At 34.6% G+C, this 72089-nt stretch overlaps 1 protein-coding gene across 1 annotated transcript; it reads right to left on the bottom strand.

Moving 5' to 3' along the window:
* Positions 1-25397: 25397 nt before the first annotated feature.
* LOC149542635 (putative lysine-specific demethylase JMJ16) lies at positions 25398-56344 on the bottom strand. Its single transcript, XM_089797517.1, has 12 exons — positions 55826-56344; positions 47849-48143; positions 47494-47565; positions 47337-47414; positions 46652-47185; positions 46324-46548; positions 45853-46014; positions 44388-44756; positions 42259-44224; positions 42025-42128; positions 26471-26668; positions 25398-26331 (listed from the first exon to the last, which is right to left on the bottom strand). The coding sequence occupies exons 2-12, from the start codon at positions 48137-48139 to the stop codon at positions 25927-25929; spliced, it is 4404 nt and encodes a 1467-aa protein (XP_089653643.1). The 5' UTR covers positions 48140-48143; positions 55826-56344; the 3' UTR covers positions 25398-25926.
* Positions 56345-72089: the final 15745 nt, after the last annotated feature.

Below are 72089 nucleotides of genomic sequence, written 5' to 3'. Positions count from 1 at the left end.
ACATTTTTGTCTCCTCCATAGATGGTAACCAAGGCATCCCACATTTTATTTACAGTGTCACATCCTTTGATATCATCAAATGTGGCATAGCCTAGGGTAGAGGCAATCTCCAACATCGTCTAATTGTGTTTTTCTTTTTCTTCATATCTTTGTAGTTAGGGCTCCTACTGGATCACTATCTTCCACTGTAACGGAAGATTGTGCATGATCTCTAAGTCCTCCAAGGTGTAGCTTCATCAAACTATTCGATGCAAGAAAATTATCTCTGTTGAGCTTGGGTACTTCTCCTTTTGATATCTTAATATTTGTGCTTCTAGTACCTTAAAACTAGTCCTCTTAAGTAGATGGCTCTGATACCAATTGTTGTAATTCTTTTTAAAAAATTGAGAGGGTGTGAATCAGTTATTCAAGGTCCAAATGTACAAAATAAAACCTTTTTCACAATTCAGTGAACCCATAAAATATTCATTGTGTATCTACTAAAACCTATATGTTACTGTCAAATCAACTTGTAGAAATGTAAATCATGAAACACAACACATTCATCAGCACATTTGACATAATGATTTAACGTGGAAACCCAATTTGGTAAAAACCACCAGTAATATGCTACTCCTTTTCACTCTTTTGAAGTGATGCCTTGTGAAAGGTCGACCCTGTTAAAGGTTACAATACACACTGTTAAATGTGACTTGGTTAAGGGATTTCAATCACCTTGTTAAAAGTGAGCCTTATTAGAGGACTTTAGGCCATTCACTTGGAATGCCACCATGTTAAAGGATTTTTCAATGATTGTTAAGTCACCCTTACTCCAAAGGATTTGCTCTAGACTAATACAATTGTTAGAGAGTAACAGAAGAGCTTTGATCTAATATAACTTACAACTTCACTTGCAAATTACAGATCTCTATTTGGTCCTCAATTATGCTTGGCTTTCATACATTGCAAATCTAATAGATTTTTCACCCTTCAAGCATTCATCTCATTGAGCCTTCTTTCTTAGTACACCATTGCAGACACTTTTCCTAGGTCACTTGATGAAGCAAAACCCTTAATTCCTTCTCCTCTTTGGGTTCTCGCACATGACACCAATCTCTCTAACTCTTTTCTTCATGACCAGACATTCCTATATAAAGGAAATTAGAGTATTTTCTCGCTCATTATCCAGCATCTAAATTAGGGTTTTGGATAGATTAGGTAGGATACAATGTATCTACACCATATCTTGTCTTCTCCAGAAACTTCTCTTAGAGTCCATTTGAATTCACCTCCAAAATGATTTACATAAAATTTTGTGCCACCAGCTCATCAATCTTATCTTCCTCCTAGTTCATAAGTTCTAAGAAAATAAACTTGTCATCTTTTATTTGGTGAATCTTTGATCTTTTTCATAATGCAACAGCTCAGCATTATCAATTCTCTAATGCTCAGCACATACTGCATCACTTGGCATCAATTTTAAAATCACTCAGCATCAACTGGAATATATTCGTGCTTGGCATCAACTAAAATTCACTCAGCATCTATTGTCTTGCTCAACATCCACTAAAATTTTCTTTCACTTAGATCCAACTGACTTTCTACTCAGCTTGCACTAACCTTTCTCAGCACCTACTATCCACTCGATCAAGCTTGGCAAACAAAATTTATTTAACTTGTTCTTCTACATGTTCTAAGTGTATCCATCCATTTTGTAACCTTAAGTAGATCATCAATACATCATGTCATCACTATCTTAACTGATCCTTGTACTTCATTACATAATCATAACTCAACCTTTCCTCTAGGTGCTTTTGGTACATCTTGTTGATCAAATCCTCCTCATCAATCAACTGAGTGATAGTACTTGAAACATATAAGAAATTTTCTTACCAGAAAATAGCATGTTTGACATCAGTGACAAAACAAAGATTGAAACACATAACAATCTCCCTTGTAACAATCTTTCTAGTCAATGATCTTTTCAATCAGATTTCAACATAAACATCACTATTGGTCTTGCTTGATTAAGATTCTTGTGCACAAAATCAACATGGGACTCATTCTCCACCCTTGATTTTATCTCTTAATCTCTAGTGTCCATTACTCTTTAAAAGGAGATTCTCTCCTCACTATCTCATATCTCATGCTTGCACTCTATTGTTATGTTTTTATTTTTCTTACTCACTCTTGAGCACATTTGCACCCACTTTTCTTTACTTGAATTTTAATGTACTTTCTTTTTAGCTTAGTTTCCTTTATACACTAGCTTAGCTCACTTAGTCTAATTAGGAGTTTGTGACTCTTTCACTCTTGTTAGCTTATCTTACATTTTGTAGCACAAATTTTCGTTCTTGGATATTGGTACTCTTACCTCTACTCCTTTGAATCTTTCATTCTATGGTGCACCTTGAAAGGGTTGTCTAACTAGGTTCATTTGAGAGCCACCATACTACATTTCACTCTTGCATGTCATAGATAGGAAGCTATAGGTTGCCTCTTGAGATGCTCTTCATCGTGGGTAGCTTTAGAATAATGATCTCCTTTTGAGCATACACAACTAGGTAGGCCTTATGTCTAGCATGTTAATTGAAGATTATATGATTAGTGTTGCATTGATTCTTCTATAATTTCTTGTGATTTCTCCCATTTGGTATCTTCTATATGTAACTCTAAGAGAGGGTAGATGTGAGGTGTCTCTTTTGTCTCTCTTTCCTTGTGTCAAATATGTAGAGGATTTTGTTAAGTAACAGAATATGTGTTTGTCTATGCTTTGGATCTTATATATTGAGCATCATATTGGATGTTTTCCAATCTAATAAATAGGTACTAGGTACATTCACTCTAAATTACAGAACTGAGTGTGTACCTATATCCCTTGCAATGGGCACCAAGAGATAGTGATTTTGATCTTTCATGTTGATCCAATATCATACCTATATGGGTGATGTATCCTTATATTTGTTATTATTAACCTTTCATTAATTGGTAAATACATATTCATAATGCATTATGTGATTAGACCTGTAAGCACATTTGTGGTTTATGGGTTGCGCAATTATCATAGAAAGCATAAATTTAAATGTTGATTTAATTAGTTTAGGGGGATTTTTTATTTGATTTAATTTTTTTTATATTACCAAATAATTTTCTATAGTTTAATTTCAAACACCTTGAATTAATTTATTTAGTTTAGGAAAGGGGCCAATTAGTCTATTAAATGATTTAGTAATCTAATTTATAAGCCACTTTAACAAAAGTGTTAACATAAAGAAAAAGTGAGTTTTATTACTCACTTCTCACTTGGTAAATTCATATTTGGAGGATTTTTCTCCAACAGTGTCTTGTCAGGATTTATTGTTTTCTTGTTGCCAAAGTTTGGCTTGTCGGATCCTCATGAGAGTGGTCTCATTGGATTTATAGTGAGGCTCTCCTTCTATGTCATGACTTTCAACATTTTTGGAGCCCTCTTTGAATTGTTCTTTCATTCCCCATTTTTCAACTTTTGGATTGAGGTAGGGATCTTGTGATTTAATTAAATAATCAGTTATGTTGATTACTTTCACTTGGTAATAGATTGGAGGTTGAGAACTAGTGCTCTCCTCTATTTTTATGCAGTTATATCACTCGGTTGGATGGGGATGTTATAGATAAGAAAAATAGGTTTTGATGGGAGTCTGAAACCCTTTACAAATCACGAAATTTTCAAAGAAACCCAAACCAAACAAAACTATAGTCCAAAGGTGAAACAGGTCACCCAACACGACACAGTGACCAAGGCGACATCATAGATGACATAGTACTCATCAACCACACAAATAGGTTTTGAACAGGCACCTAAAACCCCTAACATGTTTTGAAAGGTGCCTGTAACCCTATATGAAACAACTCAAGATGGAACAATTCACCAAACAAAAGGTGACCAAGGTGGCAACACATATAAAATAGAACACTACAGCCACAAAAATAGGTTTTGACCAGGCTCCTAAAACCCCATGGTGAGACACACTACAAAGAACTATAGGCCAAAAGAGCTAGGGGACACTACAGAGGACAACAGACCAAAAGCCAGGAGATCCAAAGAAGGACAGCCACTTCAGACTTTCCCTTTTGACCCCTTCTTTTTGGACCATAATGTCATATCAAAAATGGGGTTGGAGGGCTTGAATTTTTTCCTTTTACTATGGTCCATCCATCCTCCACCAAACCAATAGCCATCTACCATTAAAAACTAGCACCATCACAGCCAGAACTTGAAACCCCCAAAGCTAGGGAAAAGGTCGCAGAAGAGGAAGTGACAGTAGAAGCCTAAAAAAGAATAATAGAACCCTAAAAAGGAACCATAGGAGGAGCTACCTTGGAAACATCAAAAAATGGGACAACAGAATCCAGAGGCAGACTAGCTACCACCACAGAAGGAGCCAAAGGTAAATCCACCATTTATATGCCAAGAGTGGATAGAATAATAGAGACAACAGCCAAGTCCATACCAAAAACTGGGAGAGATGGACCAGCTACCACCACAGAAGGAGCCAAAGGAGTAGACAGACTAATAGAGATAGTAGTAGAATCCACACCAGAAATTGGGAAAATAGAATCTAGAGACAAACCAACAGCCAGGACAAAAGACAATAGTTTTAGCCACCACCGTAGGGGAAACATGTAGAACAGAAAAAGAATCCTCCTCCAAAGTATCTTGAGAAGAAACACCCAACCCATCCCCAATAAAGGGAGTTTTTTGAACAGAGTAGTAATCATCCAAAACCCCCTTCCACAAAGAAGGTAACTTATTTGATCTAACCTTTCCAGTGGAGCATCTCATAGTGAGGTGGCCAATCTTTTGGCATATCTGACATCTAAATGAGATTCCCTCATAATAAAGAAGTTGATTCCAAGAGCCGCTAGGAGAGACCAATTTATTCATTTCTGGGAGCCCCTTAGATACATTTGTCTCCACAAGGATACATGCATATGTCATCTGAAACACATTGTAAGATGTGGAGTCAACTAGCAAAAAATCCCCTAGGTCATTCCCCACAGCCTCCAGAAATGACTTGATCCATAAGTGAAGGGGAAGGTTAGGTAGCCTTACCCACAAAGGAATCTTGTTAAATGATTCAGTAAACAAATTAAAACCCGCATACCAAGTTTTAGCCATCAAGGGGAACCTCTCCTCCCAAGAGAAACCATGCCTTAGGATGGCATTTTGATCCTCTATAGAAGTAAATTTCATAATAAAAAAGCCCTTTTCCACAAGGAAAATTTTGATAATACCTGAAACTAAAGGCTCCCAAAATTTGGAAATCTAGGCATGCAGATCTAATAGAGAGGGGCAAAAACCCCTAAAACAAAATATGGTAGAAGTAGAGTAGTCCTCCACTTGAGTATAAATCTCATCAACAATATCAGAGTCAAGAATAATCACAGGGTTACTTATTGTAACAAGCACAACAACATGATTCCTTGGATGTATTGCTTGACCACCAAGACCAACCTCATAGGCAACCACATCAACATAGGAAATGGCTGAACCACTCATAGCTCCTAGGTAATAAATATCCCCACCAAGAATAGGAGAAGCCCTAGCCCAAAACACATCAGGACCGGAAGCCAGAGTTGTCACCATAAAGCTAGATGCAAGAGCCAAGACCAAAGGTAGGAGTTGGATGCAAGAGCCAAAGCCAGACGTAGAAGCTACATGTAGGAGTCAAAGCTTGACATAGAAGCCCTAGTAGGAGCTAAAGTCGGATGTAGAAGCCAAACACAAAAAATATTAACACTTAGTTGTAAGCATTACAAGCAAGAAGCCCCACTATTTCACCAAGGGTCAATGGAAAACCATTCTCAATTAAGATCCATAGTAGAGAATGGCCCTATGGGTACTTGAACCTTGGTTGTAGGCCCTATAGATAAGAAGCCCCACCATTTCACCAAAGGGACAAGCCCAGATGGGGATGAATGTTTCTTTATTTCATATTTTTTGAAATAATTTTTTTGGTAGAATTGTATTGATAGATATTTTCTATATGCCTAGAATGGGATTTTTATTAGATTTTTGGGAGTTTGCAATTATTTTAGAAGTGGGTTTTTTATTTCATCAAATTCTGAGATGTTTGAATTTTGGGTGGTTTTGGCATTGTCTTGATTTTTATGTTATCCAGTTTTTGGCTATCACCCTTTTTGACTGGATTTGTGTTATGTGCTAGTAGAATCTACTACCAAGAGTAGTATTATGGGGTTAGAATGATTAGAGGACATTTTAATGTATTTTATATCCTGGTCTAAAAAATATACTTTTAGTTATAAATGTGGACATTTGGTTATTGTTAGATTTTGACAATTTTTTCTTGTGAACTTAATTTGGGAATTTTATTGGATTCTTGGTATTTCGACCACATTCTGGAAGTAGATTTTTACTCCCATTGAAATCTAAGAAGTTAGAAATTTGTACTTTTTTATCTTTGCTTCATTTTGTGTACCACCCATATTTAATCAAGATTTTGGTAGTGTATGTTTAGATATGAAAATGGGTTGTATTCCATGCTTCCATTCATCCCTTGGTTTTACTTTATGGAATTTAAGATTTTTTGTCAAATTAGTACTCCCAGAAAGATGCTTAGTTGAGGGAATTTGTGTACATGATTTTTTTTTTTGTTTCTTGAATCCAACCCTTGCATTGATATTATCATGTTTACTTCATGGAGTTGGTTTCTCCCACTGTATACATATAGAAGGACCTTGTGTGACCCAAACTCCCAAATTTAGGTTATTTGAGTATTTTTTTCATTTGAGGGTTGGGTTGGGAAATGACATTGCCTATAGGAACTCATTGAACAATGATTATGGGTATTTAGGGTAGAGAGGTGGAGTGGCTTCTTGTTGGAACTACAATAGGAAAAGTGGGGGGAGGGGGGGTCAGTAATTTAAACTTTGACCCATAAATACATTCACCACACATCCATCTCATACATTCACTATGTAAACTAAAATACCATGTAAAGCATATATATATATCTAAATCATGTAAACATTCACACATGTATGACACCAAATATGATTACCTAGAAACCCTCCAATGAGAAGGTAAAACTGGGGTGGGGATGACACCCACAAATCTTCACTACTGTAATAAAGTTTATCTAATGAAGGTTACAATATTTTGATCATGAGACATTATCTACCCTATGAAAAGTCTACCATGTTAAAGGCTTACAAAGACTGTTGGGTCTCACTATGGTAAAGGATTTCAACACCTTGTTAGAAGTGTCCCTTGCTAAAGGACTTTAACTCAGAATTAAGTAAACACGCTATTAAAGGATTTCAATACAATCTATTAGGACTACTCTATTAAGAGATTTAACTAATTCACCTACTAGAATGACTCAGCAATGATCCTACGGCTAGCACTTAGTTGCTTGATGATAGATCACCTCTAAACTGATCTATTCTTGATCCTTCTTGATCAGATGTCTCTTTGTTGTATGCTTTTCTTTTCATCTGTTCTACTTTAACTGATTCTATAATGTAATCTCATATCATAACTCCTTGGCCACCATGAATGCTTTTTTTGCACATGCAAACTTCTCTCTTCTCTCCTTCATACACCTTAGAAAGTTTAGGGTTTTTCCTCCTTAAGGAGAAATAGGTGACTTAGGGTTAGGTATGGATCAACGGCTATAATTCATCCATTTTCTGCTTGAACCTTCCCTTTACCTGATTGGCTACATGTAATTTCATTAGGAATCTAACCTAAGATTCATCCTTATCTCCAAAATATCGTAATTCAATCTTTAAGTCAATTCAAAAATGGTTTACATAGTTGTTTGTGCCATTACAAACAAGTATGACAACACTATCTTACTCGACATCTAAAGTCTCTGATTCTCGGCATATACTATCTTCTATACTGTGACTCAACATCTATATCACTCAACATGTTCTTCTTACTTGAATCTTAAATCACTTAGCATATACTATCTCCTTGGCACTTGAGTGACTCGGCACATGAGTGGCTCGGCACTCACTATGGACTCGGCATTCTCTATTATATACGTTTCGTGGTCAGCATGTACTACTTGTTCGGCATGAACTAAGTAAATGACATAAGTGTATAGATACTCACTTGTCAAAACCAATCTGAGATCAGCAATCTCCCCCTTTGACATCAGTTTCAAAAACACTTGGTCATTCATTAACATCCTTATTCATATGAGCATAACATATCTCTTATTCAACTTATGTACAAAACTTAAAAATTTAAAAATTTTGTAACAACTTATACCTCAAAATTTGATAACTCCCTCTGAGTTGATAAGTTTGTTCTTACTCAAAAATTATGTACTTTTGTTGAGTAAATGTGTCTCAACTGGTACTCTTTTACTTCATGGTGTTCATTTCTTACTCCCCCTTAGCTTATTCTATCTTTTTCTATGTCCCTTTTCTTACTCTCCTCTCTATCTCCCCCAACTTTTATATCCCCTTTATTTATCCCCCTTTTTGACACTGATGTCAATGGGCTATACACTAATAGTGTGTTTTTCCAAAAAATATTTATGGACCTCTAAGATAATTTTGAGAGTTGCATCCCAATTTTCACATGCTACATCCAAAGACTTGATTTGGATGGCCAACTTGATAGCAAGGTGAACTAGGTTGTCTAATGTAGAAATATTGAGGTCTCTCCTCATAAGAGTTTTAGCATAACCTAATTCCTTGTGCAAAATCTCCATGTGTGGGGTCAATGTTGTTTGGATGCTAATCAGTTTTGCCCTTATATTGGCTTCATCTGCTAATAATGCAACTAACTAACTCTAGGTTTGTAGCAAAGTTTTGAAGTGCTTCTCACTTTGTGTTGGTGTCATAGGTAGTTTTTCACCTGATACATTAATCTAACTTTCCAAACTCAAAATGTGACTTTTGGTCTCTAGTGTGAAGAGTGTTGGATTGCACAATTTAGTGTATAGTGAGAAAATGTTCTCAAGTACCTTCTTTACACTCTCTACTTTAGTTGCTAATGCAACTTGTGTGAGTGCTATGTCACCTACTATTTTTTTGTTCACTTTACGTTGGAATTTCCTTTCAAACCATTCTAACAATATATCATTTGTATCAAGCCTTGCATCATTAACCTTTTCCACTATGTTTGTTAGTTGTTCAATGAGTGGCTTGGTCTCATCTGGAGTAGGTAGACTAAATTCATCTACAAAGATGTCTTTGATATCTAGCAATTCTTGCTTCTTTGTATGCTCCCTTTTGAGTTGTTCCTGATGCTTCTTTCTAGCTAGGGCTTCCTAGAGTATGCCCATCTGCTCAATTGTCATTGTGTCATAATCATACTTTGGTAACACAATCTCTTCATCAAGACTTACATATCCATATTGTATCACTTCTATCTTTGATGTACTCGAACTTGGCACTGAGATCTGCAATGGTGTTGCATTTGTGCTAGAATTCTGAAGAGTATGACTTGGAGTGTCAAAATCTTGTAAAGTTACCAAGGCAGCTTGAATTGCTACTTGCTCCTTCACCTTTAGTGTCGACTTGGTCTCTCCAGGCTTTTCCTTGTTTTCTAGAATGCCTTGTGATGCACCTTGTACTTGTGTTGGAGGTGCAGATAAGTCTATCTGACCTATTTCACTCTATGTTCCTGTAGTGGCTTGGGTTTCCACTTTATCTACTTCAACTGTATCAACCTTTTCTAATGTAGTTTTAGATATTTTTTCCAAAGGTTGTACATGAATGACTTAAGGGATTATAGTAGGTGGTTCTTGTGTATTCATCTCTTCCCTTGTTGTTTTAGTCACTGATTTTTGAATCTCATCCACACTCACCAATACAGGATTATCACACAATTTTTCCTAAAGTGTAGACTAATCAAATATCTTTTTCAGATCTTTCTCTGTATGGGGATTGATGTTCTGATTAGTTAGATCATAAACATCCTTAACTATTATTGTTTCAGTATTCTCATGTGTTATATGTTCAGGGCTAACATTAGGCAATTGTGTATCTTGTACACTCTATTCTTCTTGCTTCTCTACCTCAGTTGTTGCCTTGTCATCTACTTTCATTTCTATCCCTCCCTGAATAGTGTCTTTATTTTTATCATCTTCTTCATCATCCTTGACCTCTATAGGCTCTTGTTCACCTGTCTTTACATATGTGACTTTCCACATCTGTGTGGACTTCTTCCCAACATCTTCAATAATATTTTGCAAGATTCTGAAGGCTCTATATTTAGGTACAAACCTAACTGCATATTTTTTCATAGCCTTAGCAATCTATGTCTTACTAAGTTAAGGCATCACTTGTGGAAGTGAAGTCTCCCTTATTTGTCCTTCCAAGTTCAGACAATAATGTCATTTCTAGTCAACTCTCTCATATAAACTTTTAGGCATAGAGTTAGCAATTTCTAGTGGGACATTCTTAAAGTTTGCCATCATGGCATATATAGCTTCCTCCACTTGATTCTTTTCAACTTTACAAGATTATCAAAATCAACATGAGAAAATTCTAATGAGTCTACACTATTCTTAATATTTTCACATAGATTTTCTAGATCTGATAATGGATTGTGACTGACCACTTTGAATTGGCTATTGTCATCTAATTCAGTTCTTTCTTCATCAAATTCAACTTGTGCAATGTATTTCCTCCTTGGTTTTTTCTTAGCTCCTTCTTCCTGCTCTACTGGTTTGGCTTTCTCCTTGGCCTTTAGTGCAATGATATGTACACTAGCCCTTGTAGTAGGTGTTGTTGGCTTGGGCTGGCTTGGTTTTGCAATCTTCTTAGCCCTTCTCACTAGTTGTGCCTTGGCCTTCCTCTTCTTTTTATCAATAGGTGTAGGTTCTTCCTCAGCTTCTTCTTCCTCGACAATTTTAGCAACTTATGTTTCCTCCTCTGGCTAATCTTCACCTTGACCTTGTGTGAGTGCAAGTGGTTCTTCTGTCTGGATGTCTTCTTCCTCTTCATCCTCTTCCTACTCGGCACCTTCATCAAATTTAGCTTTCAGTTTCTTCACCCACTTTTATTTCTTCTTTATAATAGAGGCAGTCTTCAATTCCATAGTAATCTTGATTTTTCCATCTCATAGTTTCCAAATGCCTTAGCATCTTTGTCAATATCTTTTACAAGTAATGTACTAATAGCTATAGAGGCTTCATCTACATTTATTTCATATCCTAAGGGTCTCATCCATCTTACCCTTGGAGTTGCAGCTTGAACAAAAGTATAATCAGCATCCACTAGGAAACAAATATCATCATAATGCTTTTCCACTAGTGATATTGGAATTCTCAATCTTTTCTTCATAGACTTCTTAAAATCTTCAAAGTAGCTAGTCATAACTGACTCAAAGTTCTCACCTAATTCTTCAATGAACTCACCAATCTGTGTTGCCACTGATCTGTTTTTCTTCCATGCAACTATGCTGAATATGGGAAATGTGTTTTGAACATAAAAGAAAATGCATATCAGAATAGAACCAAATTTGCATTGAGCACTCTTTTTCTTTCTTATTGCTTCTATGTTCTCAATCCACTGTTCTAGTTGTAGCTCTACCAGATCATATGTGTGATCTTTCTTGACAATCTTATAACCAACATCTACTACAATACAAGGCACACTATTTAATCTACTGGATTGGTAAAACTTATGTGAAATAACCCTTAGTGCAAAGTCTATCAATGGATCGGTAATGTGGTCAGTTGCCATTCCTCTCTTATTCCACACAGTGCCTGTATTCTTTTCAATAACCTCTTTTGAATCACTCCTTAGAGCCTTAGGCTGATCTAGGGTTGGATACCCTATTACCCTATGGATTATCCTTTTGGTTATTTTGATGGTTCCATTGTCTAACCAAAGTGAATTATCATGAATCCTACTCAACACAATTCTAATCCATTCTATTTTGAACCCATTCGAGAAATCTAAGGCACGATTTAACCCTTTCTTCTCTACAATTTTTAATTCTTCCCTCACTACACCGTTCTCATAGAGTCTCATATTCTTGTGTAATCTCCATATCACAAATGCTACCAATTTTATAGTTATAACATTTCCTAACATCTTGATTCATTAAAACAGTTGGTGGTATCATGGATAACGCACCAGAGGGATCTTATTTGTAGGCAATGTCTGGAATGGCTTTGAATATTGGTTGCTTGACCTTATTACTAACTAGTTGAACATTCAAAACCTCCTTAACCTCTACACCCTTTGAACTAGATGTCATTATGTGAAACTAGGGTTTATGAAAATATAAATAGTGTAACTCGGTACTTGGTAAATACCTTGCAAGATCTGACAAAATGTTATTTGAATCATTGCTCAAATCTTTTGGAATAACTTTGGATGTATTTTCTTATCGCCTTGCTCTCCTTGCTCTTTCTTGATTTTGAAATGATGTAAAATGAGTTGAAATCAATCAAATACCCTTTTGAAACCCTGAAATTAATGTTGAGTGCTTATACAGCTATAAGCTCGGCATCAACCAATTTTAGGCTCACTTGGCATCCATTAGCATTTAACTCATTTGGAAACCATTGCAAGCTCAACATCAACTAGCGAATCTGTTACCTCGACATCCTCTAGTACTTCACTCGGCACTTATAGGAAACTTTTCATGCTTGGCAATAACTTGAAAAACTTAAAGATTCTTCCTTGATTCCTAATAACATCTTGCATCTTTGTTCATGTTAATGTAATATTTTCAGTGCTAAATCCTTTTGGAACTGATGTATGATATAACTTTTGAATATCAACCCCACATACCTCTTGATTGCTTAGTTTGATGAAGTGTGATCACCTAAATCATTGGGTGAAGCGATACCTTCTCCATTTGATGTGTTGCAATCATCCTTTTTCTTCCATGTCTTGCTCATTTCATTTCTAACATTTGCAACATCTACCTTGCCTTTGCCTTTATCAAACTCACAATTTGGTACCTTTGACCTTGTTGGGCAATATCTGTTGATGTAACCAATCTTCAAACAGCTAAAACATGCGGTTTGACTTAACCACCTCTTGTAGTCACCTCTGAAGTGTGTCCTAATACAATTCTTAGGAACATGTCCATATTCTTGACAATAATGATAGCTATATCTTGTATTATAATCTCACTTATAAGATTTCCATTGTTCCTTACGTTTGCCTGTCTGATGACCACGTGTGTTTGGATCTACACTCAAAAGCTCTATGTCCATACTTTTGACAATTATAACAATATCCTTCAAATCTTTGTGTGTGCATGTTATTGGTTCTGCATTCATGTGCCCGATGACCTTGTTTTTTGCACTTAAGACAGTGAACCATGCTCTTATGCTTGACATTTTGATTTTCAGTTCTACTCCTGCACACATTGGCAGTATGTCCTTTCTTACAACAATTATGATAAGTAGGTTTGGAATTCTTACCTTTATTGTTCCTTTCTTTTGCACTTTTGGATGACTCTCCTTCTTTAGTACTTTTGTATCCCAATCTAGATGTGTCATTGTTAAGTCTAGGGGATCTCAATAATTTCTCAAAGTATTTGATGGCTTCACTTGGTTTATTGAAACTTTCAGCAAATTCCTTTTCCCCTTTTAGGTCACTTTGCAATTGTTCATTCTAAAATTTTAATGTTGTTATCTCAATGTCCTTGACATTTAGCTCATAGTTGGCATTAATCATTTGACTCAAAGTATACAATTACATGTTGGAAATCTTGGTTAGCTCTAATGATTTCTCTTCCAATCTATTGCTCAAGATTTTTTTATCTTCTTCAATCATGGCTTTGTCTTCCATAGCTTTCTTCTTTTGTTCAGTCACTTCACATAGTAGTATGGCTTGTGATTCTTGTTCTAACTTGAGATTTTTGATTTCCTTAGCTTGGGCTCTGTGCTTTTCCATTAGATCTACAACTATTGCATCAAATTCATTTCAGTCTCCATTAGCAAATAGATTAGTAGTGTATATCTCTCTATATTGTGTGTCATTCTCCTCAATAGCAATTTCCTTCGTTCTCTTCAAAGATTTATTTAGTTCTTCTCTTGCTTCATTCAATTGATGTAGGATGATATGTATTTAAATCTCCTAATTCTTAATAATCTTTCCCAATTTGTTGCCTTCCATTTCAAGATCTTTCCTCAAAGATACAAAGCTTCTATGTCAGACAACTAAGCTCTAATACCAATTGTTGGAATTACAATAGGAAAGTTAAACTTTTGAGGGAGGGGTGAATCAATAGTTTAAACTTTGACCCATAAAAACATTCACCACACGTCTCTCTCATACATTCACTAAGTAAATGAAAATATCATGTAAAGCATATACATCTAAATCATGTAAGCAAGTAAACATTCACACATGTATGACACTAGATATGATTACCCAGAAATCCTCCAATGAGAAGGTAAAACTGGGGTGGGCATGACACCCATAAATCTTCACTACTATAGTAATAAAGTGTATTCAACGAAGGTTACAATGTGTTGATCATGAGACATGATCTACCCTATGAAAGGTTTTTCCTATTTAATGTTTACAAAGATTGTTAGGCCTCACCTTGATAAAGGATTTCAACACCCTATTAGAAGTGTGCCTTGCTAAAGGACTTTAACTCATAATTAAGTAAGCACCATGTTAAAGGATTTCAATACAGCCTATTAGGATTACTTTGTTAAGAGATTTAATGGATTCACTTGCTAGAATGACTCAACAATGATCCTGTGATTAGCACTTAGTTTCTTGATGACAGATCGCCTCTAAACTAATGTATTTTTTATTCTTCTTGATCAGATGTTTCTTTGTTGTATGCTTTTCTCTTCCTCTCTTCTCCTTTAACTGATTCCGCAATGTAATCTCAAATCATAACTCCTTAGCCACCATGAATGCTCTGTTTGTGCATGCAAACTTCTCTCTTCGCTCCTTCATACACTTTAGAAAGTTTAGGGTTTTTCCTCCTTAAGAAGACATAGGTGACTTAAGGTTAGGTATGAATAAATAGTTGTGATTCATCCATTTTTTTGCTTAAACCTTCCCTTTACCTGATTGGTCGCATGTAATTGCATTGGGAATCCAACTTAAGATTTTTCCTTATCTCCAAAATATCATAATTCAATCGCTAGGTTGGCTCAAAATGGTTTGCATAGTTGTTTGTGCCATTACAAACAACTATGGAAAAACTGTCTTACTAAGCATCTAAAGTCTTTGATTCTCAGCATATAGTATCTTTTATACTGTGACTCGGCATTTGTATCACTCAGCATGTTCTTACTCAGTTGCTAAATCACTCAGCATACACTGTCTGCTCCGCACTTGAGTGACTCGGCACATTAGTGGCTCAGCACTCAGTGTGGACTCAACGTGCTATATTATATACATGTTGTGCTCGACATGTACTACTCGTTTGGAATGAACTAAGTAAATGACATAAGTGTGTATACACTCACTTGTGAAAACCAATCTGAGATCAACACTTCTCTTGTGCACCCTGACCTAGAAGTAGTCAATAAGGTAACGTAAAAAGGATTTAATAAGTGATAAACAAATTAAACAAATGGGATAATAAAACTTAATGAAAGGTAAGATTATGGAACGCTTGGACTCCCAAGGGATTTGGGATGATGGTGTGGTGCCTAGCCTCTTATGGGAGTTGGAATGAAGGTACATTGCCTAGCCTCCTAAAGGAGTTAGAATGAAGACACAACATCTAGCCTCTTAAGGGAGTTGGAACACATATACATTCTAAGTTAGACCTCTTGTTGGATTTAGAATGAACGGTCGATGCTACTTGTGCTACTCAAGACAAGTAATGACACTACACTGGAGTCCCTATATAGTTATCCTATAGTGTATTTAGCTAGTGACCTAATGTATAACATTTCATTCATGGTCATGAGTTTTTTTATCATGTATTGAATGGCATGTGTGTAAGAATTTAGCTCCTTTCTATTATGTGAGTGTGGTTGGGTTTTTATCTCTATGAGCATGGTAGGGTGGGCCTATAGGTTCCACATGGTTGAGAGGAATTTTTACCTATACCACTACTAGGGATTAGAGTACAAAAATGGTCCAACTTATGGTCTTTGTACCAAATGTGATCAAATATGCCAACTACTCTATGATTGTACAACTTCCATCCTTGAATTTCAAATGATAACCCTTATCCACAAGTTTACCAACACTCAACAAGCTATACTTCAATCCAACAACAAACAAGACATCATCGGTATTAGTTTTTTCATCAATACTAATAGATCCTTTTGCTTTAATCAAACAAGGGGTATTATCACCAAATATAACAACTCTTCCATCATATTTCCTCAATTCTAAAAACTTATATTTTTCACATATCATATGATGTAAACATCCACTATCTATGATCCATTGAGATTTCTTTTCAACATGTGACATTGATGTTTTTTTCTTTATTTATAGGACTTTCTAATTTTAAAGCAACAAAACTGATTTCATAATCATCACTACCATCAAAATCAATATTTGATTCTCCCTCACCATTAAAATGGCATTATTTAGAATATTTAGACTTGTAAGGCTTGGGCTTTACTTAGGGACTTTAGTATGAAATCTAGATGCAAAATGACCAGTCATATTACATGGAAATATATCAAAAGTAACTTTTCTATGTATTTCCCTTTACCTTTTTTTTCTCTCTTAGCAACCAATGCTTCAAATTCTTAAGTTGCCATTTCCTCTTCCTCTATCTTTGTGCATTCATTGGCATATTCATTGAGATTTCCACAAGCTCTACTTGTGCTCACACTCTTTTTTAGTATCCTCTTATATTTATGAACAATAGCTTTAAAAAAAAATTCTATTTTAGGTAAAGCATCATTTAATTTAAATTTTAAAAATCTTGCAACTTATCGATCAAAATCTCCTTGTTGAATCCTAAAATGAGAGGTATCACTTCCTCAATAGCCATAATATTTGTGTCATAAATTGGTATCAAATATCTCATAATCTTTTGCATAATTTCATCTTCTATTATAGTTCCACCAGTATTCCTTATTCATGTAACAATGTTTGTTATCCCTAAACATAAGCTTCGATAGGTTCATCCTCTTGCATTCTTTCACTCTCTATCTTTTCTTTCCAATTCTATAACTTCACTTACTTTGTATTCATGTCTCCTTCATATAATGTCTCTAACTTTATACAAATCACATATGTTGAATCTAATTCCTTTACCTCTGTAAATTTTGTTTCAAATAGGGAAATAATCAAGGCTTCCCTTGAAATCATATTATATTTTTTTTTCTTTCTTTTCCTCATGCTTCTTTGTAATATCCAAGAATCAATACCCATACAAATCAAATGTATTCTCATCTTGTTCTTGCATCTATCATAAGTTATCACCATCAAATTTTGGAATTTCCTCCTATATGCCATCTTGGATCTCCTCAAGTTGTTAAGTTTCCTTCTCAAAGAGGTCCATAATCTCTTATACCAATTGTTAATAACCAAGTTCCACATCTCATAAAATGGGGGGGGTGAATCATTTGTGATTAATAAATATGAAATTTAAATTGATCATCAATCAACAATAGAAAAATGCATAAAAACAAGAAAGACAACACCATAAATAGAAAGATTTGTGTTCTTGAGGAAAACCCGTGGTGTGGATGATACCCACTAGATCATGTACTAATATATAAGTATCCTTGTTAAAATATATGACCATATTAGGATTTGATACAATGCATTTAGTACATATGTCCCTGTTAAAGGACACATCCATGCTAAAGGACAAAACCCTTATTAAAAGGTTCACAACCCTGTTAGGAGTTGATGAGAACAAAAGGTTCACTACCCAAGTACACTACTCAAAGGATGAAGATTAAACCCACCTTCAAGAGACCCACTCTCCAATAGATTAAAGGTTAAATCCACCTTTGTTGAATTGATTGATCAAAAACCCAATGACCTATATAGATCCTTTGAAGTCCATTGAGAATTATAATAGATTCCACTCATACCTATTCTCAAAGAATCTAACATCCTTTAGCCCTGCTTTGATATCCAATCATCAAGACTCGCACATGCACCATACCATTCCATACATTACAAATGAAGGAGGACACTTCCTTTGTACCAATTAGAAACAAGCAATCAGGTAATCTTGTTAGAACTTCCCCAATGCATAGTTAAATGAATAACCCATGGTAAGGCATGCACACATTCTTAAGAAATTATACAATAATTACAATACATGATAGACATACCAAGATCCATAATTAGCATGCACCACATTAAATAATATGTTACACCATCTTGTTGACTACCAGAAAGATATTCCACATACTAGCAATCAATCCAGCACAAACTGAATGCCCAACATATTTAAAGATATCTGCACAACCAAGTCTTCTAACATCCTCTAAGCTTGCAAACCTCAAGTCTAGCTCATAATCATGTTATACCCAAAATACTGCAACTATCTCATGCAATAATTCTTTGTCACTAGCCTACAACTGCTCTTCACCAAATAAAATGTAACTCACTCAAATAAACACATAAGAAGCTACAACCATAGACATAATATCTACACTCACCCTGCAACCAAAATCTATGCTTTCATACTCAATATTGTTGTACATTATACTGATCAATAGCCTACAACATACCAATTTTGAGTATGTCTTGCAATTTTAGAATATATGTTGACATTAATGACAAAACCTATAATCATATCATTGTGTCAACAACAATTCCAACTCAACAATACATCAACAGTCTTCCATAATCTCAACAATATCAAGTTCATACCTAAAGTTGGTGGTTGTAAAGATATTTGCAATGGGCACCCCATCACTTTGTTAAATGTATTCTACAAAATTATATCCAAGTCTCTTTCTCTAAACATTCACCACCTTCTTCACCAAACTATGTTTCTAAAGAACACTAGTTTCATCCAATCTAGAAATATTCTAGGCAGTACTATATGTATCTAGGAGAGCATCAAATGGGCCCAATGATCTAACCAAATATTTTTTTCTAAAAATTCACTTTGCAAAAGCCTATGATCGCATTGAATGGTCTTTTATCTTAGCCATGTTGTAAGATCTTGGCTTTGGGCTTCGCTTTTTCCTTTTTGTTCAAATGTTGTTTTATGATGCCTTTTCTTTTACTATAATTAATGGAAAACATCATATACTTTTATCTTGCATAGGTCTATCCATCAAGGTTTTCCTCTAGCTCCATCCTTGTATGTCCTTGTTGTTGAAGGATTTGGTTATTTGCTTACCTCTACTATCTCAACAAATCAAGTTTAGGGTATTTCCCTCTCAAACCCAACTTCACAGATTGTGAATGGTCATTTTATCAATGATTATTTTATTGCCTTATTAAGGATAGATAAAATATCTAGAATTCACTTCAATGTTTAGAAACCTTTTGTTTGGCCTATGGTTCATTCATTAAATGGCATAAAACCCTTTGTTATCAGCACTTATTCCTCCCAATGCCACATTGGGTTCTACAATGTGATTGGAAGTGGACTCGGCATGGGGGAGTTTTTCATTTTCTAGGAGCTACATTTTCTTTTAATGGTTTGGCAACTAAATTTTGGAATGCATTATTTTCAAAGATTGAGACAATTGGCTTGTTGGTTGACAAAGCCTATTTTCCTCTCTATAAATCTTCAAATTTATCCCAAAGTCCTTGTATCTACCCATATTTATTATTCCTCATGTTAGGTAGCTTTCAAATCTTCATACAACAAACTTGAGAAATTGTCGCATGATTTTCTTTGGGCCTCAAACATAGAGAAACATAGTTTCTACATAGTTGTGTGTGATTATTGTTATCTTCCTCAAGATTTTGGCAACCTCAATCTCATCTCCACCCAAAAACAAAGTCAAGTTTTGTATGTTGAATGGATGATTTGACCCATTTGAAGAAATGGGGCTTGGAAAATTCTCCTTCACCATTGTATCTCTTTAAGCTTCCTTTAAACCACCCTTCTTAGAAATAGATTGGGTTTCAAATTCTTTTTCTCATACAAGAACCAATGCAAGTCCATAGATCTTTTTTTGCTAAAAGCATTTGGCAAGCCTCATCAGCAAGATAACCATGGCTTTGTTGGGATGGAGCTAGATTTCAAGATGGAATATCTTTTAATCAACATAATATTGTTAGAAATAGTAATTTCTACTTAGAATTAATCATCTGTCATTAGATTTTTCTAGATTATTAGGTTTAGGTTTAGGGTGTGTTAGCTGAAGTATTTTCTAGAAGTTTGAGTTGACTATAGTATTTTCTAGAAATATGTAGATTTTTTGTCTTTTTGGCTAATGTTAGATTTCTCTAGAATATTGTACGCTTGCCTATAAAAGGCACTATGTATTCATTTGAAATCACAGTGAATTGAGTACAATATATTTTTATTGTGCCACAGCACATTGTGTTGGGTGTTTTATTTTTTCCTATGCCTCTGCCCATCCATCAGATTGGTATCAAAGCAAGGTTGGATAGAAGGTCGGACAGAATTGTTGATAAAAGACCAAGTGATGTTCAATTGTTGTTCAAGCGGTGTTGATCATGAAGATTATGAAGGAACCAAAGTGTTTGTAAAGCACAGAAGAAAGGACAGAGAAAAGAACAAAAGGTATGGTCATTTGAGAAATTCTCCTATTTCCATTTTTTTTTTTTTTTAAAGGATATGACATGGAGTCAAGTTTGATATTTATGTAGGGTTTGTTTCAAGTTGTTTGAAGATTTAACTAAAAAAATTTGGAAGTAAAAAGGCATTTAGAATTATCTAAAAGAAAGAGTTTAAATTGTTGATTTCAATGGGAAAAGTTGGTAGAGTTCATATATAGAAGATAAATAAGTTAGAAGAAGAATTAGTGATGGTGTAGAAAAAAAATGCAAGATTATTGTGTGAAAAAAGATATTTTGCAAAAGGAATTGGCAAAAGTAAGAAATGACATAGGAGAAGAAAAGTCTAAATTGTTAAATGAAATTAGTGTCTACATAGAGGAAATTGAAGAGCTAGAAGATAGGCTAAAATTTGTGGAAGAAGTACATAATTGGCAGGTGAAGGAAACATGCAAGCTTAGAGAGAAAAATAAAGAATTAGAAGAAAAATTAAATTTGTTTGATGACGCTTAGAAAAAGAACAAAGTTTTAGAAGAAAATGTGAAGAAATTGGAATAGGAAAATAGTATGTTAAAGAAGGAATTGTCTACTCTGAAACAAGAGAAAGAATGTTTGAATACGAAACCATTTGTATGTGATGTATCATGTGATACAAATGATTTGAGTGATTATACAATTAAGAAATGTGATGAAAAGTGTAAGAAAGTAAATGACAAGAAGTTTGCATAGTTTGTTTGTTATGATAATAATAGTATTGGTTTGAAGATTATGAAAAGAATGGGTTCCAAAGGTAAAGGTCTAGGAAAGGATGAACAAGGATTAAGGAATCTTATTGAGACTATAGTTAGGCCAAAATATGTAGGTCTTGGATATGATGCAGGCAATGGAAAGATGAATAAAGGTTCAAGAGAATCAATTGAAAGCATAAAGATTGTGCAATGTTCGCATTGTAACAAGAAAGGGCATACAAAGGACAAATGTTGAGATATACATCATTGTAATAGCTTGAAAAATCATTGTGATAAGACATGTTGGAATAGAGATTGCAAAAATGATTATATGGCAGGTTGCATAAAGATGGATTGTGGATGGAGCTATGGATCGAATTGGCAAAACATTACAGGAATGATCAGAGGTTTATTCAAGTACAAATGTTCAAGTATAAGAAAGAATGCAGCAACATTGGGAAACCGATTAGAGCAAGGCATCAAAGAGGCAAAAGGTTCTTAATGAATCCTGTCAGTAGCATTTGTGACAAATGAGGCAAAATTATCAGTGGATCTATGAAAAGAGGAAATCGTTGGAAGTCAATTGGTGACAAAATTGTTTGTAGAAATTAAAGGTCACAGCCTTGGAAGACACTACTCATGCATTAACAGATATGAAGATTACATGGCACATTAGAATTTGTATGCAACAACATTTAATAGTAGAAATTGGGGGAAGTGTTAGAAATAGTAATTTCTACTTAGAATTAATCATCTGGCATTAGAAGTTTCTAGATTATTAGGTTTAGGTTTAGGGTGTGTCGGCTGAAGTATTTTCTAGAAGTTTGAGTCGGTTGTAGTATTTTCCATAAATATGTAGATATCTTGTCTTGTCGGCTAATGTTAGATTTCTCTAGAATATTGTACGCTTACCTATAAAAGGGCACTATGTATTCATTTAAAATATGGTGAATTGAGTACAATGTATTTTTATTGTGCTATTGCACATTGTGTTTGGTGTTTTATTTTTTCCTATGCCTCTGCCCATCCATCAAATATGTGGTGTTATCTTTTAATCTAGGTCATAAGCAAGGCATTCAAACACCTCGATACATATTCTCTGGACCTACAATGTTTTTATGCACGCGGAAGGATTGCAGGTTCAATTCCATTCAACTTGTTGAGATCGTCAGAATTTTGACCTAATTATCTCAGCTTTTCTAGTGGAATTGTTGCAAAAGACTAGCATTCCTAGCATCAAGCCATGGTGGAAGGACTGGCAATGGTGCCCGCATACTACATTTTCCAAATATCAACCTCAATAGGAATATTGTTGGCTTTCTCCTCAATTGTCGATGGTCCAGATTCTTAATTAGCGATGGCATTTACATTCCACACATTTAACTTGGAAAATAGTATTTTCTACTACCTAGTCTACAATCACAAAACCCAAAATAGCACATTTTTCCAGTGCGTTATTTTCAAAGGCTTGCCTCTAGGGTCTTGATTTAATTTAGGTATATCATATCCTCGTTGTCCTTCTATTTTTTGTTTGAATCATTCCTATATTTATTTTTCTTTTGTAGAAGGGCTCAACACTACTAGGTATGGATTCATGATTTTCTTTAACCCATGTCAACCAAAATTTATCTTTGCATATGATTCTTCTAGGTGATACCCATATATTCTCGTCTTCTTTAATGCAACTCTTCATACTTAATCTTATTTTCCATATGGAAGGATAGAGATGTGGCAATATTTATACATCCCCATGTCGATGCTAATGTCTCACTTTTTGCTCAAGCTTGTAAATGTAATAATGTAATGTTACAAATTCAAGTACAAGCTGACAAGGTGGCTCTTGAGGTGCCCCACTTGCGAGAGATTTTGCAACATTGGGGTAATGCCTTTTGTACGGTTTCCAAGGCTCTACTACATGGTTTTGTTACCTTTGCTCATTCACCATCCTATGGTCGTTATCATGGTCACGTCTCCTTTGACAAGCTTTCGTACACACTTCATTCTTAAGTTCCACAACATTGTTAAGATGATTTTCAAGATTTGAATCGCACGAGATTCAGTCATCCACCTCCTCGTGGATCCATGTTTAGGTGGTCTATTGTTGGTGGTGTTACTCCTGCTCCTTTAGGTTGGCTTGGTTTGGGTAGAGATTTCGGTTGGCCTTATTCCTCTAGTGTTTTCCTAGATTGTCCTAGGTTGTTTCTTCATGGAAGGAGACTAAAGAAGAAAATACAAATCGATGGACTCTTCTTGACCCCTAGCCATATCCCATAGAAGATTGGGAAAAGAAGGACGAGCGAGACCCGCTCCCATTATTGGTACTACATTCGATCATGTTTCTAGGGAAGTGTCAATATATTTTCTATGTTTATTGGGTTTCTATTCTCCAAAAAAGGCTCATCTAATACTATGGGGGAATGATTTATTTTTCTTCCCAAACTTTTTTTTTAAAAATTTATGTACCTATTTCTTTATTTGAATAGTTATTTTCATAAAAGAAATGACAATATACATTTTTATAACTATACATATCATTAGATAATATTAAAAGATAACTAATATAGTAAAATTTATATCTTGAACTTATTTTTCTATCAAGACGTTTTCTATGCGAGAGCTTAATAAAGATGAAATAATTTAATAGGAGTATTTAGTAGGTTGTAAAAGTAAATCTGAACTTTAGTAGTTTCTCAAGACGTAATCTTGGCTTAGAAATAGTAAAGCATTTATTGTGTAATTCAAATAATTATTTCTTGTTAAAAATAAGCATAGTATCTAAGTCATAAACTATTAATGCATATTAATAGGAATATTTTATTAGAGGTTTGCACATGACATATAAATTAGACTAGCTAAGATGAGAGGAGGAGAATGTTAAGTAATGCTAAATATGTTAAAACTTTATAGTATTCGAGTTGATGAATGAGAACATATTTAGAAAAGATTGTTTTATTGATAGTTAATTTAAGCCAATAGTTTTTTTGAACAAAATCAAATAATCAATCTCTTAGCTAATGATGGGATAGATTGCCTAAGATTATTGAAGGGATTAATAGAATACAATGGTAAGCTTAATCTTTGATAATAGAAAAAGATATAAGTGAGTGTGTTCATAAAATTTGTAAGTCTATAAAAGTGTTCAATTCTAATGGACAATGAGTAGTGTCAAAAATCACCCACACGTCAAAATCACTTATGCGTAAAATCACTTGGGGCATGATTCCGACCTCATCCCTTATAATGTTGAAGAGTTGCACTCAGCAAAGACTTGATCTCTAGTGGGCTCTTTGTAAACCATTCAACTTCATCAATAGACCAAAGGCCCGTTGATGATTATGATTGACATTACTTGTGATGGAATACTAGTTTTTATGATGATGTTGATGGTCTAATACAACAAAAACAATGCTTTTAGGGTAAGGAACCATATAAATTATCTTAGAATAAAAATGGTACATGTTGAATTTACCATATAAATTATCTTAGAATAAAAATGGTACATGTTGAATTTTATATGGAGATAAACAATCTCTAAAAATTCAAAACTATTGCAAGTTTCTTTTGGTAATGTGAAAGTTCAACAAGAACTAAATGTTAATGTAAAGTTGTTATACATGAATTAATGAAAATATAATATGAAATGGGTAAGTACCTTTACAATGTGTCAATAGTAGGTTCTCCCAGATAACAGTTAAAATTTGATAAAGATTTCTTGAGTGCTGGAGTCGAACACTGTAATCTTATGATAAAAATGGATGGACTGCAATGGAATGAAAGTGAGGCATCCACAACTATCAACTTTATATGCTTTCATTTTTGGCCAATCAAATTATTTATGAAAACATATTCCTTGCATATATATCATCATAAATACCTAAATCTCCTTTACAGCCCCAAAATTCTGCTATCAAATGGGTAAATACCAGTTCTCCAAAATAAAAGTTCAAAATTTGATGAACATTTCTTGTTAGTGCTCGAGTCGAAAACTGTAGTCTTACAACAAAATTGGAAGGACTATAAAGCATTTTCATTCCCATTTGTTGTGATGGTGTCTTTTGCACTTTTAAGGCCTGCTTTAGGTGCTTAATAGAAGACTAAGAATGTTTCTTTCATTGATTGTGTACTGTACAATTATTTTTGGTTACTGTTACAGGCTTAATCAGTTACAGGCATCAAAAGTACACTGATGAGATTGTAGTACGCATTTAAAATCACATCAAAACAGTTGTGCCTTTAAAAGCATTTGCCAAGCAATCATGGCTTTGGGTGGTGGATCAGCATGGGTTAGGTAGATATGTTCCTTTACAATTCCTATAGGCACACTGCTAGCTTGTGCTCCTGCTAAATGTTCTGATCTAATACATTTTACCAGCCTTTTGAATTGGTTAGAATTCTCCTCAGGCACTTCTTCTTGTTAGCGTAGCAGCATAATGCACCAGGAAAGGCACCCAGTAATGAATACAGGTGTCATTTGAGGAGAACTACTATTCAAAATGCTACTTGAGAACTAGCATCCGGCCTATGGTTGGAACAAAGAATGTGGTGAGATGTACAAAGAAAATGAGCTTTTGGAGTGCTCTGCCAAAAATTTCAGGAGACCAGAATTAGCCTTCTTTATTCACAAGTTTTGAAGTTCTTCTACTAGAGCCATAAAAGCTGCCTTCCAATTGGAGTTCCATGATTGGCTGCTTAAAACTTTATGCAGTGTCCACAGCTCATCTGGACTTGCTTTTTTGAACAAACCCTTGAGCACTGTATGTACCTTTTCAGTTGACAAAAGATTTTGAGTTTCTAATTGCCCTTGATGCTGATTATCTGTACTTGACTCATGGTGATTATTGATTGTCGCAAGCAAATTCTTCAACGCTGCAGTTCTACAATCTTTTCCAATTTCTGAGTTAAAGCTCTTGTTTCTTTCCTCACTACTATCAGTCTTCTCAGAAGGATATGTCTTGACTCCTCTCTTTGATCGTGTAGCCCAATACTCTAAACATTTGCGATCACGATCAAGATTCTCAATGGCCTGTCAGTTTGTAATAAAACAGTTGCACCAATCAGGATGCTAATTGATCAATGAAACAGTCATTCCCATTATAAAATACTGAAATTATAAGAGATATAATTCTTAGCACACTTCTATACAACTTGATCCTTAGGCATACCTGAATTACTGAAGGTGATGCAAGACCAAACATTTCAAGACCATTTAGGCTCCCTGGGGGTTGCAAAGAAGGAAGATTATGTTTGCCAAGGCTGCGCTGTCTTCTGATTTCTTGATTTAATCTCTCTTGCACAAGTTCCCAGCACTTATCAACTGTAACATGTATAAAAACCTCTGTTGGGCATCCTTCTACTATAACCTGTCAGATCAAAATAAACATGTCGCTGTCAACTAATAGAAGTCCACAGCATGACAAACCAAATTGTGAATGACATCCCAAAAAATATGAAATTTTAAAGCTAACCAGTGATTTTGTGTAAGTCTTAACTGTTCAAATTTTCAAGAAGGAAAATATGAAATGACAATTTAATTTATCTGGAATGCCCTTAATAGAAAATCAAAACCTATTAAAATCAAGAATCATTCAGGACATTAAGGTTATGACGCTCAATGGGTTTGACAAGAAAGCAGCATTCTTGTCTTGAAAATTTTTCATTCTTAATAAATTACGACTTCTGAATTGAATAGAAAGTAAAGGTGATAAACCACTTTTATGTTAAGCTTGATAAAAGCCCACTGAAGAATACTCTCAACCTCATTATGGGTCCACTACAGCATTGGAATTAAGTTGTGCGAGTACATATTCCAGTACAGGGACCAGTGGGAGAATGGGAATATCATTTGCAGAATAATGATACATTGTACCTGTTGAGAATCTGACAGACACTCAAACACAACTTCCAAAATGTATAAAGCATAGTATTAAGACTCAGATTTGTTAACTATATGTTACACTAGGGCTCAGAGTCTGTCAACAAAGACTCTGAGATTCGAAGTCCCAAAACAAAAACAAAGGCAAGAGCTCTGGCACAACTTGGCAAGTTAAAAAACCATAAATTTCAAATAGGTATTAAGATTAATTTTTGACAAAATGCTTACCTTCTATTTAAGATTTTAAATCACTCTCACAGAAATCAAATATACTACGTTCATTTGTATACAGATGTACACAGTTAAAATTAACATAGACTGTAAACAAAGAAGGTTGTAGTTTTAAACATGGCAGCCAACAGCCAGTAAAAGCACTTAATTCAGTTGCTAGAACTTAATTCAGTTGCTAGAACTTCCATCTAGCAACAGAAATAAAGAGGAGCTTTCCCAAAACTCAAGACAAACAAGAAGCTACTATAACAGCCAACAAAAGTAGCAATCACATCGCTACTACTTCCACCGAGCAACAGAAAATAAAAAGGTACTTTCCCAGAACTCAAACAAACAGGCATGTGTTGTTGTCCAATCATATATATACACATATTTTACAGAGTGTGTATAATATATATACACAGTAAAACATGCAATATACATACATATGCAGGGAAACATAAATGATTATACACGTAAATAAATATAGAGCATCTACACACCCATATAATATTTTTGTGTAAGGTCGTATAAGAGAGTGTGTGTGTATTTATATATATCTGTGTATGGATGTTTGTATATGTGTATATCTAAGTTGCCGAATCAGAAATGGGTGTGGGTACATTTTTGGTACATTCATATATATATATATATATATAGAGAGAGAGAGAGAGAGAGAGAGAGAGAGAGATGAAAGTTTAGAATGTCATATAACTATACATATATTATACAAAACCATTACAAAATTCAAATTTTGAAACATATCATTCTAATTTACATTCAAGTTTCTGTATCAAAAAGATATGATAGATAATTTCAGAGTTCGCTAATCAGTAGTCTAGGTCTTTGAAATATCAAAAATATCAAACGAGAATCACTAAACATTTTGGCGTTTAAAAACACAAATCCCAGATGTGTCCCCACAGGAGATTCGTTTCAAAATCAGACTCCAGTACGTTTTGTACCCAGAAATGTCTGGAAAAGTCCCATGATTCAGCAACTTAGGTGTCTATATATAGGGGTGTGTGTGTGTGTGTGTACAACTGCATATAATATATGTTATATACACATGTATATACATATACACATATGTGTCTATGTGTGAGTTGTTTGCATATTTAAAGTGTGATATTATTATTTTTCCTCTGTAACCATCTATAACTTATTAATTTGTGACATAACTGCAAAAGTTCCAAAGCTACTATCCTGTGCTATTATCACATTTAAATCAAAACTATTCAAATTTAAACTGTTTTATTCTCCTGGTTCCTTCAGCAATGAGAGCTATGCATAGATGCAGAAGGAATAGTTTTGGCACAGAGAACTGTCATGAGGGCAACAAATTCACACGTGAAGTCTGCAACAAGGATTTCCAAAAAGATTTATCTGCAGTTAAACAGATCAGAGCATACTTTGCAGTGGAAGTTGGGTAAAAAAATTCAGAAAAGTTTACACACTGCACGATTCCCAAGTCTGCTGCTCAGTCAAGGTAAAAAATACATATTCTTGCCGAATACTCAGCTCAGTACTGTAATGTCCCCAAATTTGGGTTTACCTAATTTTTGCCCAAAGTAACAATTCTACAACATAATTTGTTTTTACGAATACTATTCTATAATTAAATTGTCTAATACCTATTGAGCTTTTTTGAAGTAAATAAGCAATTAACATTACATTATCTATAGCTTCATTTGCAAGGAGAGGAGAGCAAGATTGAGTGCCCTGGACATTCACCGCAACTAAGCTTAAAGGCATGATATAACACCCCTTGCCCCACAAGTGGCAGGAACCCTAGCCCATTGAACATGGCATGAGCTACTTAGATGGGGAACCTATTTCTACCTTCCTAATCATGCCTCCTTACTAACCCATTTATTCTTTAGTTTCACTTCCAACAACCGTCATAGCGATTGGAGACGAATGCAAGAATGGGTGCCTGAAACATTCACCGCAACTAAGCACAAGGGCATGATATAACACCCCTTGACCCACAAGTGGCAGGAGCTCTTGTCCATCCAACATGGGGTGAGCTACTTAGATGGGGACCCTGTGTCTTCCCTCCCAAACATGTCTCCTTACTAACCCATATGACTGCTATTCTTTAGTTTCACTTCCAACAACCAACAATCATAGAGATTTTAAAGGAACACATGACAAGGTGCCTAAAACGTTCACCACAACTTAGCCCAAGGGTCTGATTTAACATCCCTTTGGCCCACAAGTAGCAAGAACTCTTTTTCATATAAAATGGGAATGGTTACTTAGATGAGGAACCCATCTCTACCCCCTCAGTCATATTTTCTTACTAACCCCTACATGGTTGTTTGTAGGAGAATAAATAGATTAAACAAATAATTAAATAATCTAGATGGATTAGTGATTCTCACTATTATCTGTATAATATATTGGAATACAAAAGAGATTATAAAATATAACTGACAATATCACCACAACATTGCACACTGCAACACTTGCTAGATCACAAGACTGCTTTTTTTTCACTGAATGCAAATCACTTATATCAAATCTGATCTTCCTCCATTGCATTTGTTCTCCCTTTTATATCTTCTAACAAGAAGGGTTGCACCTTTTCATCACACTACTGCCTTGCAAAATGTTACTGTAGTTTAACTTTAATTAAATTCCTTTAACTGTAAGGGATCGCTACCCTTGTTAAATTCTCTAATTTATATCTATCCTCTATGAATCACAAGGATCTTTCAGTCTAAGTTTTTTTTTTTCAAGGGTGGTGACCATGAATTAGTATAGACTGCAATTTCTACTAATTGCTGTGATATAACATTGATCAAGGCTGCAATCTTGATAACCTCTTTGGTAGAGGCGTGACACTTTGACATGTAATGTCACCTATAAATTTGATAATCGCTGCTCTTGTTATCTGTTTGTCTAGGATAATGGCAATGATCTGAAGTTTAACAATGCTGTGCTTCTTCTATAATTGTGGGGACAAGACAGGTACTTTGTGATTATCATGGATATTTTAAATCATTTTGAATTGTCATTAATATTTGATTATATATGAAATAAGTTTGCACCTCTTAAAGGTCCTCTTGCATAATCACTTCCCTTAAAAATTTATGCTGCCAAAATCTGAAGTTTTTTAAAGCTTGCTCACTTTTTTGTAACAAAAACTTACATGTTTTTCATGCTCTCCATTTCCTGCTGATTGTCCTGTTAGAATATTTAATTAGTTGGATGAGGTATTCTGAATTTTAAGGCCTTAGAATATATTATTTTTGTTTTTCTCTTAGCTTTATATTTGCAGTAGGAAGCTGGCATGTCTTATAGGTCTCCCATCTTCAAAACTCATGCAAGTCTACAGTGGATAACCTGACCAGTCTCTGTCTCCACATTTAAGTGTGTAAATGTAATCCTAGGAATTTTTCTTTCATTTTTGTCTGGATAAGATTATATCACTCGACTCAGAGTTAAGCTTCTAGTAAATCAATCCAGTTACATGACCATCTCCAGTTAAGGAATTCTATGATTAAAATAAATAGGGATCTTCAGAATATGTAATTAGTTGGATGAGGGATTCTGAATCTTAAGGCCTTAGACTATATCATTTTTGTTTTTTCTTATCTTTCTATTTGAAGTAGGAGACTAACACGTCAAGAGATGTCTCTTATTGGTCTCCCATCTTCAGAACTCATTCAAGTCTACAGTGGATAACCTGCCCAGTCTCTGTCTCCACATTTAAGTGTGTAAATGAAATCCTAGCATATTTTTTCTTTCATGTTTGTCTGGATAAGATAACAACACTCCACTCAGAATTAAGCTTCTAATAAGTCAATTCAGTTACATGACCATCTCCAATAAGAGATTCTCTGATTAAAATAAATGGGGATCTTCTCCATCATTAGGATGTATCTAGATTCTACATGTTACAACATTATTTATCAGTACTCTTTGTGAGAATAGAATTTAGCAGATTGTGTTTAACTCTCAGTATTTAAGTATTATGATCACTAGAGGAATGGTCGATTGAAAATTTGCCAAAATGATTGCTTAATAGCCAGAATTGCATGAAAACTCAAGCAATCTTTCCAAAATAGCTTTGAGATAATTCAGTTCATGGTGTCCTAAAGAATGAATGTCACACCTTTGAGAGTGCTGCAACTGCATAGGCATGTGGAGACATAACATTTAAGAGACCAATAATCCCATTAAAATATTAGTCAGTTGAAAGAAGAAATGACTCAAACAGCAACACCTCCTCTAGGTAAAGCTTGTTTGATGCTATGTAGCAAGTCAACAACACCACAATCATATATGGACAGCTTTTAAAAGAAATTATGAAAAGTGTTTCTACTCTGACCATCATTTCTCTCTTGAACGATAAAACCAAACCAAAAGTCAAATGCGCAAATTTTCCTAGAACTTGATATTGATATTACATCCTCAAATAACACAAAATGCCCAACTGGACTGAAAAACATACCAACATGTACTATAGAGCAGCATCATTTGGTGGGAGATCAAAGACTACTGAAATGAAACAAAAATCAGCTAGGAAGTTGGGAACTGGTCAGAAAAATTCTAGACATATAGGATGTGAAGCTAGAATTGCGGGACGCATGAATTGAGCCAATAATTGTGATGTTCCTTTGAGATTCTAGAACTCGTTCTTTTGTAAGGGCAAACAAATATGAACATTGGCCTTGCAAGATCCCAATGGAAGCTGCACAAAAGGTGACCACCAAATCTTGCAAATCTTTCATAGGCTCTGCCCCTCTACAAAGCACATTGGAGAAACCCAAAATTTGTCTTCACAAACTTATTAATTTGTGTCTACTAATTGATCTCCTAAATCTTATAATTAATTATATTTAGCTTAGTTGATTATTATTAGCTTTTAATATAATTTATTTAATTTATTAATTATATTATCCCTTTCTTTTACTGTTTCATTACTATTAGTTAAACATGTCCTAGCCTAAGTTTTAAGTAATATTAATTAATTAAATATAACCTATAACTTAATACCCTTATTTCCATCCACAATCCCCCCAACTAATTAGTCCCTGCTTAATTAGTTAATCTCCAGCATTTCTAACTTCATTAGCCTATTTCCTTCAATTCTAAATTCCCAATCCCCATCCAAAAGGTGTCACACTCTTGATGCTCACACATGTAGCCACCTTACTCTGCCATTCATCCCCTGCATTCCTCACGCACCTTTTGCATGACTCCCAAGCATGCTTCCATTTGTCACCATCACCCTTTCCCAATGTTTCTCACATGTGTGAGAACACCTTCACAGCTCCTCATGCCTTGCCACTTGTCACAAGGCTATGAGTTCAATCCAGCTCACCTCCTTACATTCATTTTGAACCCTTCATGAGCTTTCAACCTTGACCAGCCATTTGTCCTCTTCAAAACCTATAAATTAAGGTTATTGGTCTCATTCCTTATCACATCTCCATATGTTATTAGTATGGTGTTGGGTTAATGAGCAACCAAATTTCTCCGTCAACAACATCATTTGAGGTTCACATGTTATTGTATGAGTAGGCACAGTTTATAAAATTATATGCTTATCCTCTTTACTAACATTTCCATGCATGCACACACCATGCATCATATCAACAAGTTGTTTAACCAATAAGATGGAATTTATGAGAGCAATGATATCTAAATATGAATGTCATATATTATATTTATGTTAAAAACGATGTATTTAAATGGAAACTTCCAGATTAAGGCCTAAGTGGAAATCTCGTCCACTTGCAAAGGCTACTATATTTATTAGCTATTATGAACCATGTGTAATCTACAAATTGCACGTAAGAACGCATTCAATAATTTGTAATTAGATATTTTGGAAGTAGAGAAAAGTATATATTGTTGTAAAAGAGTATTTAATGTTTTTATTGAATAATGTTTATTATTGAATCACCTTATTATTTGAATTTTGAATTAGTCATTCAAACCCTATAGTTTCCTTTGTTGAATTTGGTCTTTCTTGACAAAGAAAATGGACATGCATCACTATTTCAATGGTCAGTATTTCAAAACTTGTCTTATTTAATCTTTGATGTGAGTTAGTGAGAAGGGGTTAGCTCATTTTGAATTATTTATGTCATTTCAAGTGGAGGAATAGAACACTTAAAAGACACAAAAACTTAGCATCCTTGAGTTTTAGAGAGTGTTCTTGGGAGTTATTGAGCTTTACAGGAGTGGTTTTGGGAATAACCAGGATGCCTCCTTCACTTATTTTAAAGGTTTTTGAGGAAGATTTTCATGCTACTCAATATTTCCTATTATTTAAATTCTTATTGTATGAAATGTGTTGCTTAATTATTTGGGCGTGGGTATATACATTAAGGAATGATTCCTCATTTAATTTCTTAAATCTTGAAAGAAGAGCTTGAAAGTGTATGTATATATTTATATTTGAAAGAAGGGCTTGAAAGTACACGTGTGTGTATATATATATATATATATGGAATCATAATTTTTTGTACAATTAATTTTCCTAAAAGTATGTTGTCTGTCAGTAATGAGAGCTTTAAATGTATCATAGTATATTAAAAATGATAAGAGTATATCGTGTTTCAGGAAAGAAAAAGTCTAATTGTGTGAATGAGTGTGTTCTCGATGCCTTGTATAGTCTCCCTTTAAAATTGACACTCCTATATTCTGTAGGAGTGGTATCTAACAAGAAGCATAGTGACAAACCTCAGTTGAGACTCACCCAGACTTAGAGATTCTCAAGCTGACTCAATTGAATTGAGGCTCTGGGACTCATGATCTGGGTACCTTCCAAATTTGCCACTTGCAAACTCTGAATTTTGATAGTTGCAAACGCTGGTACGGAAGAAATTTTTGTAGGGGGTTGGTACATTTCTGGTGCATTCACACACACACATGTATGTACATATCTATATATGTAGCTTAAAAATAGAATTGGGTTTGGTATGTCATATGCCTATACATATGCTACACAATACCATTACAAATCGCAAATTTTGAAACATATCATTCTAATTTGAATTCAGGTTTCTGCATCAAGAAGATCACACCAGAATCTCATGGTAGATAAGTTCAGAATATGCTTATCAGCAGTCTAGGACTTAAATTTAAAAATATCTAAAAGATCAAACTAGATCACTAAACCTTTCAGCATTTTAAAACACAAATCGGAGATGTGTACCCACAGGAAATTCATTTCAGAATCAGATTATGGTACATTTTGTGCCCGGAAATGCCCAGAAAAGTCTGCCACAAACATTTGCCCTGTATAACTTGAATTCTAAAGATATGATGATACCTTTATGATAGCTGGAAGCTTGCAACATATTGAAACGATAATCATCTTTAGGTATAAGATCAAAAGTCATCAATGGGCCCTTGGTCTACTGGTGAAGTTGAATGGCTCACAAAGAGCCCACTAGGGATCAAGTCTTGCTGAGTGCAAGGCTCCGACATCATACGGGATGAGGCCGGGTTCGTGCCCCAGGTGATTTTGACAGCGTGAATGCCCCTCAGTCCTTGGCTCTAAGCCGAAGAGGTTTCGGGCACGAGTGGGCCCATATCGGGTTCCTAAAAAGTCTATGTGGTGGCCTTTGCCGGTTGGTAGCTCGCAGGCTTCATGCCTCACTGGGCTGCCTCGCAGGTCTGAACCCTCCATCAAAAAAAAGCAAAATCAACAGTCAAAATTCAACACCACCCGTGGTAAGATTATGCTAGTATACAATTGCTGTTAAGAGTCTAAGACCGTTTCTTGTTCCTCTAATCAACATTGTCCTCTTGCTTCTGCAGGTGTGACAGCAGGTTGGATGCACACTTCCAACAGAGGGCAACAAATTACTCTTGGTATCATTCAATCATGACAGAATCATGCATAGATCTAAATGTGGTACATAGATCTAAATGTGGTAAATAGTCCAAGATGGTGATGACCTCATGTGGCCATAATTGGCCATTTGGTGCCACAGCTGTGAAGAGGATCATGAGCAGGGAATGACTGAAGATTTGCCTCTGGCCTAAGTGCCTCAATATGAATACTGCCAAGGATGTAATTGTCAGGCTTATTGAGAAGGTTGCCCCCAGTATGATTGGTACAGCATAGAGGTTACTGAAATAATAGTAGTAAAAATCTTCAGATCAGCTCATCACCTCCTTCCTCACTACTGTGACTCCCATCCGAGGAACAAAGCGGTCACTCAGCCCTCCTTCAGGTCACACTAGATCTATGAGACCTCGGAGAAGACACACTCGGCAGCATCACCCCATTTCCAGCGGTTCTCAGAAATGATCCATGGCACACACTTGCCCCCGAGTATATCCTTCAGTTCTAGACTGCTTCTCATCTGTGGCGAGTATTTAGTCTTTCCTTGTTTTGTACTTTGTTTTCTTGCTAGTTCTTTCAGCAGACACCATTTGGCGCTCCCACGGTTGGCTGTTGCCCTGTTGTACTTATTTCCCTTAGACCCTTGTGGTCTCTTGTTGGACATTAACAAATTTATCTTATCGCTAGAATTAATTGGGATTTAATTGGGAAAAATAAGTTAGGATACATCAATTCTTATCCAAAAACTTTGAAAATGGTGGCAGAATTGAAAATTAAGAAACTGCTTTATATACTGATTGAATCACAATTTTAATAAAATTATGTAATCTTTTTATGTAATAATAATGTACATCCTAATCATCCTAATCTTGGAAATATGGTTGTAGAAGATGCAAATGGGGCTTTTAAACTTTCTGAAATTTTATCATGATGGAAAACATTAATCTAAACATCAAAGAAAAGTTATAAAAAGAAAATGCATTGTGTATGAAAAGAATGTTTAAAGGTATAAAAAAAAATGATTCAAATGGCCATGTTAGTGACTTTTAATGGCATGAATGCTGCCAGGCAAACTGTGCAGTTTATGCTTAAAGCATCTGAAGAACATTTGGCAGCTCAGAACGAAGATAGAGATAGCAACATCAGAGCACTGGATGGGAATTTAGAAAGCAAGAAAGGAAGGAACAGAAACCAAAAATAATATTATAGCAGATTATCGTAACATAGTCTAATTGAATAATTTAGTAAGGTTGGTGAACTTTAGTGTCCATCAACAAACGGTTCGCATAAGGGGTTTGAGGAATATGCCAAGATAGTATAATTTGAAAATGCATTGGAAAACCTTGTTTAGGATTTCGTTAAACTAAGTGTTGTTGATTGTAGATATATTTACAATGATTTATTCCTAAGTGCATTTCATCTTAAGTTTTCCCTGTCAATGCAGCTTATCAAGTCTACATAATAGCCAGTCAGGATTAATGGGCATATTCTAATGACAAACAATGTCCTATATCTACATGTATTATGTACATTGACCTATGATGGCAGAAAGTACTTTGTTCATTGGAGATGGATAGAACTGGTCAAAGTCAAAGGCCAAGGAGAAATTTGAGTACTCCGAGGCTAAGGTGCATCAGACTGTATTCAAGTGGCCAAGTCAAGCTAGCAACATCACTGATTTGAGGATAAGAATATACTTTCAGCATATTTCAGAAAGGATGTTTGATGCAGAGGCCCTCAAGGATGAGGGTAGGCTGGAGGTGTTTAATGAAGATGTGGACATATAGGATTTCAAAAACGGACACAATTAAGAGATACTTGAAGAAAATGCTGTCAGATCGTTGGTGATGGGAATTCCATCACCTGGACATTTGTGAAGAAATCGACAGTGTCAGGCAGGAAAGGTAAAACCACTAGGGATGAGCAATCGCATCCAGTAGAGCAAAGTTTGTAAGAGAGTACCTGTAGGCATTCAACAACAGTTATGGTGTGATGTAAAGCCACTAAGTAGATGTCCTAGAAAGCAAGCAGATCCTCTTGAATTGAGCTAAGGACAGCACAAGTGTCATTGGACACTGAAGATGTGTCTCAAGCAATCAGGAGATCAACACAAGTATAGCCTTGGAGGGGTCGAAATAACACCAAATTGTTGTTTAGCATTGGGAGTTATAATCAATTATTTATGTGAAGCTTGCTAGCTAGATATAACATTGTAGTTTGAGTTAGACTTGAACTCTTTAATAATAACAAGGTGAAATGAAAAATCCAAGACAGATCCACAGAGTCATATCGAAATGAACCAAGCATAGTAAGAATGAGATGCGCCCCCCTCCCCCTTTTGCCCCATGTCTCAGAGACGGGGACGTACCAGGGACTTGGGAACTCAGTCCCCCCGTCCCCAGCAGCGTCACAAAATTCTGCCACCTCTGCCAAGGATGGGGGGATGTACCGATGTTGACTATTTGTTGATTCAGCTATTTATGTTCAATATTCCAATTCAATACAATGTTCAATTATTTACTCTTTTACATCTTTATATCTTATATTGCAATACATCTTTTCATAACCAGCATCTTAACTACCATATGTATAGTATAGACAACCTCCCTTGTCCCCCTACCATCCACAAATTAAGGCACCTCTGTCCCCACATCCCAAAAACTTGTCCCCCCGTTCCGTCATCCCCCTGTCCCCCAAGGCAGTGTAACTATGGAACCAAGTAATCATCGGCTTTTCTAGAGTTCTGAATGGTTGTTAAAGCTGGTTACCTGTGTACTCTGGTAAGATGTAATGCCAACCATAGGATTACTTGAAGATTGTCGTTGCAGTTTATCATTTCACAGATTGGCGATTTGATGTTGACATATCAAGCTTTTGAACTCGTAAACCATGGTTTAAGTTACATTTGATTAAGGCCTTATATAACTATGATTGAAATATTTTAAGAATTTGTGAGACACCTCTGCTATTGATTCATGGCTGAAGAAGCAATTGGATGTAAATGATCCCACAGCCTAATTCCTCAGTTGTTTGGGAAAAAATGCCTTTATAACTCATTGAAAAATTTAATTACAAAATCTTGGATGGCTTGTGCTTCACTGTGGCTTAGCAGTCAAGTCAAGACTTGAGAAAATTGGCAAGTTGGTATGTCATCATTTATCCCTTCTTTGTGGGAAGCAGCAATTAGTTACACATCTTCTACAGTTTTACTCATGCCCAGGGCTTTGTGGCCTTAATTACTTGGATAATTGGGGATAGATACCGAGCTAAATGAAATGCAATACTGTTTTCTATTTAATTTCATTTAAAAGCCAAAGATCAACACAAGCGCTTTTTTCAAGAAGAGTTTGGCTATACTACCAAACCCATATTTCAAAGAGATATTGATCCTTTGTCTATCAGGGTCAGGTACTGTTCATCTAGTGAAAAAGATTCAAGTGTAGAAGTACAGAGAAAAATGATGTGAACGGTGGGTAGAAAAAACAAATGAAAGATAAGAAACTCAGTTCTGGGAAAAAAACATAATAATAATAATAGCTCTAAATGTGTTTCAGACTTGAGGTCCTCACACAAAACTGTACAGTTCATAATAATAACTCTGGATATGTTTCAGATTTTAGGTCCTCATCAGCAGAGTGAGTCATGACTACACAAAACTGTGAAATAAATTAGAATAGGTTTCACTCATGCCATTTGAAAGGCCAAAATAAGATGTTAATGATTCATTAATAAATTAACCACAAATGTGATAAGAAAGGACAAGTAATTGAAAACCTTTAAAAGAGAAGAAAAACCACCCGGAACTTTGAAGCATAGGTAGAAAAGAATTACTAGTCCAAAAATCAAAACACAATCTACCTCTAAAAATCTGAATTAATATGAGTTTGGGAGATCAAATTAAATTTCAGAACAATATGCCTGGCTTTGGTTCAAGCCAGATTACAGTGTTTCCAGAAAGCATATGACCAAAAGGCATACCCAACAGTTTCATGCCAGATTAAAGATATTCTGAGAGGAATATGACCAAGAGGCATATCTAACAGCTCGAGAGGTCAGAAAAGAAAGCACTAGACTAGAATTACTAAAGCTATAACTGAGTTCACCAAAGCATTGAAGGGAACATCTTCCCAAGCACAGCAAAATGAAAAGATAGCACACATATAACCAACCAGACACATTGAAAGATATTGCTAAAATAGTAGAGATTCTTCTGTTGAGTGAGGTTGTCGTTGCACCAAAAGACCGATCTGTCAGCCCAATACAACCACTCAACTTATAGTACACAAGAGACAGTTAAGCCCTTGTCATGAATCCCAAGGAGAGTGCTGAACATTATTCCAACAATCTCCCCCTCAATGTTACTCAAGGGTCTGAGGATTCAAACTTGTGACCAAGCTCTAATACCACTTGTTAGAGTGGGGTTGTCGTTGCACCAAAAGATCAATCTGTCAATGCCCAATACAACCACTCAACTTATAGTACACAAGAGGCGGTTAAGCCCCTGTCACGAATCCCGAGGGGAATGCTGAACATTTTCCAATATCTTCTATCTTAGACACAGTAGAATCTAGATTAGTGGCAAAAACAACAGCACATAGACTTGCTAGCATGACAGACTTGCATAGCAGGACCACATTCTCCACCATGTTATGGCATCTACATGGTACAAGAAGTTATGAATGTCATGACGCTAGGTATTCCTGACCAGCTGCAATTGCAAGCATCTCACATTTCCATCCATGTGCATTTATAGGCCCAACACACTTCACATGAACTTGAGGACTTGTGAACCAAAGATGTTGACAACATTTTTGTTTCCCAGAACATGTTCTCTCACACAGTATGCAAAGACCAGAATACCCACATATTGGTTCAAACCAGTACCAAATTCGGGTCCAATTCGTCCAAAATTTTCCTAGGGTTCAAAAGTATTTGGTGTGTCAGCGACTCCTTGATTTTCCTGCAAGATGTTATATGTATGCATCCCAAGTTGCATCTATGACATAGAGTATGCTTAATTGCACAAAATGGACTAGACTAGATCGTGAATGTGGAGACAACGAACTTCTCCAATGGTAGACATGAACAGAATAAATCCATCATTGATAGATAGAACAATGCTGCAGGTATAACTCTGCTTCTTTTATAACATGATACACTTCTTTCCAAGAGCTTGTTGTATGCCTATTGTAATAAACAGGGCTTTCAACAAAGGAGCTCTCTTGTTTGTATTCAAGTTCTCTACCAAGATCTAAGATATGCCAATCAATTGGACAATGCTTTGTAATGATGCTATGATTACAACTACAAGTTTAAAGTTTATGGTGTTTTTGTTGTTTAAACGATTAAATCATATGATTTTATGATACTATGTGACAATCTAATTTTAACTTGTGCTTCTAGCCTTCATATATATATATATTACATGTTTTTTATAAACGAACCCAAAACCCCTTTCCAAAAATTTTCCATACCAGCGAACCGGTTTTTCAAACCCATATTTCAAATTGAACTCGAACTGGTAACTAAGCCCAACTGTATAGCAATATTTTGAGGTTGAAAACATTAAATAAATCAATCCAACTAAATGTACTGCAGTAAACTTCATCATGAATAGGCCTTCCATAAAACCATGATGCCTTGTGATTTTTTTAAAAACCAAGTAAAACACTAAAGATTAGTCAGATTGAACTTTCTTAGTGAACATGGGCTTTCTGAAGAACAGAATCTTCCAGCCCAGACCAATTCAATGCAAGACTACAGATCTAGGTGCCAGAGCAATCTAGACCATCATTGGCAAGCAGCTCCCATCATGTTTCCTCCCTTGTAGTAGTGTTTCCATTGGACCTATTCAAATTCCACTATCAAAGTCTTCCGTTCACTAAGAAGAGAGTAAACATTCCAATTGGGGCATCCATTCCAACTAATCGAACCAATAACAACCTGCAAATAGCCTCTAAAATGAATTTCCAATCACTTATGCACTGGGTAGCTTCAAACCCTAAACCAAGCAGCATATGTATGCCATTTTGTTAGTCTCCTTGCTTGATTACAAGGGCCAAGATAACAGCTTATCATTCAACAACCTCAGGTTGCCAAACAAATACTTTTTAAGTTTAGTATATTTAAGCCCAAAGTTACAGGAAAGAGATTGCACTTTAACCAAACCTTATTCCTGATGTGACTCTTTTACCAGAGGGTAAACAGTCAGCAATTGCAAATGCAACAAATCCCATAACTTCAATGATACGGCCATCTGCTAAGTCAATTGTATGTAGTAATATAAGGAAAAAAGATGAGTCAGAATGGCTTAGATATGCCTCCAGATTCTCTGTTCACCGGAATATTTTGTTGAATTTATTCCCCAAAATATGTCTTGTATCATAGCCAGAGACTTATATTAAAAGAATGGCATTTAGAAAAATTCTCAACAGCAGTTACTAAATTAAAAGCCCTATACTCTAAAGAATGCTTGTCCCAAGAGAAAACAGATGCAGAGACCCTGCCAAAGGTAGCAGGTTGAGTTGAGTAGAAACATCTGACTGCATAGAAAATGTACCAAGCAAGCTCCTTTCAGAAACCACAAACTATTTATTATAAAAAGTTGGAAAGAAATTAATTAACTCATATCTCAAAGTAATAATACCCATCTGAGGAAGTCTTTATATGCCTTTCTATATGCTCACAGTGGATTAAATGATTACAGTGGATTGTAACAATTAATACCGAAAAACAATATTTAAAAATTATTTTGTTCCTTGCCAAAACAAATCCATACATAATTCTAAGAGAAAACTGTAGTAGCACATGTTTGATACCTTGAATAGAGGTCCAACAAGCCCCGCATCTAGAACTTCTGAAATGTAATTGCATGTTTGTGTTGGATCTAAAACACTATGAAATCTCACCCGGCTTTTGAACCCTGCTAAGAATTCAAATTTGTTATAATTTAAATGTTCACCAGAGTTTGACTATAAAAAATAACTGATTTAGCATATAGTATCTTATGCATACCCTGTATGGTTCTAAGGAAAGTAAATAATTCATCATACCTTTGGGAAATATAACCTGCCTACTGTACCAAGACTTCAAGGGACACATAACTCCAAGATCCATGACTTCAACTTCATAAATACACTTCTGTGCGCGAACAACTCTTGCAATGCGAGGACCTTTATTCTGAATTATCTTTGTTGAATTTTCTGCTGCATCGGAAGAACTGGACACCAATAAAGGTTGCACCTTCCTTTCATTTGTGATGTGATTCCAAGGAAAGTCAAATCCTGAAACTCCATTCATATCATTGTTGCCAGCAGATGTACTAATGTATTGTTGAATAGGATGGATATTTCCAGATACAGCCATTCTCTCAGTAACTTTTGATTTTATGGGGTATCTTGGATGAATATCACTTCCTTCACATACCAAGCCTTGAACTGTGTGCAATTTATGTGAAGCTCCCATCTGAACTAAAGAATTGTCAAGTAAGGGTAAAAGCTTACTTACGTGGCTTCTCTTGTTTGATTTGTCGGAGAAATCTGTTTCTCTTATTAAGTCAAATTGTTTGGCATGGCTTTCATCTCTTAAACATTCTTTACTGTTTTCCGGATCTGAAGCAAAGCCGTGTTCCATTCCAAGCATAGAAATTTTGTTTCCTTCATTTGTTTGTCTTATTGTTACAATATCATCATGTATTGCTCTGTACGAAACCTTGTCTGTGGCTAGACTACAAACTGCTGTCCTAACAGTGCTGGTTGCATTTTCAGGTATTCTTGTGTTGAGATGATCTTGCTTGACCTTAGCTCTTTTGTCCATGACAATAGATTTTTCAGTACCTTCTTCATCATCACTGAGAAGTATGCATTCAACATCATTTAAAGAAGCTGGACCTTGCCCTCTAAGGCTAGCTTCAGGTTCATACTGCCCTCGATTATCTGAAGCTCCAACTCCATGATTACTTGCCATAAAATTCATATGAAACTTGGATGAAGGTCCATTGGACTGATCATAACAAGTATTTTCATCTTTTATAAATGGCCCCTGTTTACTGTAGCTTAAGCAATTTCTTTCAATCTTGCTTTTACAAGATAAAGGAATTTTTACGTTATCTGATTTAATAGAGAAAAAATCACAAGGTGTCTCTTCATTAGAAGCAGTCCTTACCTGCAAAGTTAGCTCTGGTTTATCACAGAGATCATTCCCTTCAAAATTGAATGGCTTGTTTATGTCTGGGATTTGATCTCTCATGGTAAGTTCCATGGGAACCTCGGTTTTAGTTTTGGCAGTTTCATCTACCATTGCCGATGCAAAGCCAGCTGATTTACTGTCCTGATGTTGCACAGGCGAAGTCAACACCAAATCTTCACCATTGGTGTGAGAAGCCCATGCTAGCACTGTATCTTTACCTGGAAAACCAAAGGGCATCTTACTTTCATTTTTTATTCTTGGACCGTCAACTTCTCCAGTTAATGCTGCAGAGGCAGTTAATTTTCTGTCCTGATGCTGCATGGCTGAAGAGATCATTTTTCCACCATTGGACCCAGATGCCAAGTTTAGCAGACTAATAAATGAGGTCTTAGATTCCCCCAATAAAGAATCGGTATCCATCTTACTTTGATTAGAATTTACATAACACGACTCCACTGTAAACTGAAAACTAGATTGTAAGTTTGGATATCCTACATATGTGCTCAAACATAATCCCAAATCCAGGGTGGCCCACCGGTGAATGGCATTCAACTTTCCTCCTAAAGCTTCAACAAGTGTATCTAACTCTGCTGTATCATACCTATAAAGAAAGAACCTTCTGTCCCAAGCACATTTACATATTTGCTTTGCATGTTCCAAACATGCAAAACGCTCTGGAGAGCATTCACAACCTACAGCTGAAAGGTGCAGATCATAATAACACGAAAGACATTCTCTTTCCTTTGTTGCATCAAAATTATGATCCATTTTCCTTGCTCTTGCAGGATTTGCAAGATAAACTCGTCTTGCACGCTCCATTTCAACACGTGTCTAGAAAAGCCAGATTAAAGAGGCAACAAATAAAATCAATACATCTTGTCAAGTAAAATTGCTTCAAAATTGATGCAGTGAATAGCTCACTCCTCTTCTAAACATAAATTATCCTTTGAAAGCTACATGACTGAAAAAAAAAACAATTCTGAATGCTTCATACCTTCATAGCCTTTGTTAGTATACCATCTTCGCCGCAAAAGCTTTGCCAATCTGAATTTGACAAATTACCTTTTCTCACTACTAGGAGCTCCCAAAGAGATCTCACTGCCTCCCTTGATGCCCCTAATAGTAATTTATCATGTGATACAGATGTCTTGCGACACTGATTGCGATAAAGCTCTACTGCACTCTGCCCATGTGGTAACCAGTCAATTGGAGCCACATTGACGGCCTCAGCACAGTTAAAACCACAGTTAAATCCAGCATGGTATGCTCTGGGGAATGTGAGTACAAACTCCCCAGATTTTTGAATAGACCTATATACAGGTACACCCTCTGCTCTCAAAACTGTCGGAGATAGTTGGGTAACCTGTTTCAGAATATCATTCAACCATTAGAACTCTCTGACTCTTGTTTCTCTGAATGATGTTCTTGATAAAACCTAGTTCCACTTCATTTAAAATGCCTAACAATAGTCTGGCTAGTACACATCATATTTCCAGAGTATTTTCGGGTGTGCAGTGTACAAGCTATTGAGCTAATATATTATAGTTACATTAGATTATTTCCAAAAGGAGATAAAGAGGGAGCTGTCATAAGGTATCTCCACCCTAAGACATGCTCAATATAGTGGATAGAATATGTAAGGCAAACATCATTTATGGAGGATTTAACAGATATAAGAAATGTCGAAGCTCCAAACAGCATAACCAAAATGTCTCTTAATGTATGGCTTGGATGTATCCAAACAGCATAACAGAAATGTCGAAGCTCCAAACAGAATAACCATTTTTTAAGCAGCTCTGTTTGAGTATGGCTTGGCTGTATCCACATAATGTGTGTGTGTGTGTGTGTCTGTGGCTGTGTGTGGATGCATTGGTATGTGCTCTCTTTCTTTATTATTCTGTTTTTATCATAGCTCTTATTTGACAATCAAGAATGGCCCAGATACCCCAGGTCCCACCTGCATGTGACACTATGTACCATAGCAAGAACTACAGTCATTGACAAACCCAAGAGGTACCAGTACCAGTACCAGAATCAAAATTATACATGTCTGAGTGTGGAGAGCACCATGGCCTGGTAAAGTGGATATGAAAGCAAAATGGATTAGTAGAAGCTTGAGGCTATATCTAATAAATGATTCATAGGTAGTTTGGTGTCATTATAGCTGACAATTGCTTCAGTATTGTGACCATTTACCAATTGTGCTCAGTTCTAATATAAATCACTACATAAAAGATATGTTGTTTTCAATCAAAAACCCGATCTTTGGGCTTTTAAATTCACTTCAACTAGTTTTGGATTATGATATGCTAAGACTGGTGGGTGTTTAGAAAAATCCTCGCTCGTATTTGCACCAGTAATTTACAGGCTTGCTCGTATAGTTATATTTAGCTTACCAAATTTATCTTTTCTAGGAAAAAAGAAAAACTATGGTACTAATGATAAAAAAAACTGCTTACCAATTTGTGCAATAAATCTGGTTGTTCGTCGAATAAATGTGGTAAATGCCTTCGCATTGCCTCTTCCAACTGTACGGCTGCACTCCCTGGAACACCATACCACACCTTGGGAGCACCCCAGTGCATATAATTCAATGAGTAGAAGTGATGATCCTCCACGTGCTGCCCAGATATATTCAAAAACAAACATGTAAGTATGCAACAAATCCAAATCAGTTCACAATTATCACAAAAACAAATCATTGACAAACAGACCACAACAATTTAATTGGTAATTTCAATTATAACAAGCTTCAAGTTCAAAGAGTCCAAAACTTTCCGATTCAAATATTATTTTGTCTGCCAGTCAAGGACTAGTTAAAAAATATCATTCAAGAATGGATAATTATGCCAATCTGATGTCGAAGAAGTAAATTTGATCAATAAATGATGAAAAAAAGAACTGACTGCCTTGATTTGAGCACCACTAACCCAGCAAAAGGATGAAAAGCACATTCCAAGGTAAAGCCAGGGGACTAAGACTCCTGAAATATCCCCTCCTTCATATGATAGAACTGATCCTGGGAGCCGTGCAAAGTTATTCAAATTCCAGCCTGATTCCACATAAGGATCTGAATCAGTTGATTGAGTTCCAGAAGTAGATTTTGGAAATCCACTCCCAAAGACCCCAGTTTCAACATCTGCACCATATAGAACCTGTGAAACAAGAACTAGGCAATCTGTAATAGTTTTAAAAAACTTATGTCATATTCTTTTACTACCGCAAATGACCTGCTTAAATCCAATGTTATGAACGTACCTCTATTTGATCAGTTGGTTTCTCAATAACACGCCAATATTCACCTTCAATATTCTCTACAGATGGCTCCCACTTAGTTTTGGACTCGCCCATCACTGTGGAATCTAAATTTCCATTCATCTCTTGGATTCCAAAATACTGTTCTTTAAATTCATTCGCATACCTCTCATAGGCTTCTAATGTAAACTCCGATCCAGAATCAAATCCAAACCTGCTCTCTTCATCAGAGACCGGTTCTCCATCAGCTCCAGAGTGACATTGTTGACCACGTCCACAAGACCTACCTGTCCTTGAATTCCTCCTCCTCTTACGTCTTCCACCATTTCCATTCCTAAACTTCTTGCTCACAGGTTTTCTGATTTGAAGCTTGTGAATTTCTTGAACTCGAGTAGGAAACTTTGCACTTTGCCATTTGTCTGTATCCCTGAGGGAGCATGGGGGTTTCCATGAAGGAGGAGGGACTATGCGACAAATCCCATATGGTTCAGCTAATGCACGGATGCTAGCAATATATTTCAGAGTATCCTTGAACTCCTGCAATCAATCAAAATGTAAGATTATCTACTTACAAAGTTATCTCAAAGACTAAGGACAATGAATACAAGAACAGCCAGCACTAGAACGTAGAGAATGGATTCGTATAAAGATGAATGAGACTTGTCATGTGTAAGGGAAGCCCACTAGCCTCTTCATTGGGGTAAAAAACAGGTGCTTCATCTATCACAGGCCTGCATCCATCTTCAGGACGCCATCGTGCTGTCACCTGCGATACCAAAGAGGAGGCTTAAACAAATAGATTATTGAGAAAATAGGATCAAATAAAGCGCATCTTTTATCTTCACCTTCTGGCAGTCACTGCATCTTGAGCATCCACGGATGATCCCCTTTGGTAGATTGCTCTTTGAAGAACGAGCCTGCAGATGAATCTTTAATTAGGCATCTGGAACGTTATATATGTAATAGAGATAAATAAACCCATTTATATAACCGCAACAGTCCTTCCATTATTTAATGGATAGTCAAGAATCTAAAATGCTTAAGACCTCAACTTAATGTATATACCAGAAAACACAAACTGATATCACAAAGAACAAACTTCTCAATTAATAATAGGGCATAAAGAGCTACTTACACATCTATAAAACAAATGAAATTGGAATCGATAAGGGGATTGGTAACTGCAAAACACACAAATACCTGGAAAGATTGCTGACAATCCGAATCATCGTCGGAGCTCATATCAAACTTTCCATAGTTAACCCAAGTCCTACGTCTGAGAGCCCTGGTAAACTTCACCTCATCACCACTGCTGCAATCTGCATGTGTCTGACTCTGCTGTTGAGGGCAAGTTCCTGAATTGCTATTTGCATCACTGCGAGCCCTTTTCAAGGTAAAAGATACCTGAGATGAGCAACTAGCAGGATCTACTAGTCTATGCTTTTCATCCTCGCTCATGCCAGCTTCAAAATATCCAATCCCCATTCTCATCTATCTGTAAGCACATAAAATGAAATAAAAATATTAGAGAGCAATACGTTAACAATTGTTTATAAATTCTTCCAAGATGATAACATACACTCAGTGAGAGCACTTAGCAAATAGGCTGTGAATTCTATGGTTCTTGAGACACTCAACCACAAGGAGAACACTAGGCTCACTAAAAAAATGCTGAGGAGGTTAAAAACCAAGAGAGGGTTCTCAGACTATAAGCCGAATGCCCTCTGCTAGTCAATCCCTAAATAATGAACAACATTAAAAAGAGAAGGTGATTCCAAGGCCACAAGATTCTGATTGCAACAATGTGAATATAGATAAAGTGTAATCAAAATCTAAATGATGTCTACTAAAATGCCTTATGCCTTATGTCAGAACAAGACGTACAACTTTCAGTGTATAAGACCTGAGCTTATTCTGCATTTTTGGTACTGAAAAGGAAACAGAGAAGCAGACCCAATCAGATGTCAATTAAAAAGGCCAAACTATGACAAGAGAATTTAAACATGAAACCGATATTTTAGTTGGCAAGTACTGTTCTCATAAAAAATATTATGTACATTGTGATATTGCTATAAGGATTTAACTATGTAGCTTTTGAGTCAAACTCATTGTTATGATCTTGGTGGGCGGCCTTCACTAGCACCTCGGGGTTTTGGTGCAATGGTTCGTACCATGTGGTATCAGAGCCTCCACCCAAGTTCGAGTCTCAAAGTGGGTGACAACGTTGGCATTGCAATGTTCGTCCGGGGCTCATATGGCCAAGGGAGGGCCCACCATATGGGCGCACATACCGCCCAAAGTCTAGACTACGGAGTGTGGTGGGATGTTATGATCCTAGTGGGCGGCCTTCACTAGCACCTCGGGGTTTTGGTGCAATGGTTTGTACCACTCATTGACTCATATTTCATGAGTAGTGATACAACACGAATCCATCTCTCATGAGAATAAATGGAACACTTAGCACTCATCGGATCTAGGTGATGCTCACAGAGGTGAAGCACCAGGTCTTCCTAAGAGGTCACCCATCCCAATATTACTCCAGCTTGAGTGCGCTTAACTACAAAATTTCCTCCATGGTTAAACCAACTCTACTTGCAACCCCATTTGCAAAACCTTCACCAAGTGTTGTGCTTTATGAACCATTCATTAGAAAGTCCCTTAAGCTCATCAATTGATAATTAGGAGATAATTTCCACATCAAGTCAAATTGTGATATTGCTATCAGGATTTAACTGTGTAGCTTTTGATAAAAACTCATTGACCCATATTTCATGAGTAGTGATTCAACACAAATCCATCTCTCATGAAAATGAATGGAACACTTAGCACTCATTGGATCTAGCTGATGCTCACAGAGGTGAAGCGTCGGGACTTCCTAGGAGGTTACCTATCCCAGTACTACTCCAACTTGAGCGCGCTTAATGACAAGTTTCCTCCATGGTTAAACCCACTCTACTTGCATCCCCATTTGCAAAACTTTCACTGAGTGTTGTGCCTTATGAACCATTCATTAGAAAGCCCCTTAAGCTCATCAACTGAACCATATGATGCACATTTAATCATAAATGTACAGTGAATAATATGTATGCAAAGCATCCAAGGAAAGCTGCAAATCATTAGCTTTTCAAATAGTTGGACACATCCAGTCCCGAACTTTTTGCAGACGCAAAATTCAGCCACAAGCTAAGATCCTCAAAACTAAGGCACCTTCAAACACATGAAATTATATTTGTCGATGACTAAGAAAAGCAACAAGGGGGGTATGTATGCACCAGCCATCAAAATACAAAACCAACAGTATCATGATAACCAGGATTTTTATTTGGCAAAAAGATCTAAGAGACCCATATCCTAGATTATCATAGACACAATGTCGAAGAAGTCAAAAAAAGTGGAAAGACTGAACTGTATAGTAACAAGGCAGACTTCCATATTTCCCTAGCATCCCATTTCCAAGTTAAAAGAGCAGTCAGAAAACACAGTACCATACAATGCTCATCAACAAGCACTCAAACGAACAAGTGCATTCAAAGTTCATTCTCTCGTTTGAACAATACAGATGTTTTCTTTGTAACCTCAGCTGGATTGCCAGAACACTCAGATATTGATCACCAGTTAGCTAATAAAATTTCAGATCTCCATGGAGAGCTAGCATCTAATGAATCTTGTGATATTTTTTTACAGGCCAAAAAATGGCACACTTTTCCCTGACCAACATATATTTTCAACTCAACCAAAAGAAGAGAGGAGCACCCCTTCTTTGTTGGGCTCAATTGTTATTCTTTCTCCAATTTTTCATGTGCAAAAGAAATGTTAAAAGGACTCTCCGAGCCCAGCTGCCAGAGTTTTTTTTGGCTCTAGACCCAGACTCAGCCGAGTCTGGCAGAGTCCTGACCGGACTCGCCAAGTCCAAGGACTCTCCAGACTCATAGAGTCCCAGCAATCAGACTCTGCTGTGGTCAGCAAAAAAACATTTTTTTAATTATTTTAATTTATTTTTTGGGGTTTATATGTTTTGTCTAGGACTTAAGAATGTCATTCCATCAATTGCAAACATAAAAAAGAGGAAAAAAACTTGAGAGAAGAATATTGAGTTTTTAGAAAAAGATTAGGAAATCGGTTGGCTCTCATATATTGATTGTTGATCCACATTGAAAGAAGGTAAAAGAAGCATTTGGAGGAGGCTTCTACAAATTTGAGTTGCATTTCCATTTTGCGAGCAATTGTGAGGAATATGAAGATAATAATGATGAGGATGCCACTGAGGTTGGGCCTCTGACATAGGGAGAGAAGATGGTTGTAGAATGTTCCACGACCTATCTTAGGCGTACTCGTAGGAAGACATAGGCTACTATGAGCCTTAGTCTTCTAATCTTTACCTTTTATTTTGATATATGTTTTCAACTTTTGATTTCATGAATATTGTAGAAATTTGACAGTGACACTTTATATTTTTAAAGTGTTATTTAGTTTTACTTATTTCCTTCATGTTATACCTGGCACTGGCATCAATAGTTTTCTTCAAATCTGAAAGCTGGCCATAGTTCATGAGATTGAGCACAATGGTACCTCTTTGTTCCACAGTCATCAAATACCGTTAATTTCACTTTCTGGTGCTAGACCAATTGTACACCGTCAAGCTCACTTGTATAGCTCTCATCATATCTGTTGTATCTCCAATGTCTTTTGAATGTGAACATTCTCTTCCTGATCTACAGATCATTATTGCTCCCTGAACCATTCTGTGACTTCTGAGCTTAATTCAGAACAACTTGGCTTCAATAATCTGCTTTGATAGAAGAAAATGATGAGGTGGCAGCATTTTGAATGAATGGTCAGTGTAACTCAATTCATTAAAGTACACAACTAAATATAGGAAGAGAAATCATAAGTTTCATATAGTTGGCATAACACTTTGTCACTAGAACCAAACTGAAATGCAATAGCATGGAGGACAAAGTTCTTTGATTATGAGGGGAAGCTCTCACGTTATTTAATAACTACAAAATAGCAAAACTATACAGATGAGCAGATTTCATTCAGTTTTACAAATTAGGCCTTTCAACAGTAATTTGTGTAACAATGATAGATTGAATGTGATAATGAAAAAAGGAAAAGTTCAATCATACAAACAAAAAGGAATAATTCAAGAAAGTAAAAGTGCTAATTGGAGCATTTCATTATTTGATTGCTGAAATATCAACCCACTCATTCTTCTAAGCAAAAAGATTTCAAATTCCAGTAGTTTCCACCAAGTTTCAGGATGGGGGACAGATTTTGGGGACTAGGGAAGGGCCTAAGTTCAAGGACTGTGAGCGGACGGCAAGGGGATGGTGGTACTGATATACACGTAATACCTGAGAAACTATTAACAAAAAGATGTATAAGAACTACATTTCAAATTTTCAAATGAAACTTTGGCAAATTAGTCAAATAGCAAAGTTGCAAATACTAAATACTTAGATATGAATTGTATGTGTCAAATATATCAAATGTCCAACTTTGACAAATTAGTAAAATAGCAAAGTTGCAAATACTAAATACTAAGATATGAATTGTCTGTGTCAAATATATCAAATGTCCACTGATTATGACTGATTTTTTTGGACAGTGATACTGTCTATCACCACAGTACATAAAGAAACCTTATACATTGAAATTGGCCATATATGAAAAAGGAATCAGATAATGAATTGTTGAACAAATATGACAGTAGCAATGAACACAGAAACACTGTCATAGAATCCCCAGCTCTGATTTTTCTTTAGTGTAGCCAGCATAATCAGCAATAATGAATGCAATAGCAGCTATGAATCCTCATAAATTGCCCATATTAGGTTTGCAAATGATCTGAAAATGTCCTTCAATCAGCCAAATATGTGTGTGTGTGTATACATACATACATACATACATACATATATATATATAATTTTCTGGCAAAAATAAAATTAACAATTAAAAAAAATACACTTTTGAGACATTTGGGGACGGAAGACTTCTAGATGTCCTCGAGACCACTCAAGGGATTGGCTGTTTGCCGTTTCCAGAAATCCACTTATTTCCAGTTCAAAATTGTCTTCAACACACAATCTTCAAATTAGATGAAAAAATGTCACATGTTGCCATTAGAAAATAAATAACGGTGCCCAACATGCAGAATTGATGGAGGCTAGGACTGATCTTATATTAGCAAGGAATATGTATCTCTAGATATTGTAAGCATATCTATCCTGAAAAGAGGATGTAGAAAGTCTTCCAAGATGACCTTTCCAAAAGATGCATCTTGGGGAATAAAAATGGCATCAAATCAAGTCCCACTTCGCGAGGAGTCAAGCGGACATGAATAATGTTTCCAGAGAGTTTCTCAAGTCTTGAGGAAAGATCACCCTAAAAAATACAGCCTTAATATAAGTGGGTATGTCCCTTCATTAGACTGGCTCTGTGTACTAGGGTTTTGATATTTACCTTATGAAGAACTTTCATGAAAAAACTCTACATGTGATATTGACGACCAAAGGAAGGCATATGCTATCTACTCAGTGTCCTAATATTTAAAATTTAGCTAGCCCTGAAGATGTATTATGAGTTAAATCGTGGTCATGTTCACCTGAGTCAGAATAACCTTGTGACTATCAGACAGTCATAAAGTGTGTACGCTTTGCTCCTGTTATGTCATTCCATGTTCCATATTTCCCAGTCAGCTAAATGCTAATTAACCTTCTTTGTAGCCAATGCTTCTACAGCAATTTGATAGTACTTTATGCTTTCGTGACCAATTAAAACAGTAATATTTACATCTGATGGATGAACTCTTTTTGGGATAGTGAAAAAAGCTTTGACCCAATGAAACTAAATCCATATATACAAAATCAGCTCATAATACCCTAAATATTTGTCCTTTTGAATTTTCCAATTTTGGCTTTAGTAATGCATTACTTCTCCCTTTGCTTCCTTTGGAGTATAAACTGATCAAACATTTCAAAACACAAAGAAGGCCAGGTACGCACAACTATGAAAGTTCATTCCACCAAAATCAAAGCACGAATTGGTGATTACTATCAAGTGCATAGTTTTAAATTGTGGTTTTTCGAGACAATGTCAGATATTGCAGGGAACAAATCAACAGAAGTTAAAGAATAGAAGAGGACAAATGATGTGTTAGGTCAATGGGCCAAGCCCATTTACAGCTAGGCAGTAAAGACTACTGCAGTACACAAAAGCTGTTGTTGCTCCTCTTTTTAAACATTTCTTACTCTGAGATAGGCAGATCTATAAGAACAACTCCATGCATCAAGTTCTCGGAAAAACCTAGAAGGGACAAATTATGTGATAGGGTCAAATGGCCAAGCCCATTTGCAGCTAGGCCGCAAAGATTATTGGGGTACACAAAAGCTGTTGTTGCTCCTCTTTTGAAACATTTCTTACTTCGAAATGTGCAGATCTATATAAAGTATTTTTCTTGGAGAACAACTCCTTGTATGAATTTCTCGGAAAAAACAGCAGCTGTAATACCCATGGTGACATCAATTCTGCAATACCAATATTAATTTTCTAGATATAGTGTCACAGTCATCTGCAAAAAGAAACATGTTAGGCTATTAGAATGATTGATTACCTAAAATTGCCACAGCTATCTGATTCCATTCTGCATTTCTCATAACTAGAATCGGTCTCCTAAATGATGTGGTTTACTTGGCCATTAATTCGGGAATATTAAGTAGCATTATAGAATAGGAAGCACCATGAACTCATGCCACTGAAAATAAACTGTATTATGGTTTGCCTTCAACAATCCATTCATTTGCATTCAATTACCAATGTGTAGACTTCTGTCCCTGTTCAAAAGATTCTTCCCTATAAATACCATTGTAGCCCACATCAACACTGTTTATTAGAGTATAACAAATATAGATGTGTTTATCCCAAAAGAGCAGCAAGGCACATGTCATAATGGTAAAAGCCACACAAGCTCGATTAATAATTATTTCTGTAATCATCCCTTCTAATATTGATTATTCAACTACTTAAAACAAGAAAAATGACCACAGCTCAAAAGAATATATGTCTAACAAGAGTTTTGAACATAGTATTATGTGTGTATGAGTGTGCATGTATGTGTATGGGTGTGCATCTGTGTGACAGTAGATATACTGAATGTGTTAAGGCCTCCGCATACATTAGAAGTTCACAAGGTTTGTGCAAAAACATCTGATAAGAATTTTGAAACCATCAAGGTTCAGATCAACCTATAAGATCCAGCATCAGGATGAAAATGTATGCTTCCCTAGAATAAGATGAAAACGTACCATTTTTTCTGGAAATCAGAAGATGAAAAATGTATACTTCTTGGAATTTAGAATGAAATAATAACCTTCCCTTAAGCTTACAGGATGAAAATATTTTTTTAAAAACATTGGCAGTTACATATGGATCAAATTCCATGTAAACATACCGGGTACATTTTATAGGCCTGAATACAAATTAATGTAAAATCAGCGTTTGCCCTAGGACCAAACAATGCTCATGAATGTTTACAAGGAGTTCCATATCTGATAGATTTTAAACACAGAAATTCAGATCCGACCCTTAAAATCAAACTCTTTAATGTAGGGTGTTCCTATTAACAGGACCAAGATTGTGCACAAAATAACGTATTATCAAGACAGTCACCACAAAAAGTCACAATTATTCTTCCTTGATGCAATTTGCAAGATTGCATCTTGCTTAGGATAAAAAAGTGTCATCAGTTAAAATTAATTTAGTGGCATCCCTATTTTATCCTCTATTCTATCTTCACGCCATTACACTGTTTCCCAAATATAGAGATATTCTCTCTAAAAATATCAGATTCAAAACTTAATTCAATTATATTTCAGAATGCTTCTACATCATACATTGATTTATCTAAAATGGATTTGATTTGCAAACTTCAGAAGGCATCAATACTATTATTTAAATTGGCAGATCAGCTCCAACAGTCTTTCAATTGCAATTTATGACATTACAGAGACATATCACAATCTACAATTATGTGGGACTTACAGATCAATGACAAAACATATACAATAACAAAAAAGATGACAGAATCAAAATAACAAATTGTTCTTTGAGATAGCTTGAACCTCCAACACATGAAAAATCTCAAGAAGCGAAAATAACTCAGAGTTGACAACTTACCTCTTCAAATCAATTAAGCTTGACGAAATCCCCTTTTCAGTCTCTCCAATAACCCTTCACAGAATATGAATTTATTTACCCTTGATAAGCCATGGATCCAACCTAATTGACAGTGGATGTGGTGGTTTTGTAAAATTCAAGGAAAAAAATCTCTCCCCTCTGAGCAATTAATGAATACTTTTCGTATGAAAAATATAAGGATAAAAGTATTGAAAGAACTAAACCAAATGATTGGAAGTGGGCGAGAATAACCCAAATGGACAATTAAAGTAATTATAGAAAAAGAGTGGAAATCGTTACGGCCGAGTTCTCTTGGAACAGCCCAAAAAAAAAAAAACCCAATTGTTAAAAATTACAGGCCATGAAGAGTTAAAAAAACGATCGTAGAATTCGAGATAACGAAACATACGCCAAAATTAAAAAAGTATGGTGAAGAAAATTTTAAAAATCAATTAATTAGCAACTGAAATTCGGTCAACAGCCCAAAACCTAACCCTCTGCCCTTGGACTTACAAGAATAGAAACCGTTCCCTAGGCCCACTGTTTTTATCTCTGCTAGTAACGATCTCTACCTTTTTACTTAATTGTGAATTACTTTTTTCTTAAATTATTATGGGCATCTCTGTGTGTGGCTGGCTCTTTAACGAGGTTAATTTTTCCTAAGCTAATTATAGTTTAAACTAAATATAGATAAATATGTGAAACTTTTTAGTTTTTAATAATTTTTGTATTTTTTATTTTGGTGTTCTTTCTTTTTCGAAGTATAAATTAATTTATATAACAATTGTAGTATTAGTTTAATTCAAAAATAAATCATTTTGTAAAATTTTAGTGTTTTTATATTTTCGTGTTTTTTTCATATAGTCTAATAGATAATTTTTAAAAGCTAATTACAGTTTAACTTTTTAAGTTTTGTAATTTTGTACTCTTAGTTTGTAGAATTGTTATATTCTTCAATTTTATTTTTCGAATGTACTTTTCTTTTAGAATATAAGTTGATAGATAATGTTTTAGAATTAATTATAGTTTAGAAATAATTTTATGAAGCTTTCTTAATTTATAATATATTTTTTAAATTTTTTATTTTGATATTTCTCGAGTTTAGAATATAAAATTAATAGATATAAGTTAAATGAGTTTCAACTTGAAAATAAAAGAATAAAGATAAGATTAATGTAATGATTTAGATGAGTTTACTTATTTAAGATGTATTTGCAAGGTGTATTTAGACACCTATACCATGGTGGACAAGGAGTGTGTATTAAGATGCTTGTGACATTTTGGACAAATAATTTGTAATTGTTTATTTACAATATGTTGTAGCTTTTCTCATATTGGGTGGCCAAATTTTACAATAACTTGTGGAAAAGTTTAACTAAGCATCCACTTTAGTGATGGAATCACTTTGACTCCCATCTCGGTGCATGTAATTGCATGTTGTCCATAATAGGGCATCAAGTAGTGCATTTTTAAAGCATGTCAGTTATTGGTGTTGCCAAGAGTAATGGCACACTCAGAATTGGCTAATTTTGATTACATATGGGTTAAGCGCCCAAGTAAAGGAGTGATATAAGTGCAATATTTTGATTCCATATATTTGAGGATAATACATACACATACTTAGCTTAAGTGAACTATTTTAATTTTATATATTTGATGATAATGTGTAGTTGGGCCTATATTCCTAATCATTTATTTCTTGCGAGATTTCTCCTTATAAATCATGTGTTATGAGATGTTCAACTCTTGTGTATGCTTTGTTTCATTTTTTGTTGCTACCTTATGGTGATGTAACATTCATTTCTTTGATGGTTTTTATGTTCATCTATGTATACAATTAAGCATTTCAAAGTGGCTAATTTAAGCATGAAAATATATATCTATGATTTTTTTGTATTAAAGCAGCTTAATTGTATATTTGTATATAACAAAAAAAATTCATATTGTGCACCTTAGTATTTTGACCAATCTACTATTCAGTTAAAAAATATTATATTATTTCAATTGTATTCTTCACTTTTCTATAACACCTCACTAGGGAACCCAAAAGAAAATAACCTAAAACATCACTACATTTGCCAAACCATTTTTTTAAAGATTAAAACAACAAGAGATAACATAGTGGAAGCAATAGCTCGCATACATAAAAAATAATTCATAAACAGATTGCATCTCTTAAAAGGTTCCATGATGTTGAATCGCATATATAAGTTTTATTAAGACTAAATCTAATACATAACATAATCCTCATCATAGAATAACCCTAAGTATGAATGAAATGAAATAATATACAATTACATAAGATGCCATATGGCATAACCCAAATGCATAATCATCCTTTGTACAAGTCACGTGGTATGAAAAGCTAAAAGAATATACATCATAAAAAAATACAACATCTCATAAGATCTCCAGTAATCAAGTACAGTACAACAGAATATGATGATCGAACACAAACACGAGATTAGAAGAATAGAACATCTACACAAGTACATACAGTTGTCTAATCTCAATGGTATAAGAAACACTACCAACTGACCTCGTGGAACCTAAATGGCCCACTCCCACTATGTTGAGAAGATAATCTCAAGTCTCAAACAGATAATAATCCAAAAGTCATAACAAGAATCTAGGTCAAGGAAATCATGATCACAATCTATCTCGAAGGTACCAAGACACAAGTAACATCTAATCCCAGAGGCAACAAAGATGCGTAGGAAATCTACTATGTAAGTGGGCAAGTGTCATTACATGAGCCAACTCTAAGGTTACCTTGGCAACCTCTCTAGACTTCGACACCCTAGTGACTCTATGTCATATCAATATTCTTTCTTATAGACAAGGCATGCATGCTAATGAGGCAAGGTCACAACCAAGCATCCTCTCTACTCCCATCCTAGTCTATACTAGCACTCGGGGCATGGGTGAGGTAATCCATTAACTCTTGTTAATTTATTTTAAACTCATTTAATGAAATGTTATCACTTATTAATACAACTTACAATGGGTTATCCAGGCAACCTCTTTAGGGCTCCAACCTCCATTGCAAGTCACTTCCCAACATACACATAGATACATTACCCTAAGCTCATAAAAGTACAACTCATAAAACCACAATATTCACCTTAGTCCTATACAAGCAATTGGAAAGCACTAATTGATAAATTACAATATTCACCTCAGCCCTATACAAGCAACTAGAAAGCACCAATAGAGAAATCACAATATTCACCTTAGTCCTATACAAGCAACTGGAAAGCACCAATAGATAATTGATCAAAAACTCATAGGTTACACCAAGAAAATCACAATACATGAACTTACAAAAAGTAACTCGATCTCATCACACAAACACGTAGATATAGCACATTGGTTAGAAATAAAATAATCGTGACAAAACAATATCACATAAAAGCATCACAAAAACAACCACTTCAAAAGCCTCTAATAAACATGCCTATCTAGTCAAACTACTAAGTTTCTCCCAAATCCACCACAAAATAAAGCATGACATCTGAACATGCATTTATAACAAGTGTAGTTATTTAGTCCCTTTTCTTAATTTTAAATATAATTCCATAAAAATATATTTGTGTCAAATATAAGTTTTCATTTCATAATCATATCACAATCGGATAAAGGTTATCAATCATGCAATATTATCGTGTTATTAATTTAAATAATATAAAATCATGAATGATTTAGTTAATAACATAAATGTATATTATTAGATTAAATCTTAATGTCGATTTCATTTCTAAAATATTAATTTGACTTCTATTTAAGTCTAATATTATTATTTACTTTTTCTTTAATTCATAATACAACTCAAAATAAGTCAAACTTGAAATTATAATTATAATTAAACTATTTACAATTTCTCTCATAATATCTAAATATTTCATAACTAGATGATTATAAAGTTAACTGAACTATAACTCTTCTCAAAATATAGCTATATCACAAATATATATTTATTAACTTATAACTCCACTTGTATTAATAAATATATAACAAGTTATAACCCATTCAAAGTTTTAAAAAAGAACTAATATTAAAAACTCACTTATAAGAATATAAGTAGTATTTATTTATTTATTTTTCAAAATAAATAAATTATTTTTTAATTATTTTTTAAAAATTTCTGAAAATAATAATTAATCGTAGAATAATTTTTTTTATAAAAATAAATAAATTAATTTAAAAATTAAATTATAATTTTATAAAATAAAAATAAACATTCAATTAGTAGTTTCACATGTCTTTAATCTGTCAAATCATGCAACCATAATATACATAGTTTTCTATAATTAGTATATTTATTTTCACATGCATGTATAAGTTTAGCTACAACATACTTTCCTCTCTATTAATGTTTTATTGCTCCAATAATTTTTCCAATTAAATTATTTTAGATATAAGAAGAATATCTATCTTTATTTAGAAAACTTAGATAATCGTGTGACAAATTTAAAGTTCAAACCTTAGTTGTTCAATTTGTTATTTTCTTCCAATTTTCTATAATCGAAATAGAAAGAGTTTTAAAAGTATACAGTAATAATATTTTTTTAAAATTTTCTACAAATTTTTTCTGTCGCCTTTTCTTGATCAATAAGTTTTCCTTTTCAAAATCTACAACATAATTATTCATCCAAAGATTAATACAATAAATTAATAAGCATTATGCAAGCACCCAATAAGACACAAAGTAGACAAATCTTTCAATAAAATTCTACAATGGGTTTCAAACCCTACCTCAAAGCAACACATAAACTCTAAGACAACCTGTGAATGATGCAAATCCAAACCCTCCGAAACTTTCAACAATTCTTTTGCTCCAATTCCAAATTTTGCTCCCCCAAACCTATGCGTAAAGAAATGAGCTCTAATCTCCTAATAAAGAATTTCTCAACCAAGGGTTTTGGTTTTATGAACATGCAAAAGCCTTTCTTTTTATTATTTTAATTAATTTAATTCTTTGTACATACTTTTTACATTTTAATTAAATTAAAGTTTATTTAGAATATTCTCGCTTGTATTTTTTAAATAATAAGACATAATTAGAAAGTATATTTATTAATTTACTAATAATTATATTTAGAGCTCATTTTAAAATGGAACTTCTAAATTAATTATTATTAAATTAAATAAATATAATTATGCCAAATTTGGACTTTTAATTAAATCTTTAAATTTATTTCCTCTATTTAATCAATTTCTCAATTAATTAAATTTAATTTTTCTTTATAAAATTTTCATTAAATTAAATCATCTAATAATATCTTTATTTGATTTAATTAAAACTAAAAATCACAACAGATCCACAAACTAAATAAGAAAACCTATCTAAAAGACAAAGTACGAATTCAAACTCAAAGGATCAAAATCTTGAATTCATGTCACTTGACAAATTTAGAACTAGGACAATTGGTTCAAGGTTAGGATTTGGACTTGAGAGCTATCTCCCCTCTTTACCATTGAGATACTGTGATAGTGCATGCTCCTCCTAGAAATTCGGGGAAGTCGATGGTTGGTACCTGCAATCTACATAAAAGTCAAACATGTACATATGCTTATAAATCTAAACTAAATAGGCAATGGTGGTGAGTGGTACATTGTGTAGATCTCAACTAGCAGGTGACTACAACTCCCTCCCTAACCACATCAGAATTGTCAAACATAAAATAAAACATACATGTACACCATACACATGCAAGTATGGGTTAAGTAACCATAAAAACTCTATATAAAGTATCCATCTTAACTATCATCATGAAACAACTAAGATCACTATAAGAGCATATAAAGCATCATCATCGAAAGAATGAACATGAACACATGAAATAAATGAGTATCAAGTAGCTCATCAAATATATAAACTAAGTATGAAATAACATCAAACAAATCAGTTAACTAAGTACCACTAAATCATAACACATAACCATAAAAGTTGGCCTGCAAGAATTCGGCAATAAAACATGAAAGGTAAACTAGGGGTAGGCACTGCACTTTTCTTTGCATCATAAACTTTGGTGTGGTCAAATTGTATGATTGATGATGTTGAAAATTGAAAGCTATATATGTAAACTCTAAATAATCCAACCACTAGTCTAAGATCTATAAACTAAATTAAACAACATACCAATGAAGCACATCTTCATGAATGTAAATTATGAAAAAAAAAAAAAAAAAATATATATATATATATATATATATATACTATCACACTCATGAAACACTTACTTCATTAGTCTTTTGTCCTTCTAGGATCTTGTATTTATGATAGATGCTCTTAGTCATGTGCAAGATGGTATTGAAAGAGTAGAGTATGGTTGATTGGTATTGATGCAAAGAATAATATGATAGCAAGAAATTATATGATTTTAGATAATAGTGTGATAGATTCAAATGAGGAAGGCAAATGTTAGTTTATAGAAGTCCTCGTGAAAATCAAATGTGGAGATTAAGGGGTTGAAACATTAATGGCTAAGATTCAAGGTTGATTAAGAATTAATAATAATAATAAGATGGTGCAAATTGAGGGATAAAATTAAGTGTGAGGTAATAGTTAGTTGACTTTTGGTGATAAATTACAAGATGCATTGTATTTAGACATGTTGGGAGATGTGAGAGGAAAAATATTATGATTTAATTAAATAAAAAATTTCTGTATTCATTTACTAGTAAAAAAATATGGAATTAAACAATTAAATAAATGGGAATTAATTAATTAGGAAAGAGAAATGACTAATGATTTAAATAAATAAATAAAAATGGCAATAAACTAATTAAATAAATTAAAATATTTATGTAAATAATAGATGATAATGTTGATGGATTAATGAAATAAACAATAATATTTATTTATTTGATATAAAATGTGATAAAAAATTAAATAAAAAACTAGTTAATTAAGTGAGAACAAATTTAAGTGTTTGTATTTTGCTTCTCTTTGGGATAATGCAATTTGTAGCACTCTTTCAAAGAATAAAAAGGGAGAAGACTAGAAGCACGATGCCTCAATCATGAGGAAGAAAAGGAAGGATGGAGAGGAATACTGCTTCCCATTGAGAGCACATCTGGGTTAGGAGAACACATGTTTGTTCTTGAAAAGAAAGATGGACGATAAAGAGATGGTAAAATCTATAACCATATAAGTGGTTATGGACAAAGGTAGTAGAATGAGAAATATGAATGGATAAATGGAATGATGGAAAATTGCACTCTTTACATTGTCCTATCACCATTGAGATCATTCTAGCAAGAAGATACAAGCATCAAGGTATAATAAACTAGGATAACTCACATACCATTTGCAAGGATAGAAGACATGTCAAACTGTAAGGGGTGTCCTTTTTTCATACCAGACTCGTATGTCCTAATGATCTTTGTTATGTCCTAAAATAAGTTGTCACATTACTAAAGAATAATCCACAAACAATAATCAAGTGAGCATGCCTCATCACTTCTCCTTTAGTCAAAGACATCCTTGAGTAACATAGAAAGTATGCCACAAAAGATAAAACCAAGTTAAAGATAAGATTCTTTGAACCAAACAAATCAACAATCACGCATATCTCTTGCCAAAGTTTATTATTCTTGATAGATTGATAAATGATCAAGGTGCCTAGTCTTAGGAAGGGTTAATCTCATATAAGGAACACGATATATTATGATATTATATGCTTTGTATAAGGATTCATCCTATATAAGACAATGGGTAGTTGATAAAGATTGCTAATGTTGATTAGGAAATTGATCAATTGAATTATATGTTAGCATGGTAGTTTTTCTATTGGTTTAGGATTTGTTAGGTTCAACATTTTGCTTGTGTTACTTCAAAGTGTTTGTATCTTTAAGACTTTTTAAAAAATATTTTTTAACTTTTGAAAAGTTTTTCTATTTTTCCATGGACTTTTCATTGAGGATATTTTATGATTTGTTTATATTTTTAAAAGATATTTTATTATTTTTTAAGGCTATATTTTATAGACAAACCATGAGATAATTTATTGTGAAATATTTACCTACCATGGCGAGGATAGAAAGTTTTTTATGATATATAAATATTTTGGATGTGTTGGTCCACGCAATAATGATTATACTGAGAGGGAGGGGTGAATCACGACAATGCTAATAACTTCAAACTTTAACTATTCACATGTTTGTTGACATGCATGTCTTTAGCCTAACCTATTAGTAAGTAAATGATAGATTATTCAAGATAGAAAGGTAACATTACATAACACAAATTTATCTCATGGAAACCCGATTAGGGTGAAAACCATGGTTGTAAGGCAATGCTCACAAAGCTTGTACCCTTTTAGAGTGCACCCAATCAAGAGCTTATCCCTATTAAAAGGTTACAAAGGCACTATCAAATGCCACCTAGTTAAGGGATTGAATAGAGACCTATTAAAGTATTTATCTAGTTAAGGGTAGCATGATTAGAGGACTTAAGGAAAAAATGAATGTGTCACCCCTTAGGGAATTTGATACAAAGGACTTGTTAGAGTCTACCCTCAAAGGGATTTGTTATTGAAATTATAAGATAATGAAAAAATCATCGACCTATGCAAAATATATATTTGACTTAGCTTGATTTAGATATCATCTATGCTCATTAACTGGTTTACAACTTGTTATGCTCTTCCTCAACTCCGCAACTCATAACCTATCACTTTAGTGCTCAACTCATGTTCACTTTATCACTCTTCTACTCCATGTGTTAGACAAACCTAGATCTTCTCAACACACATCACTTTCACACTCTATCTTCACCTTTTCTTCATTACCTTTCTTCTGAGACTATAATAAGCCTAGCTCTTCTAGAATCTCAATCTCTAATCTTGGTTCTTTTAGAAATGAAAATCTTATATATGATCCGTGTTCATTTTTCTCTAAACCCTAATATGTGAATTCAAGATTTGAATTCAACTATCTCTATCATGTGTGTTCTCCTTCTTTATTCCTACACCATTTTCACATGTAATGTGTGTCAGGTGTTCTTTCCCATTATGCAAATTCATGAATTTCTTGTGACCCTTGTCTAATTCGTTGGAAAGAATTCAAATGTGAATTATCCTACCTATCTTCAATTTGAAAGATTGAAGTGAAATTTCCCTCTGCATTCTCCAAGGTGTCAGATTCATTACACCTACACTATGACATGTCCAATTACGGGTTGTTAGAGTAAAAGGTTAATTCAATTTAATTTATTAAATTACCTTTCCTCCCTTCTTAAGATTTCACTTTATGCACCTTGCATTTATATTTAATAATTAATTGGTAATTATTAAATACCATTTACCTCTTAGGGTTTCCCTTTTAGGGTTTTGATCTCCTTTATAAGGATTGATCTACTGTAAATTCATTTATTCTGTTTTGTACAAGTAAATTCAATCTTCTTGTTTATTGAGCAAACCCTTCTCTCTCTGCCTTTCTTTCTTCCTTGTAATAGGTTATTTGCATGTAGGATATCTAGGGATCTATGAATTTGTTTATCATCAAATTCTACATGGTATCAGAGCTTTGCTTGCAACTACTTGTTCTTGTTTGAAGAAAAAGAAGAATGAGGGTTTGACATAATAGGTCTGGTATTTTTTCAAATCTTTTTTGTGAAAATATGGGGGTCTCTAATTTTTTGAGCACTTTGAGGCCAAACAGACCTCACAATTGGATTCATAAGGTGTCAAAAGCCCCATTTTCATATAAATTTTTTTGATTTTGGATAACGTCGATCTAGGAGGCAAATTTTTTTTGCATAATAGGGTTGTATGGACCTCTACATGCAATCTAAAAATAATTGCAAAAAAAAAAAAGCAAAAAATTGCATTTTCGCCCTGCAATGGTTAGAAAATTGCTAGCGGTCACTAAAATCGCTAGCAAACCCAACAACTACCAATGGTTATCTAGATCGCTACGACTATCTTCCAACCAATAGCTCTGCTCCACCGCGACTTGTCCACCTGCCTTCACTCAACCACCAAGCCACCACTCCTCCTCCTAGCTCCACCCACCCACCCATAGTCATGTGGGGTCCAAGGGTTATTTGGTTTAGCCCTTAAACAATTTTAAAGGGCTTTCTTTTCTTCTTCTTCTTCTGCGGGCCCTATTAGTTTTATGCAATCTATTGAGCATATAGGGGTATTTTTTTTATCCTAAAGAAGTGTCAAAAATTTGGTTCAGAGATGGAGATAATAGAGTAGGTAGTTTTTGGATTTTTTTCGAATTTGGTACCAATTTTTGTGCTTGAAGTTCGTTGATGTATTCTATGTTCTAGGGGTCATAACTTCTTCGTTATAGCTCCATTTTTTGAACTAGAAAAAGTGTTAGAAATCTCTTCTCGAGCCCTATTTAGATTCTTTGATATTTTTCATCAGTATTCCTCAAAGGTATAGGTGATTCTAATATGAAGTCTTTTTTCTCTCTTCTTGTTTACGCATTCTTTCTAGCAGCTAGGGTTCAATTTTTTGTATTGTGGGGGGTGTTTTGTATTATTATTTATGTTATTTACATCAATAAACCAGAATATTTTTCAAAAACAATCCAACACCTTATAAAACAATGGTTGAGACCTCTTCTTGTCTAGAACTTCTAACCCCTCATAAGTATCACTCGTGGAAGACCTTGATGACATAGCTTCTCCGGTCAAAAGGGTTGTGGTCTTGTTTAGATACAATGCAACTGGTATTTCAAAGTCAATATTAGACTTTGCAGTATAGGAACAAGATGGATGAGGCAATGAGATTGATTTCTTTACAAGTATTTGACAGTCTACAGTTTCATCTTGATTAGTGTTCCACTCCTCAAGAAATGTTGGACAAGTTCAATGACTTGTTTAGTACCATTAATGAGTTCAAAGAACTTTAGATTGAGGCAAAGCTTACCTCTCTTGTCCTAGATTCTTTTCCTTCCATTGAGGACTTCTTGATGAAGTTCAAACAATGAAGATCTTTATTGCAGAGTTGTGGGAAAACCAAGACTAACATTGAGAGCATTTATCTGATTCTTTCTAAACTTTGTGGAGACTTTCAAATTTTTGCTTCTACCTTCTATTCCACCAAAGATGCTTTGGGTAATAGATTTACCATGCCATCCTTTGAGGTTTTATGTGATCATTTGATTCAAGAGCATGCTAAGCTCTCTTAGTTGGATTCTCTCATTGCCTAATAGACTTATGCATTGGTAGCTCGACCATCTTTAGGGATGAAGGAGAAGACACATAAATCTCATTCTATAGAGTCTTAGATTGATTCAATCACTCACAATTCATTAGGGTTACCTCCTCCTAAGGGGGATAAGCCAAAGCTAGAACGATCAAAGTGTGGTTATTGTAATAAGCCTAATCATGATGAGTCACATTGCTATGAGAAGAAGTTAGATGGCTATGCCAAACATGTTTCAGATTTAACTACTCTCCTCTTGACAATTTTTTATATGTAGTGATGTAATTGTTGTCATTAATGGCAATACATGATGTAGATGTTGTAGAAAAACTCAAAAATAAAGATACTTAGCTTTTGATACTCAAAAAATTGTCTAAGTATGAAACTGGTTTTACAACAGTATATTATTTTGATGTATAACTTGTTTATATGATGTTATCTATGTGAGAGAGGTTAAATGGAATCAATATACATATTGACGATGATGTGTATAACCTCATACATAAATACGAATACTAAAAAAAATAGATATTCACAATTTACCAGTGAATAAAGTAGCGGAATCAAAGGTAAAGGAATTATTTTGTTTACAAAATAATTACTTGACCAATTAGGGTCAACATCATAGATGTTTACCTTAACTTGGAAAAGTATGTTGTGGTCTTAGCCAACCTAGTAACAATTTATGTAAAGACATGGTATTTATGCAAAGACATCTTGTGAAGTCATTTGTAAAGTGATATGCGAATTATGTGATTGAATGCAAAGTAATGTTATATTCGAATGCGAAGTTTTGTATCATATATAGAAGCGATCTTGTGATCAAAGATTGAGCTAAGGCTAGAGATTAGTAGAAAAGAAGGTACACCATCTATTTACTTGAGGATTAATTACTTTTTTGGGTAGTGAGCTCTTCTTCTGATTGGAAGTGCATGTTTGGGTAGTGAGCTCTTCTTGCATCCATTGTACTACAACTTCTAAGAGGGTTGGAATCTCTTAACACTAATTCAAAGTCTCCTAATAGGGACTCCTATGTATTGAATGCTTTTATAGACTCCTAACAGGGTCCATCCTCTAGCAAGGAACATTTATATTAGTATATCATCTAGTGGGTATCGTCCCCATCGGGGTTTTTCCCTTGGCTAGGGTTTCCCTAGTTAACAAAATATGGTGTTATGAGTTCTCTTTATGCATGGTTATTATTATTGTTTAAAATTACTTGTTTACTTTCTTATGCATGGTTCAAAGTAATAAATAATATCTAATTGGCAAAAAAAGTTTGTAGAATAATGATTCACCACCCCCCCCCACCTCTTAGTATTTCATATTTCTAACAATTGGTATCAAAGCACAGTTACTCAAAAGAGGCTTAACAACTTAAGTAAGATCCCTATGGGTATGGACCAATTGATGAAGAACCTTAAAGAGGCACTTGAACAAATTGATCTCCTTACTGAAGAAAGAGATAAGCTAAAAGATAGATACGAAGACTCCAAAGTATACATTGGACAATTGAAGGACAAGATTGAACATCTCAAATCCAAGCCTGAATCTATTGAATCTAAAACTAGTGATGATGAATATTCAAAACTAAAAATAGAGTACAAGATCTTGAAGCATGAATTGAAGATTACCAATCCAAATTTGAGTTTGAAGAATGATCTTAGAAAAGTTGAATTTGATTTGAAGACTAAAAATTCAGATCTTAGAGTGAATCTAACTAAGAAGACATCTAAATTTGAAACATTAAAAGAAGATCATGAAGAACTTCATAAGTACAACATTATTGTGAAAGGTGAACTAACTTAGTGCAAGCTATAGCCTAAAAAAATTTATGCTAGTAGAGAAAAGCTTGATTAATCAATTTCAATACAAAGACCTACCTATGATAAGACTAGTCTTGGTTATCTATTTAACATGTTTGCAAAGAAACCTAAAAGTAGATCAGATCTAAAAGAGAAAGAGAAATCTAATGATAAGATTGAATCCAGTCAATCTTCTGATAAATCCAAAGAAGTTGGACAAGAGAAGGAAATTGAGAAATTGGATGAACCTAAGCAAGTGGAATCTCCTAAGGAAACCAAGTATGAATTTAGAGGTAAGTGTTTTTCATGTAATGAAATAGGTCATATGAAAAGAGATTGTACAAATAAGTCATTTAATCATGTTACAAAATTTTACTGTCATAATTGTCATGGTATTGGTCATAATGAAATTGATTGTAGGAAACCTAAATATGATAATGATAGAAGAAGTAGTAGAATGTTTGGAAATGCTAACCCTACATATAGAAGGAGATCTAATAAGAGGACATCAACAGAAAGTAGACCTTATGAAGAAAGAAAGCAAATAGTGTGTTATAAGTGTAACAACTTTGGACACATAGCCCATAATTGTCAAGCACCTATTGATCAAAAGAATCCTAGAAGCGAAACCCCAGTATGTCTATTATGTAACAACTTCGGACATACAATAAAGTACTATAGAATGGACAAAAGGAACAATGGAAGGAACTTCAAAAATGACAAAAGGAATCAGGAAAGAAACTTTGAAAATAGAAGCAACAATGGAAGAAACTTTGGAAATGACAGAAGGAATCATCAAAGTAACTCCAGAACTAAGAAAGACAATGAAGATCAAACAAATGTAGTTAGTGAACTTTGAGAAGAACTTAATGAGGCATTTGTAAAAGGATTAGATATTTTAGAGGAAAAGTTAGACGATGCTAACATAGGAAAATTGAAGTTAGCAATCGAGTTTGATTCAACCAAGTTGAATTAAGTTTGTTCACAACACCAAAATTGGAAACTTCTTTTATAGATCGAGCTATGAGTAGCGAGGTTGAGAGAAGATGCATCTTGATGAGTTTGGATTGTCGTTAAGCTCACTTACAATTTGGAGCTTATTGAAACAATTTATAAAGGAAATAAAAGTTAGTGGTACAATAGAGAAAGTTCATTATGTGACAGAAGACAAAATCTATGTTTCTACAACAAATTTCATGGAGCAAAGTTTTGTGGAGCATTGTCATGATGAAAGGAAGCTATGGTGAACCCCAAATAGCATTTGAAGATCAAATAGATGATCTTGAGTAGATAAATAAATTCAGAGTGAAATAAAAAACTTTTTCAAGTTAGTGAAGTATGCAATTAATGCAAGTTCAAGTTGAATAAATAGAATAGAACTTGATTATTTCCACATTGCAATCATCTCAGAAGTTGAGGGCACCTAGAAGAAAATTGGCAAAGTGATTTTGAGCAAAGCCCTACTTCGAAAAAGGTATTTTATCATTTTTTGCATAAAATTCTTTGATAAAATTCTATTTGTTGTAATCGTGGATATGTTTGTAGTTCAAAATGTTGAAAATGTTGAGAGACCCAAATTAAAGGTTGTTCCTATGAAAACCATAGGGGAAAACCCTAATTTAGCTTTATCAATTACTCCAGACAACATAGTGTACTTGGAAGATGTAGGAAGCTACTTGTGTAGTAAGTTTGAAACTATAGGAAGTGAGTGTATGAATAAAGATATGGAAAAAAATTTCAATCATGATATGACTATTAAGCCCAAATATGAGCATCTAAAGGATTTAGACTTAGTCAAATATCACTTTTATCATGAAATTAATATTGAAGAGTGGACTTAGATTATATTAAGCAAAATTCATAATGGAAAGATCTAGATGGGAGAAGATGTAGTTGACATCTCCGTCGACCTTATTCATGAGATCATTGGTCTTTGTAAACAAGGCAGTGTACCTATTGGTGAGAAACTAGTTAAGAAAAAGGTTGAAAGTTATAGTAAGGCAATTTATAATGGTAAGTCAATGGTGATCAACACCATCAGACAACATGATGTGAGATTCTTGAGCAGAATCATTGCATATTCTATTTGTGCAAGTTCTAAGAGTTATGAGTTATCATCAGTTTTTATCTATGTAGCCTATAAGATTTGCATTAAGAAGGAGCAAGTAAATTTAAGTGAGATTATGAAAGTACAACTCTATAAGAATTTGGAGAAGATTAAGAGAACTAAGAATAGTGTATTCAAATTCTAGTCTTCGATTAATCATATTTTCTTGCATATACTTAAGAGATTTCCATTTCTATCTGTTACTAATGTTATGAGTAGTGAAAGATGCACTATGGAAAACATAATAGATGTGTGCAAAAGGCATCCTACAGAGAAAATCTTGCACAACAAAAATCTAGTTATGAGGACATTTCAGAATGGGATGAAACAAAGATTCAAAATTGCCCTTGCAATTGTTAATAAATTTAAGAACTATATATGTTTTATGGTGGATATAGACCTAACTTATATTGAAGTAGTAGAACCTCGGGAAACATTTCTTGAGCCCTTAGGTTATGATTTAAGTGATGATGTAGCTATTGGTTATATTGATTTAATATTGAAATCCAAAATAGATCAAGCATCTTACATATTTGGAACATATGAGGAAATGACTCAGTCAACTTACTAGGCATCATTAGAGAAAGCATCTCATAAGAAGATTGCAACTACAATGAAAAAAGCACTATTTGAGGCTGGTACATTAGAAGAAGAATCACAAGCAGTTAGACAAATAATCTCTAGACTAAAACACACTAGTGAACAAGGTGTAATGTATGTGACACCTTTGTCAATTGGCCAAGCATCTGATGTATCCATTGTAGAAACTCATATAGAATAGAGCATCCCATATGCTATTGTATTAGCCAAGCAACCAAGTGGATCTAAAAGGCAATGAAAAAGAGTTAAGGAGTAAGCTATTGGACCAGAGAAAAGAAAGAAGACATTGTTGACAATTGAAGACTCCAATGAAGAAGAAGAAGAAGAGGAACAAGAAGACAAGGTGCAATAAATGTGACACCTCTATCAGTTGGCCAAGCATCCAATGTATCCATTACAGAAACTCCTATAGAATAGAGCATCCCATATGCTATTGTATTAGCCAAGCAACCAAGTAGATCTAAAAGGTAGTGAAAAAGAGTTAAGAAGAAAGCTACTAGACTAGAGAAAAGAAAGAAGACATTGTTGACAATTGAAGACTCCAGTGATGAAGAAGAAGAAGAAGAGGAACAAGAAGACAAACA

Source organism: Cupressus sempervirens, chromosome 8, assembly GCF_028749045.1.
Source record: "Cupressus sempervirens isolate cs-2001-9-10 chromosome 8, ASM2874904v1, whole genome shotgun sequence".
In the NCBI taxonomy this organism is placed as follows: Eukaryota; Viridiplantae; Streptophyta; class Pinopsida; order Cupressales; family Cupressaceae; genus Cupressus; species Cupressus sempervirens.
Note: the sequence above shows the minus strand (reverse complement) of the source record. Positions and strands in the feature narration are given on the sequence as shown.

Bases quoted from the DNA above. Each gene is read 5' to 3' on its own strand.
- LOC149542635 (XM_089797517.1), bottom strand. From the start codon at position 48,139: ATGAGAATGGGGATTGGATATTTTGAAGCTGGCATGAGCGAGGATGAA. The intron at 47,415-47,493 runs GTGAAGATAAAA...TTGGTATCGCAG, and splicing joins GATGCAGTGACTGCCAGAAG to GTGACAGCACGATGGCGTCC. The intron at 46,015-46,323 runs GTTAGTGGTGCT...ATATCTGGGCAG, and splicing joins GCTTTTCATCCTTTTGCTGG to CACGTGGAGGATCATCACTT.